Below are 72,089 nucleotides of genomic sequence, written 5' to 3'. Positions count from 1 at the left end.
TGCTGCATTCGCCTGCCCTACTTAGAAAGACAGCAACACATACATTGTCTGACCAGCTCTCTAGATTAGAGCCCCATCCCAATGGTGATTATTATCCACAATTTATTTAGTTGTTTCATGTCAAACTAATGCAGGAGCATATTGAGCTGTAGATATTTTTTATATATTTTTATTAGGTATTTTCATCATTTACATTTCCAATGCTATCCCAAAAGTCCCTCATACCTTCCCCCCAACTCCCCTACCCACCCACTCCCACTTTTTGGCCCTGGCGTTCCCCTGTACTGAGGCATATAAAGTTTGCATGTCCAATGGGCCTCTCTTTCCAGTGATGGCAGACTAGGTCATCTTTTGATACATATGCAGCTAGAGTCAAGAGCTCCGGGGTACTGGTTAGTTCATATTTTTGTTCCACCTATAGAGTTGCAGATCCCTTTAGCTCCTTGGGTACTTTCTCTAGCTCCTCCATTAGGGGCCCTGTGATCCATCCAATAGCTGACTGTGAGCATCCACTTATGTGTTTGCTAGGCCCTGGCATAGCTGTAGATATTTTAAGTAAATTCCTATGTTAAAATTTTTTTGTGGCACATTCCAAAAATCTGTGTGAATTTGTGATACATGTGTGTACGTGTGTGCACATGAACACAATCATATGTGTGGATAACGGTAACATACACTAACTAAGAGTGTATGGAAGTTGGAGGGTAACTCTGGGTATGGCTACTTTCTACTTGTTTGAAACATGGTCTTCTGTTGCTGACCACTGTGTTTGCCAGGCTAACTAGCTCTCAAACTTCTCTCTTCTGTCTTAACCTCCCATCTTGTCCCCTGACTACTAAGATTACAGATGCACACTGCTACTGCACTCAATTTTACATAGATTCTGAGTATTCAAACTCAGATCTCCATTGTTGAATGGCAAGCACTTAGCCATGGACACATCGCCCCAGCTCCAATAGTAACACTGTTAACACATTTGTGTCTCTGACAGACTAAGCTCATTTACATTAGAAAAGTTCATATCTCTCACAAGAGCATAATAATTAGGATAAAAGAAAAAACACAACTGAAGTACAAGGCAGAGAGTCATTGTTGAGACTGGAGACTTATATCACCCATGGATTAACTAATTTTAGGGGAATAACAGACAACTCCCAGAAGGAGGGTTTGCTACAGGGAGAGGTGCTCTCAGTGCGTAAGTAGCTGCTGAGACAAAGGGTAAGGCATGAGATGAGAGAGTGCTTGAAGATGTCTGCCTATGGAAGGTAGGGTGATGGAGGTGAGATGCTGTGGTGGTTTGAGAGAGAACAGCCCACATAGGCTCACATATCTGAATACTTGCTCCTTAGGTGGTAGAGCTGTTTGGGAAGGATTAGGAGGTGTGGCTTTGTTGTGTCACTGGGGGTGGGTGGGCTTTGAGATGTCTCAGACTTGTGGATCAAGATGTAAACTCTCTGTTACTGTTCCAGTGCCATATCTGCCCACCTGCTGCCAGACTCCCTGCTGTGATGCCATGGACTGGAAATCCCCTGGAACTGTGAGTTCCAAATTAAATGCCTCCAAATTATTATTTTTTTCTTTTATAAATTGCCTCTGTCTTGAAGTCTTATCACTATAATAAAAACAGTAACTAAGACAGAAGCTGGCACCAGAGGGTAGGCTATTTCTGTGACAGGCTTGGTCGGTTTTTTTTTGGAGGAATGTGGAAGACTTTGGAAGTTTGGACTAGGAAAGTGGTTGGATACTGTGAGCAGGTTTTGACAGGGCCACCCTAGTAGGAGCTGAGAGCAATGCTGACTATGCAAACCCAACTCAAGCGGCTTCCCAGAGAAGCAATATTAGCAACTGAGCTACAGACTTTTTTTTTTATTATTATTACTTTGTTAGCAGAGGAGATTTTAAGATAGCCTAGTACTGGCTCTGTCGTGTGGTTACTAGGAATCACTCATATACAGGTCTACAATGAAAATGAGCAAGCCTGGAAAAAAGAAATATGGAATATACAGTTTGGGGAGAAAAGAAAAAAAGCATCAAAAAATGTAACCTTGAAGCCAAGGCTTGTGCTGAAAGAGATAAGGAAAAGTCTGGTGGAAAGCAGAAGAGAGGAGGCACAGCTCCCTTCCGCGCTGGCTTGATCTTCTGGAAATGTTCACAGTTACAGTGAGTTCCTGAGCACAATGGCCATGCCATGTCCAGAAGCTAGGATGTCGCAGCATGCTTCCTCATCCTCTGGCTTTTATAACCTTTCTGTCCTGTCTCCCACGATATTCTCTGAATCTTAGATGGGTGGGGTGGGTTGATATTTGTATTCCATTTAGGGCTCAAAAGTCATTTATTCTCAGTACTTTGGCCAGATATGGGTCTGTATTAACTGTTGCTCACTGCAATAAAGAAAAATCTTTGACCAAGGTTGAAAGTTTCGAGAATCTATGATAATAACATAAATATTTGAAAGGGAGTTTGGCAATATGAGCAGAACAATTCCTTCCTAGGGCCCATGGTCCCTTCATACTCTTTTTCATCAGATTTATAGTATAGTTATGAATTCCCTTCTATGGAGTGGCCTCAAATTTGACCAGAAAGCAGTTGGTTGCTGCCATCACAGTCACGCCACTATTACACCACCAGGCTCATCTTGCCTGACACTAACAGAGTCAGTGTCTTCTAATGTTTTTTCTTTGCCTTCATGATGGCAGGAAGATGAAAAGGGCACAAATGTTGTGTCTTTACACAACAGAGGACAGACAGCTCTCTAAATCCATTGTTAATGCCAGTCATAAAGGCAGAACCCTCACAGAGAATCACTGCCCAGAGGTTTCATCTTTTATTACCCTTCTATGGAGGAATAAATTTCACTGTGAGTTTTGAAGGGACACAAGTGTCAGATCATAACAAATGGTTAAAAATAAGCTTGCTGATAAAGTATTCGGGAATTTTAGTGGAGTATACTTTGTGTATGCATCTAAAGAAAAGTACCTAAATGTTAAATATAGTATGAAAAGTCTCCTGAGGGAGAATACTTTCATGAAGCCAAATGTTTACAATAAGAAACAGATCTGGAGTGCAGGGATCTCTTTTAACCCTTCCTTCTGTCCCCATCTGATAGCCAGTCTTAACTGTGACCTGGTGGTATTTAGAATCTCCCAGGAGACTACCTGAGGGCCTGCCTGGGAGGCATTTCCAGAGGGAGATAGGAAGAGGCCTGGCGGGCATCAGAATCCACGTGTTTCTGATTCCTGACTGCAAACACAATGCTACCCTTGACTACACAGCTTGTCTTGTAACTTCCCCACCCTGATGAGCTGTACCTGTGAGCCACAATCCACCCTTCCTTACCTAGGTTCCTTTTATATGGTATTTGTTAGAGAAATGAGTGAGCTCATATACCATCCATTTCCCAAAGTCAACCAATATTTACTCTTCTCAGATCTTAGAAGTTGGCTAATTTTTTGTTTTGTGGAAATGGGATTATAAGATAATTCCTTCCTGTATGGCTTCTTTACTTAGTATATTTACTGTTGTTTCTGTATAAGAGTCTATGGCATACAGTCTACAATTTACCTATTCTACTACCGATGGACATTTTGGCAATCTTCCAGATTTTGGGACATGCATACATATATGTTTGATTCAGCACAGCTCAATCAAATGATGTTCATGAGATGCAGAGGCTAAGCTATAACAGAATACTAAATGTCCCCTTGAGTCCTTGTACCAGAAGTTCCTGAAATACTTCTACCTGGTTTTGTCTACAACCTTGTCAGCACTTGGTATTGCCTGTCACATTTTAGTAATTAAATGTATTAATAGAATCATGATTCAAATTGATAGTTTCCTGAAGAAATTCTATTTCTTTTCATATGTTTATTAACCATTTATATACTGGCAGGAAGTGCCTATATTATTATTACAACTTAATCTTCTTAAATTAAAAAAAATTGGCATTGCTTTAAAGTTCCACTATGGAATTGAAAGGAAATCACTTAAATAACTTGTTCCAATTAAAGTCATTTAATTTTGGTTATCTTTCCCACTTAATACAGATGTCGGAAGACCACTGGGTACAGTCAGGTTGGTTTTAAAGCAAAGCTGTGTACTAAGCATGATCTTCTTTGATGATGATTTTTTAGCTTCGCCTGATGTTTTTTGTCCACTCCCTTCTCTGTGTTATCCAGGAGCGCCCTCTTTTTCTGCATCCTGGAGATTGGAAGATAGAACAGGAACAAGTAACTGGACAGCATCGTTTTTAGGATTTTCTGTGTACTTCCGTTATACGACCACATTTGTGAATCTTTAATGAGCGAAGGTGGACATACAGCTGAATTCAAAATAGGTCAGAAAGAGAGTTAAGTAGGCCGGGTAGATATCCCAACTATCAGATAAGAGCACTTGCTGCTCTTACAGAAGACCCAAGTTTGTTTCCCAGAACCCATATTAGGTGGATCCAATGCCCTCTTCTGGCCTCCACAGACACCAGCATGCACCAGCATACACAGATTCACACACAAACACATAAAACACATAAATAAAAAATAAATATTAGCCAAGAGAGAGACAGAGAGACAGAGGCAGAGATTAACTGAATTGTGAATGAATTGAGTATGGATTTGAAACCGGAAAAAACTCAGCTTTGGACAAATACAGTGGGGAGAACTTAGAGTGCTGTGGGGAGGAGTCAGAGTCACTGGTGTGTGAGTTCAGTAGGAGGCTCCCAATGGAAGAATCTGAGATTGTTTTCTTTTTAAAAAGCTTTACTTTTTACTTTCTGGAAGGAAAATACATTTTTCTAAGTCAAAATGGAATGGAATAGAAGGCCAGAGTCCACTTTCCCATTTAATTTGTCTCTCCTTTATAGAGAGTTTCTATGATGCCTTGTTAATGTTTCTCTGTACAAATGTTAATGACAACAAACGTACACAATAGTTTCCCACGTTCCCAATTAAAATTAATAGTGATATCTAATATTCAACTTAAGTTATTTGAGCTGTATAAGAAATCCTTAAAATTTTATGAAATTTCCTTTATACAGTAGTATTGTACAGTGGTGTGTGTGTGTGTGTGTGTGTGTGTGTGTGTATGTGTGTGTGTGTGTGTGTGTGTGTATCTGGAAAAGGGATTGAGTTAACAGTTGAAAAACAGTGTGGCATCTATGGGGGAGAGAATCCGTGTGCTGAGTTAACGGAGCAGAAGCAAAATAATGCCAGATGTGAGTCTGAGTGTTTAAATCCACCAGGAAAGCAATATCTCGGGAGGATGTTGGATTTTCCACAGAGTGTGTATTGGATGTTGGTACCAATTTTCTTTAGCCCTTAAGGACAATGTGGCATCAGTTGATATCTGAATTACACACTGCTGCCTTCAACGATCAAGTAATCCTCAATTAATTATTAACTGTCATGCTGGAACGTGAAGATAAAGTGTCCCCATGCCAGACAGAGAAGCTTAGCTATCTTCTGGAGGCAAATGAGAGTCATTAAAGGCTTTTCGAAACAGAAATGACACAAACAACCATATTCCCAGAAGTTATCTATTGCTGAAAAAAAAAATACAGCTGTTTCAACAAGCATTTGCTCCTGAGGGGCCAGATGTGAGTATGGCTACTGATGGAATTCAGCTTCTCAAGGGTTGAAACCAGACTGGAGACTCCAAGTTTGACAGTGGCCATTTGCCAGAGGCCTCCCTCAGCTCCTTGTCGCAGAACCTTCTCTCAGTGCAAGACCTCATATGGCATATGACCTCCTGCAGAGAGAATAAGAAAGCAGGGTCTTGTCCTGTCTTTTTTAGAAGTGATACCCCATTGCAGATGGTCCATGTTAATTATTTCAAGTGGGTTGCTATAGCGCCCCACACTCAAAGAGATGGATTTCCACAAGGTTAAGTATCAGCAGGTAGGTATCACTGCAGGCTATTTTAGAGATTACGTCAAACTACCATGGCCTTGCAGTGGGTGGTTCCTTTGAGCAGGGAGCTAAGGAGATGGCATGGAAATGACGACCATTAGGATGGCCAGGATGAGCAAATGGATCAGATAAGAAGGATGAACAGAAGGAATGAGCCAAGCCTGGCAGGTTGCGATGTTTGCCTGTGGAGTCATAGGACAGGAAGCATTGTGTGTGTGTGTGTGTGTGTGTCTGTGTGTCTGTGTGTGTGCATGTGTGTGTAGATTTTGGAGGATCATCAAATAAATAAAAAGAGGTTTTTAGCACACTTAACAATATGCAGTCAGGAAAGAAAGAACCCTTTAGACTGTTACCTGCTGGCAGCTAATATGGGAGCGAGCATGTGCACACTGGGTTCCAACAGACATGATTTAAATGACATCTCTATGTTCTTCAAGTCCTGTCCATGGTCAGTCTACCCCAAGTCTCAGTTACTCTTCCGTGAATGTGGAAGCTAATTTCTATGTCTCCTAATGATTTTTTAGGGTCACCTAAGACCTGATAACCCCTCCTTAACCTACTTAAAAATTTCTAGAGCAGGGTCTGTGCTCTTACATAGTCTCAAAAGAATAAAAATATCCTTTGTCAGTCTCTCTTTATAACCATCAAATAACCCCACTGTGCCATGTCACTATGTTTACTTCAACAATTGCCATCGAGCTGTGTGGCTTTATAGTCAACACCATTTCATCTGTGTGGTTACTGTCTTAACTGTCATTCAAATGTCCCTCCAAATAAAGGCCCCTAAACCTTTCGATGTGCATGCTTCTAGTTACTCCTCTTCTCAACGTTAATATATCGCTTGTTTCTTTCTCCTTGACAGCCACTCTTGTCTGGTTCCAATCTCTCCTTAGGGTACTATTTTAATGTTTTCTTTTACTGTATAGATCAACAGAGTAGTAAGAAGGAAGACTGACTTACATTCAGAGATCTGAGTTTGAACGCTAACTTGCTTTTGAAGACTATCTTTGGTTCCCAGGTTCCTTATTCAGAAAAATGGCCATACTGATTCCTGCTTCATATTCCTACACTGAGAATGACAGTCATGGAAGCTGTCATCCTTCTTCTACTCCCAGTAGACAAGGAAAATTGTAAAGGAGTGGCCCATACTTGGTCATTGTGTCTGTTGGCCTGAGGGCACCAGATCAGGGTGTGTATTGTGATAATCCAGCACAGCCCACTGACAGCATGAAGGGTAGGGTGGACGGATGGAATTCCAACTAGAAGTCACTTCAAACATCACCCACCATGTGCTGATAGCCAGTTCTTTAGATCCATATAGATGACTGCAGCCCTCGAAGACTATTACTGCAGTTTCATTTGTGATGCTAAAACAAAATCACCCCTGTGCTGATTAGTTTTATGTCAGCTTGACACGAGCTAGAATCATATGAAAGGATGGAACCTTGATTGAGAAATGCCTCTATAACTACAGGGTATTTTCTAGTTAGTGACTGATAGGGGAGGGCCCAACCCACAGTGGGTGGTGCCATCCTTGGGCTAGAAGTCTTAGGTTTATAAGAAAGCAGGCTGAGTAAGCCGTGATGAGCAAGCCAGTATATAGCACTCCTCTGTGGTCTCTGCATTATCTCCTGCCTCCAGTGTCCTGACTGTTTGAGGTCCTGTCCTGACTTCCTTCAATGATGCACTACAATGTGGATGTATAATACAAAGAAACCTTTTCCTCCCCAGCTTGTTTTATGTCAGGGTTTTTCATTGCAACAATAGAAACACTAAGAAAGGCAGAAATTAAGTTACTCCCTGTCTTAGTCAGGGTTTCTATTCCTGCACAAACATCATGACCAAGACGCAAGTTGGGGAGGAAAGGGTTTATTCAGCTTACATTTTCCACATTGCTGTTTATCACCAAAGGAAGTCAGGACTGGAATTCAAGCAGGTCAGGATGCCAGAGCTGATGCAGAGGGATGTTCTTTACTGGCTTGCTTCCCCTGACTTGCCCAGCCTGCTCTCTTACAGAAACAAGACTACCAGCCCAGAGATGGTCCCACCCACAAGGGGACCTCCTGCCTTGATCACTAATTGAGAAAATGCCTTACAGCTGGATCTCATGGAGGCATTTCCCCAACTAAAGCTCCTTTCTCTGTGATAACTCCAGCCTGTGTCAAGTTGACATAAAACTAGCCAGTATACTCCCTATGCAAAGCAAGATAAATGTTCATTGTTATTAAAATTGCTACATTTAGAATTGTATTATCTGGCTCATCTCTTGCCGAGAACACTATAACCACTCAGCTGACCTTGGCAGTGCAGTCTTAACAGGATGACACATGTTGGAATAGTCATGTGAAGCCTAACGTGTTTAACAGGAGGGTAACTAAGCATCATACATGCATGTATATGCACATCTAAAGTCCCCTTCATTTTTCATTTTTCTACTTGAAACAAATAGTGGATACCTTTAAGAATAATACACATGACAAAGCAAAGTAAAAATTGTCTTTAAAAGACACAAACATTGTATCCATGCATAGCTTTCTAGATGCAGTGCTAATTCTTCATCTCAACCTGGCCCAAAAACTCCAAACCAAACCAAAACATAAGATGTCTGCATGAGGAGAGAGATTAGAATTTTGCAACATGTAGGATAAGGGTTGGAAGGAAATATAATGTCAGTCTTTATTATTCTGTCCAACATGGGTAGGTTAAGGTGGGATTTATCTGACATCACTGTGAATGCTATTCTCTCTAGCAAAATGACGTTTGTGGGTTTCTGTATACATATGAATATTAAATCTCTTCAAAAGCATTTGACACAAATTGAATGCTCTTCTGCTTTTCTTTCTGCTGCTCTGATGAAACACTCCGATCCGAAGCGGCTCTCAGTAGAAAGGGTTTATTTGGTTTACAGGTCAGAATTTGTCCTGGTGTGAGGTTTGGGCAGGAATTCAAGGCAGGAACCTGGAGGCAGGAACTGTTTAAGGAGCCCTGTCTGCTGACTACTCTCTGGCTCTCTGAGTTTTCTTATGCAGCACAGACCATCAGCCTGTGGTACTGCCCATTGTGGACTGGCCCTCTTGGTCCAACTCATAGTCAAGACAATCCCCTCCCAGATACGCTCACAGACCAATCTCACCTAGGCAATTTCCAGACAAGGCTCTCTCCTCTCAGATAACTATTGGTTGTGTCAAGTTGACAGTGAAAACTAAGCAGGGCAAATACTAGGTTATTGTGTAGCTGGTTCCTTTTGGAGTATTGATCATTTTCTGACATTAGATGGCTTTCCCTTACTTGCTCATTATCTGTTAATACCACTAAGCTGGGAGTTCTTCTCTAATTGAGACATCTGCAATTGGGGTGTCGGTGAAAGTTGTCTCTTCCTGTGTGAACATGGTGCAGACCAAAGCAAACTATGTCCCAGGAGCCTACAGAAAAGCGGTGGCTTCTCAAGCCCCTAGGAAGGTGCTTGGCTCCTCCACCTTTGTCACCAATTCTTCAAGTTCGTCGAGAAAAGCTGAAAATAAGTATGCAGGAGGGAACCCAGTCTGTGTGCGCCCAACTCCCAAGTGGCAAAAAGGCATCGGGGAATTCTTCAGGCTGTCCCCTAAAGATTCTAAAAAGGAGAACCAGATTCCTGAAGAAGCAGTGGCTTAGGAAAAGCAAAGAGAAAAGCTGTCCTTTGCAACCTGATCACAGAGATGATGAAAACGAATAGAATTTACTCATCTGAATAATGTCTTCAGTTTTTCTACATTACTTACATGTAAATTCAGGTAAATGAGTTTGTCCAATTGGCCTGTTGATGGGAAAAAGATTAGGCTAAAATTTAGCCATTCAAAAGAAACCAGATATAAGAATGGGGAATTTTTATAATTTGTAAATTTGAATTGCATACTTACATTTATAGCCTATGCTCCTCCTTTTTTTTTACCTGTTAAAGCTTCTTCTTAAAACCAATGTTACCTGACACTCTAATTACTACTCTACGGTCTTTGCTTAGATTTTTGTACTGATGCCATTTTATGGGCATTGATTATGGAAATGGTGCCATATTGTTATGGATGGCATGTTTGCTTTAAAAATTTGACTTAGGCTGGGGAGATGGCTCAGTGGTTAAGAGCACTGACTGTTCTTCCAGAGGTTCTGAGATCAATTCCCAGCAACCACATGGGTGGCTCACAACCATCTGTAATGAGATCCAATGCCCTCTTCTGGTGTGTCTGACGACATTGACAGTGTACTCACATATATAAAATAAATAAATCTTTAAAAAAAAAATTGACTTAGGCCGGGAGTGGTGGCGCACGCCTTTAATCTTTAAGAGTGAGTTCCAGGTCAGCCAGGGCTATATAGAGAAACCCTGTCTCAAAAAAACAAAAAACAAAAAAAAATTGACTTAGTCTTTTTTACATTAAAAATTTCAATATTAAAAAAAAATACCACTAAGCTGTATGTTTCAAATGTCTTGGTTCTCTCCATACTCCTAATACCTATCCCAGTATTTGATATTTATATAATAAGGTGGTTGCACCATTTTTGAGTGTGTAATAACACAAAATAGACAACCAAATGGCTGGATATTTCATAGACAATTTCTTAAACCAATAACCAACCCCCGTTCACCAACTCTTCTCTTCCCCTTTGTTCTTCCTCAGCCCCTCACCCAGTCCATCTCTTGGTCTCTCCAAGAGACTTCAGCTCTCTGAAGGTTCACCCACAGCTTCATACACATGGAGTGAGGCAAGCATATTTTGGTCTCAACTCTTTACCAATGGACGGTTTGGCTCTAATTGCAGTCACCTTTCACTGCAGTGAGCACGTCTGTCCTATTTGGCATATTTAGCACTGTGTTCTTCTGCACAGCATGATCAGTGGACAACAGGAAGTGCTGATGGAGTGGAGGAAAGCGCTTGCTTGGCAGCTATTTATAGCACTTTTGAGAACCGAGCTGCACAGGAGTCAGACTGCCTCCAAACCAATGATACGTGTGCTAGCCAGGAGCCAGGAGCTTCTGGCAGCCCCACAGCACTGTCTTGTGAACAGTACTTGCTGACTTGTGTTTCCTTTCCTTTCCCCAAAGTACAGGCTGGTTTGACTCTCATAAAACCCAACATTTTACTCACTAGAATCCCATGACTTAGATATAGCTTGATAAATTAACATTTCATTACTACATGCAAGGTGACAGCTCATGAAATTTATTATATTTATTATTATTATTAAAATGAAAAGGATTTCACAAAATGCACCCACACTCTCCCCATATACAAATTTTTGCATAATGATGAGATAATAGGATTAAAAAAAATCAAGATCTGAGAACTGTGGCAGCTTTGACATTTAAGAACCAAGGAAGTAAATATTAGGAGTAGATATTCTATTTGTTAATGAAACTCTACCTTCCAGACAGTTCTAAACGTGTACCCTTGGTGTAATGGACTTCAGGTTTTAGTACTAGTGTTTGTTAATCAATTATTAATGGTGAAACTGAATAACTATAACAGTACAACTTCTATAGGTTTGAAGCCTAGTGTGTGAAAACCAAAAAGGTTTTCTATTTGCCCTTGCAACACCCCACTTTTCAACAAAATCCAACCCCATGATGCAAAGATGCTAATTATCCTTTTCTGTCTATGCATTTTGCTGTGGAATTACTAACATGTCTGATTTGAGGTTGTTTGGACTTAGATTCAGGAACGTGTGAGACTAATAATCCCAAAGTTCTCCACTAGGTATCACATATGCATACATAAATATATAGTTGCGAGGCACCTACTCTGGCAAGAGATCCCAACCTCCTTATTTTATGAATGAGGACTCTATGTCCAGAAAAATATAGTGACCTGCCAAAGGTCTTACTGCTCGGTTAGTAGCAAGGATAGAAATAGACTCAGTTCCAAGGTTCTCAAGCTCCGGCTTCTCACAGGCATTCTCTGCCTCTGCCTTTTCCTTGTCTCCCTATCAACCACCCCACATCCACATCCACCACAAGGCCAGTTACCATAGGATTCTCCTCTGTCTTATTAGGCACCATTTCAAATCTAACACAGCAACGTCCTTGGCTTTCACCTTCAGTTTGAATTCATTCTTTGGGCAGTTTTTCTCAGCAACAGCCAGAATACATATTATATCTCCACAAGACTTGGCAATTCACCGTGGTAAAAAGAGTGAGTCACCAATTTTCAGTCAGAGGAACAACATCTTTCAGGGAAGAGATGGTTGGAGCTGTTTTCAGATGGCATAGCCTAAGATATGCTACTGTCAATACTGTGAACTGAGGCCAGAGACTCTACCAAAGATCAGCTATGCAAGAAGAAGCCCAGGCCCACGTGGTCAATAGTGCTAAGACCCAAAACACGGGGGCTAAATACACACCATTGTTCTCTTCAGAAGCTCTGCTCTCCCCAACTCAAGATGTTGGAAGAACACTTAGCTCAGGGGTCTGAAGACTTAGGGTCAAAAGACCAAAGCTCAGGCCCCACACTAACAACTTCCTGTGACCTTTGTAAAATCACTTAAGTATTTGCAGCTTCAGCTTGCTTATCTCTGAGATGTGGCGGGAGATAATTAGCCTGGTTCTCTCACCTGGCTGCAGTGACCAGCAAATGAGATCGTGAACCCTGCAAAACATTACAGAAATGCAAAGCTACAGCACTGCCTTTCTTAGTAGCACTGCCCTTTACCAAATCCAGACATTATCAACATCCACCCTGGTCTCACCAAACAACAGGCTCTTTGAATTATCATCTGTCTCCATTTCTCTCTCTGATCCCTGTCTTTCTGTCTCTGTCTCTGTCTCTCTCTCTCTCTGTAGGTGTGTGTGTGTGTGTGTGTGTGTGTGTGTTGCTATAGATCCCCATGCACACTAGGTGAAGGACTCTACCTCCAAGCTCTTCCTCGAGCTCCAGCCTACATATTCCAATTTTATTCCAGCCACTGAGTACGAGAGCACAAGGCTGTGTGCTCTAACCAGGCTCAGCTCCTATCCCATCATTGTACAAATCCAGACTATAGACTTCCAACACTAATGTTTACGATGGGAGTGTTTGAGGAGCAAGAACAAGGAAGCAAACTAGACAGACCTCCCTACATGAATTATGCAGAGAGTTGAGTTTGCTTGTACTCTCTGAACTCTCACACAAAATGAACTGGATCATCCTAATGGGTTTTCCTATCCCTTCCTAGGGCCTTTGAGCACACTCTTTCAAGTTTTGCTTCACTTGACAGTCAGCATTTAAAGCTTTGCGCTATAACACAGAGTGACAAAGTTTACTCTGTGAAATCACACAAAAGGACGGACTATACCCCTTTAACTGTTCCGAAAGACTAGGTTTTCTAGGAAAACCTCTTTCTAGTGCACAAAAAATCCCGCATCTTCTGCTCTTTCTTTCATTGAGCTCCATCTAATGGCAACCCGGTGCTTTTCAATAATGAGGGAGACTAACTGCTTCCGATATCTGCATCCCCACCTCCATCCCCTATCCCCAGAGGCTGGGGTAGGTTGCTCCGAGCTTTCTCTGTAGTAGGGGTCCATCACCTGCATTTCTGGGTGAAAAAGAAAAACGTGTGCTTTAGTTTAAACATACTGCAAAGCAAGCACACCTCTGTGTACCTGCTCCAAGTTGCAACCGTCAGGGCTTGGAGCCATCCAACCCTTCTCACTGTGGTCAGACAAGAAAACAGGATTGAGAATGGTGTGGGTGGAAGGCCTGGCTAATAGTCCCTTACTGCGCTGTTTTGTAACAGTGAAGCAAGGCATGAGTCTACAGAAAAGACACGCTGTAGTGGACATGCATTTCCAGAGGGAAATAGCAAGAGCCAAGTCATGATGGCTCATTATGGTTACTCTGTTTCTCAGAGCTGACAGACCCAGAGTCCCTGCTTGGAGACTGTCATCCAGGAGCTGCTGACTGCATGCTCTGCTGAGTCACTGGCCTTGGCAAGATGCATTGGCTGAGACCCGGTAGGCAGGTGATGGACAGAGAAAACAGCTCTTTACACCACCCTGTTCTTTACCCTGCATCCCTTTCATAAGACTCACTTTTTATTTTAGTCCCTCCCCTCAAGTGATGGATAGAAAAAAGCCTTCTAAATCAATTTGTTCTTTAAACTGAGTCTGCTTCATAAAACTCAACTGTCATTTCTTCTCAATCTTTCTATATGGTTTCTTGATATGTGTTTATCTTTAAGTTTAGTGTGTGTGTGTGTGTGTGTACACACATGAGAGTGAGAGCACACTTGACACTGTGCAGGTGTGCAGGTCAAAGAACAATTGTTCAGGAGTCAGTCAGTTAGTTCCTTCCAGGGTCAGACCTGGGGATTGAACTCGGGTCATCACCCTTGTGCTGCAAGCGCTTTTTACCTACACAGACATCTTGCAGACTGGCCCTCAGTTCTGTTCCTTATATCTGAGCCAGTGTTGGAAGCACAGTTATTCAGAGATGTCATAATCTCAGAATGAATACCTCAAAGTCCTATTCTCCGATGTGACTCTAGAAAAAAAGATCTTTAAAGAGGTAAGCAATTAAATTAAATGAGGAGGTCGCTTAGGTAGGTCTAATCTGACAGGGTGTGTGGCCTTTTAGGGAGGGATTAAGACATAGGCAAGGATTCATAGAATATGACTGTGTGAACATAGAAAATCCACCCAACCTGAGTCAGGCAGTTGCAACCATAGCCGACTCCAGGGAGGATAGTCTTTGTTTCTCCCTTTCCCCACTCTTGCCCCACCCCCTCCAAGCATGAAGGCATATGAGTGTGTATGTAGAGAAACATACCTTCCCACACACCCCCACACCCCTGCCTGGGAATATTTATACCCTCCATCAGTACTAGTTTGGGAAAGTTAACCCAGTACTAGAAATGACATCATTCAGAATTAAATGAACAGGACCCATCCCAGGCACATGGTCCCACATCCGTGACAAGCGCACCACACTAGGGTGTCCTTGCAGTCAGATGAACTCAGCTGCCAACTGAGGTGGGCTCCTTCAGGAAGCTGCGCCAACTCCCACCTTGTGTCTTTACATCAACTTGCCTAATTGGAAAGATCTTCCATCCTGACTGAGCCAGTAGACATTTCCGCTGAGAGGCTGTGAAGTGACACTTCCGGAAGCAGCTGTTTGCCACCCAGAACACCCCTTGGAGCAGCTGGAGGGCCCTTTGTTGTCTCTTTGTTCTTCAGCCGGTGTCCCTTCCTATAGAGGGATGTCTGGCTAAGGTTACACAGGACCAGTGCTAGAACCTTCACTCTTCCCAGCAAAGGTGAATAAGTATCACAATACCTTGCATAAAAGAGTTGTTCTAAGGGCAAGGACACCTCTAGAAAGGGAGCAGAAAAGTGCACTTGCAGGGCTGGAGACATGACTCTACATAGTGTTTGCCTAGCCTGTGGGATACCCTGGGTTCAGTGCCTAGCATTGCATAAATCAAGAAAGGTGGTATGTGCACCTGTAATTCTAACACTCGGGAGGTGGAGGAAGGATAGAAGTTCAAGGTCATCTCCTTGGCTACACAGCAAGTTTGAGGCAGTCTACACTATAGGGTTCTATCTATCTATCTATCTATCTATCTATCTATCTATCTATCTATCTATCTATCATCTATCTATCTATCTATCTATCTATCTATCTATCTATCTCAAAAGCAATTGTAAATCTTTATTTCAATTCATTTAGCATCATCTCTCTTCCTTAAACCACAAAGATATCTCCTCTACTGACTGATTTTGGATCTTGTCTATAATGTGCTTATTAACAAGGAAATTCTTACCCTGGGTCACATGTCCCGTAAGGCAGTAGAATGGCTGTGTTCTCAGGGTGGAACTGGGCTGTCTTGACTCTAAGCATCAGAGTGTTATTTAGAAGTGTGATAACATTGGAAAACTAGCTCTTAAAAGCCCCTCCTGGATCCCTTCACAGAACACAGGTTCCAGTGGGATTCCTCAGACACCAGCTCCCTCAGTGCCAGCACCCATATCTTACCTCATACCTCATGGCAATAATGTGGGCTCATAATCCTCTTCCTTCCCTGAAATAGAGCAAGGTGTGTTTCCTCCATTCTTTCTAGTCTTCCACCCACTGGTATAGAAATAAAGGCTCAGGATATGATACATCAGTGTTTAAGCCCTGGCATTCCTTTGACAGATAATAGCCACACTTCAACCACAAGTAGGCTTTCCTATGTTGTATTATCAGCTAGCCATTCAGCTGCAAGAAACAGGGAACTAGATCAACAATGACTAAAATTCACAAATGCTACATCCCAGAAACCCCCAGTTGTGTTGAACTGCCCATAGTAGCGTCACATCGCAGTACCCCGAACTCTTCCCCAACTAGAATAGAGTGTAGGAAGTTGTGGGTTTTAGGTACACTTATTATAATACTGAATAAAACTACTAATAGAGTTGGGAGAAAGAATTTGCTTAGGGGCAGAGAAATAATGATGATTGCTACAATGCCAGTAGTTCTTGTGCGTAGCAGACAGCAGACAGCAGTTATTGAATAAGACCCTACAGTGCTAAGACAACACATAGTAAAACCAGAACACTATTCCTAACATGGCAAAGCCTTTTTATTTTTATTTTTCTATAACTCATAAATGTGATCGAGCAAGCAAAGCCAAGAAAAAAAATCCTGTTTATGAAGAGAAGCCAACTAAGCCAATAACGGCTTTAATTTTCTCCCCTTTAATCCTCACTTCACCTATGAAACAGAAAAGGGTTACCCAGAATAAGTTCTTCAGCTACACCTGCCTCTCTAACAAAAGCATAGTAGCTTTCAGAGTACAAGGACCGTGGCCTTGCTCCTTCCTCAATAATGTTCATGAATCACACAGGCAACCGCCTATCAGACCTCATGTCTGGTACTACTTAGGAAATTATCTCTCAAAAGACACGACAGCCACAGTTACTATCTCTCCTTGATTGCAGATCAATCTTCATGAAATAGAGATGCCAGAGGATGTTTTTGTCTTCTGTGAAACCCTGACAGTTCAACTTGGTGAGGATTATCGAACATTAGCTGTTTACTACAGGAACAATGCTGTGCCCTAGTAATACTGATGGCCCCAAGGACCTGCAAGGGTTTGGCTCTAAGACTCCCCTTCAAAATCCTTCAATGTATGAGATCCTTATATAAAACGATATGGGAAGCTGGCAAGCTGTCGTAAACAACCCCCACACATTTGTATCCTTTAAATAGTCTCTGGATGTCTTAAAGTATCTAATACACTATGAGAACTATGGAAGTAGTCATGACTGTATTGTGTAAGAGTCAGTATGTGTTTGCTGCAGATGTAACTCCACCACCACCACACACACACAACAATATTTTTGATTCATTGTTGGTTGAATCTTTGGATGAGAAAAACCTATGGACACTAAGACCCAATTTTACAGAGAGGACACACGTTCAAGGATCATTTCTGTAGATCATTCTAGAGAGGACTCATGCACGGCTTCCCACCCCCGGGAGTTTATAATCCAGGACTGAGAGACACTTCTGACATGGTGAGTGTTCACACAGGTGTGTGAGCATGGTGCCATCGAATACTTGCAGAAGTTTACCCACTTGAAGAAGCATTCTCAATGCTGCTGGACGGGTCTGGGTGGGCTTTGAAAACAGTGCTCCTTACATTTGACTTGCATTAAAATAATAACATTAGTACCAGGCAAGAAAGGGATCCAGCAAATCAGAAAAGCCCCTATGTAAGGGAGAACAGAGAGTGAGTTTTCATTAAAAATCACACCTTTGAGGAAGTCCCTAAAACTGGTTGAGTTCTAGGTCCCCGACTCACGACTGCCGCTGCATCAGAAGGAACACAAGAAGGACTGTAGGGATTCAGAAAATGACACAGCTTTGGAAAGTCTGATGACGCAGGGCCCTTGCGTCTTCTCATCTTCGGTGGAGAAGGTTGAGCCAAGTGAACTTCTACAGTTAGTTGAAAAATTACTTCTTCGTCCTTGAAGGAGTAAAACACACCTAGCAACTCAGGATTTTCCTCTCCACGGGGCTTCTCCGATGAGATCTCTGCCTAAATGATTTTAAAATATTTTAAAAATGAAATTAGTATTGTAGATATTCCCTAAAGTGGTGAAAAAAACACCCAGATGTTTATGAAATTCAAATTTGGAAAACTGGAAAGGGAATAAACAACAACAACAACAACAACAAAACCCTTATGAGAAACATCTTCAAACTGAAGTTTTCCCTCTGGAGACAACAGCTGCCTCCTACACGCTAAGAAGCAATTCACATCCCCACTAACCTCCACTCGAATCTCCTTCCTTCCAGTCTGAACCAGAAATGGAGAGAATCTAGCTCGTGCATTACACAGAGGGTGATGCTGTAGAATGCATGCCTGCATTCTGTCAAAGTACAAGATACAAAATTAGACAATCAGATGTGAGCTTAAGTGATGGCACCCCAAGGCCTGATGGTCTGTGCTACTGTTCATATCTCAAGCTTCTGCTGGCTTCGAAGTGTCTATTTTGTCCTTTTCCCAGTCTCTGATGCCTGTTCTACATGAGAGGCTCCATTTATGAGCTCTGACTTGATAGGAGTGTTTGCCAACTGCTGTAGGCTGATTTGTTTCACTTGCAGAGACAAGTGAGTCTACTTTATCTTGATTTTTCTCTGGCATGTGCATTTTGCCTTTTCACAGGAAATGCGTACACAAGCCAGGCTAATGATTGGTGCTCTCCAAGCCCAACTCCACTTGGATGAATGCAGGAACCAGGCAACCTTAAGCTCATCAGACAGTTAAAACAAATGGACTACACCAAGCTGTAACTGCAGCCTTGACCTTTCAATAGAAACCACATTTATCTGCTGCATAACTAGTAGAGCTTTGTCTAAAACTGATGTGACTGAGATGTGACAGATTCAGGACAACGGCCTCCTCTAGCCCTCATCAGCAGATTCGTAGATGAAGACCCACGTCTGTGTGGCTACTAATGAGCCGGGACTCAACACCCAACACTCCTAATCATAACCAAGGGCTAGGATGCAGATGGAGTTGAGGATGAGTGTGGAAGCAGAGAGACACTCACCAGACTTACTTCTAAGAGGCATCCTTCCTGCTTGGCTGTCTAGGAAGTGAGTCTACTTTCCTTTCCTTCATAGAGTATGTCTTAGTCAGGGTTTCTATTCCTGCACAAACATCATGACCAAGAAGCAAGTTGGGGAGGAAAGGGTTTATTTGGCTTACACTTTTCACATTGCTGTTCATCACCAAAGGAAGTCAGGACTGGAACTCAAGCAGGTTAGGAGCAGGAGCTGATGCAAAGGCCATGGAGGGATGTTACTTACTGGCTTGCTTCCCCTGGCTTGCTCAGCCTGCTCTCTTATAGAACCAAGACTACCAGCCCAGAAATGGCACCACCCACAAGCCCCACCCCCCACCCCCACCCCTTGATCACTAATTGAGAAAATGCCTTACAGCTGGATCTTGTGGAGGCATTTCCCCAACTGAAGCTCCTTTCTCTGTGATAACTCCAGCCTGTGTCAAGTTGACACAAAACTAACCAGTACAGAGTATATGGCTAACTTTCTGAAATATCTGTCTCTGTCTCTCTGTCTCCCCCTGTGCCTTTCTCTGTCTCTCTCTGTGTCTGTCTGTCTGCCTCTCTCTCTTTCTCTCTCTCTCTCAGTATTCAACATAGGGTTTCTTTGTGTAGCTCTGGCTATCCTGGAACTCACTTTGTGGATCAGGCTGCCCTTGAACTCACAGAAATCCCCTGCCTCTGCTTTCTGAGTGCTGAGACTAAAGGTGTGTGCCACCACTAGCCAGCTCTCTTTTCTTATTAATTGAAATTAAGAATTAGGTATCTATAAAAAATTAAGATCTTCCAAATGATTTTAAGACATAGATGTATCAAAATGATGTAATTTGAAGTCACTTTTGAAACCTAATTCTGAGACATTTAAGTATTATATTTCCTTGTTACAAAAATATATATCTTAAATATTTTATGTGAAATGTTCTTGTTAATGTATAAGAACTAGATATAGGTCAAATTAACCCATTAACTGGTGTTCTGTCTCTCCTCTATCCCAAGTTGTTTACTTAGTTAAATTAGTTCCCATCATTAGGAAGTGCAGTTGCCCTGGAGGATCTTTAGGGATGGATTACAAGGGCCCTTCTTATACCAAAACCCAAGTTTCCTATATAAAATTATAAAATGGCTACAACACATATTCCTGTATGTTTCAAATCACTCCTGGATTACCTACATAACTAGTATATTGTAGATGCTATGTAAATATTCTTTATACTATACTGTTTAGAAAAAAACCGGCATGGAAAAAAAGATCTATATATATTCAGTACAGATGTAATTTTCTATCCTTGATTGGTTGGTTCCATGAACATGAGATCCAATAAAAAACAGGGTCCAGAATAAATTGCTTTGTTGAGACTGCACTAAGGAAACACCATAGGGATTTAGACAACTTTCCGAAGGTCGGCCACCACACCAGTAGTCTCTGGAAGGCAGGGATGGGCAATGTCTGCCATTACAGGGGGCAAAACTTGGTTTTGCAAGAGCAAAAGTTGCTTACTTTGGGTAATATTTACCTTTCTTAAGTCTTCCTCTCTATTCTGTGGCCAGAAGCCTCTGACTTCTGGAGAGTAACACCTGCTGTTTAATACAGGAGATTAAGTAAAGAAATTAGTTTACCAGAGCTCTTTGTTCTTCTAGAGAGCCCCTCACTGATCAGGCAAGAGGCTCAAAGTTTCATTAACTCTTTGTGAGCCAGAGAAAAAGGAAAAGAAAGTCATGCATGCAGAAATTTTTAAAATTTATTTTTATTAGATATTTTCTTTATATACATTTCAAATGCTATCCTGAAAGTTCCCTATACCCTCCCCCTGCCATGCTCCCCTAACCACCCACTCCCACTTCTTGGCCCTGCCATTCCCCTGTACTGGGGCATACAAAGTTTGCAATACCAAGGGGTCTCTCTTCCCAGTGATGGCCGACTAGGCCATCTTCTGCTACATATGCAGCTAGAGATACGAGCTCTGGGGCTACTGGTTAGTTCATATTGTTGTTCCACCTATAGGGTTGCAGACCCCTTCAGCTCCTTGGGTGCTTTCTCTAGCTTCTCCATTGGGGGCCTTGTGTTCCATCCTATAGATGACTGTGAGCATCCACTTCTGTATTTGCCAGGCACTGGCATAGCCTCAGACAAGACAGCTATAACAGAGTCCCTTCAGCAAAATCTTTCTGGCATTGTGCAATAGTGTCTGGGTTTGGTGGCTGATTATGGGATGGATCACCGGGTGGGGTAGTCTCTGAATAGTCCATTCTTTCGTCTTAACTCCAAACTTTGTCTCTGTAACTCCTTTCATGGGTATTTTGTTCCCTATTCTAAGGAGGAATGAAGCATCCACCCATTGGTCTTCTCTCTTCTTGATTTTCTTGTGTTTTGCAAATTGTATCTTGGGTGTTCTATGTTTCTGGGCTAGTCTCCACTTATCAGTGAGACACACACAGCAATTAAAACTCACTTTTTCAGGATGAATCAGAAACAGAGGCTCCCTTCACTACACACACACACACATACACACACACACACACACACACACACACACACACACACACACATTACATACACATATTTGGTGGATAGAACAAAACTCCATAGAGCAGACTACAACCAACCTTTATTCATGCATGCAGGAAAAAACATTATGGATGAGGCTGTAGAAATCTGCACCCTCATATAGAGACACATGCATACTGGATGAAGCAGAGAAGGGCTAAATTCCCTCTTTATTGTCTTTCTTAATATTTATACTTTCTCAGGAAAGTGGATCACATGGGTTTTTTTTAAACATCTTTACATTCCATAAGTTCATAGCAAGTTCAAGACAATAATTGTTCATGTCATAAAATGATAAATAGTTACAGCAGAAATGTTTACATGTCTTTCCATTAAGGCTACACATTCATTATCTGTTTACATGTATTTCCATCTGACTAAACATTCATTATCTGTTACTAGTCCCCCATAAGTTCATTATAAGTTTAAAACAATAATTCTTATAGGATAAATTAGCATAGTTTTGTCAAGAGACAAATCATTTGCCCAGTGTCTCATTAGTTTTGAAGTTTCATATAGATAAACTAGTCAACATTTTATTTTCTGTCCTTGCATCTACTGTCCATTCCCAGTTTACGACCTTTAGTAATAAACCGCCAGATAGTGGTCTCACAGCTAACCTAGAAGGCATGTTTACCCTGATCACAATTAGCCCATGACACATGAAGGTTTATAGAACTCTATTTTCAGCTTTTATACTATAGAAAGCTCAAAATTACTTGTATAAATTCAGAAATTCTATAAAAATCATTATTAGGAATTATGAAATCATTAGTTTTTCTACACAGTTGAGAGTACATCTTTATGTCCGTCTGCAGAAAATCTGCCCAATGGGATGGGCTAATTCCCAGTAATCCTTAGGCTATGTAATAGTGACAGGAAAGTAGCAAGAAGCAATTCTGGGATGAAGTCTCTTGGAACCTTGCCTCAGACCTCACCCATCACATACAAAACAGTGGGCCATCTCCAGAAAAGTCACTGGACTTGCCTTTCTAGATGGCTTCTGACAACAACTAAAATTCATTTTCTCAGAGTTCTGAAAGCTGGAAGTCTAAAATCAAGGTCTAGGTCCAGTTAGTTGTTTTTTATTTTGTTTTGTCTTTGTTTTTCCTGATTCATGAAAACTCTTTTTTTTAATTGTTAAAAAAATTGATGTGTGTGTGTGTGTGTGTGTGTGTGTGTGTGTGTGTGTGTCTACCACCTCTCAATCAGGGCATCAAATTATGCGTTTCTCAGTGGCTCATGCATTGATTAAGTCAGGGCCATTAATGATCCAATCACTTCCCCAATGCACCAGGTCTGATCAAGATTTAAACTCCTGGGATTTGAGATGTTTCATAGCCATACCATAACAGATACTAAAATTTATTTTATTCTAATCATAGCTTGGCTTTCTTACTTGCTATTCAAAATTAGTTTCAGGACTATATCTTATCATTATTTATTTGGTTTTAATCACAGACTACAGCTAGCACTGTTTCAAATCTCTATCTATTTCCCCAACCCCCACTTCCCCCAGTAATGAGAAACAGGACCCCTGTCTTTTCCTTTTGGGAAGAATCAAGACCAAACTTGGCTTCACATTATTCAGTTTCATCCCTAAAAGAGGCCTTTAGGGACTAGGTCATCTACAGAATAGGAAGGTCTCTATGATTTATCAAACTCACGCAAACCTCACCCTCATTGTCTCAAGTTCCACAGGATGAATAACTCACCCCCAGAAAAACTCCCAAGATGTTAGCTGTCGTAGTCAGAGTTTGTATTCCTGCACAAAACATTATGACCAAGAAGCAAGTTGGGAAGGAAAGGGTTTATTTAGCTTACACTTCCACATTGCTGTTCATCACCAAAGGAACTCAGGACAGGATAATGAGGCAGAGGCCATGGAGGAATGCTGCTTTCTGGATTGTTTCCCCTGGCTTACTCAGCTTGCTTGCTTATAGAATTCAGAACTACCTGCCCAGGGATGGCACCACCCACAATAGGCCCTCCTACCCTTGATCACTAATTGAGAAAATGCCTTACAGTTGGATCTCATGGAGGCATTTCCTCAACTGAAGCTCCTTTCTCTATGATAACTCCAGCTTGTGTCAAGTTGACTCACAAAACCAGCCAGTACATTAGCTTTAATATTCATAACCTCCCACATTATTAAATGTGAGCAAAATTCTTCTATATCTACTATTAATACACCAGACATGGTTTCCACCAAAGGAAGAGTTAGTGACTGACATATCTAAAGTATCAATTACTCCTTCAGATTAATCTTGGAACAATCCCACAGTCTCTATTTGAACAGTGACATGCTTGCTCCACAAAACACACTAGTATCAGGGCATAATATTTTGAAAACTATTTACCCAGAGGATGGAGACTGTCTCAATCATATCAGCATTCTGGGAAAGAGGACACTATTTCAGAGAAGATCTACTCTGCAGGTTAGATGTCACGCACATAGCATCAGTGTCATCTAGACATTAAAAGTGACTTAGTGCAACTTGACTTTTTCCCATTATAAGTATTCTACAAAGTAAGAAAACTATAGTTTCTTATATTTGTGCACTTGTTTTAATCAAAGAAAGTTCTGTCTTGCTACATGATTTATTAAGAAAGAGGAGAGGTTGATGTCCTGATGAGCCAGCACAGCAGGCAGGCTGGTCAGAAATCATTCTGAGTTTGTCAGTACCAGCCGTGACAAATATTCATGTCAAAGGGCAGCCGTGAGCATCTGCAAGAACTCAGTATTAACCACGCAAGTGGCAAGGACATATGTGCCTTCTAATGACTGCTAATGTCCATCCAGAGTCCTCTGACTTCGACTTTAACATCTGCGAGCTGCTTGGTTACACAGCAGAATATTTTGGTTCGAGCATAAAAATGATTTCTCATCTTGGCTGAAGATGCGAATTTACTTCTGGAGCAGCATGGCGTGAAGCAGACCCCCATTACTGATGGCAAAGGATCCCGTCTGCTGCGGCTCAGACATAACGGGGAGTTTAACTGTTCGCTGCTTCTCCTTCAAGAGTTCTGGGAGAGGATGTGGTTTCTTTTTTAACATATAATTTTGATTATCTAGCTCTACTGTTGAAAAAAATTACTTTTTGTTGATTGTAGAAAGTCAACTAATTCTGAATACATGGGCCTTGTTTCTGGTGCTGGGAATTGAACCCTGGTCCTTTAAGGGAGCAGCCAGTGCTCTTAACAGCTGAGTCATCTCTCCAGCCCTAGTAATTGAAATCTTAGCCATATTATATTTGCTGATCTGTATTTATACTTCTCAACTCGCTTCAATCTTTTAAATTGGAGTTCTTCCTCCTTTACAGTTTTTAGTATAGAGGAATTACTTGATCTTTATTAAATTTATTCAGAACTATTTTATTTAAAATATCTTCCTAATGTTTTCGGCAAGCACATAAACATAAAAACAAAGCTGGGGATATTAAAGTGCTTGTCAGAGCAGCGTGGAGAAGATCTAGAACCCATATAGAAAAGCCAGGAGTGGAGGCAGGCCCTTGTCACTCCTATGCTGGGGATGCAGAAATAGGCAGATCTCTAGGACTCACTGGCCAACCTAGCCTCATCAGTGAACTCCAGGCCAGTGAGAGGCACTGTCTCCACCAAACAGGATGGCCACCTGAGAAAGAACACCCTGGCCTTCATGTGTACCTGCACATACATGGACATGCATGACCTAGCCCCACAAAAATAGGACACCATTTTTTTTCCCTTTTAAAGGGATGAAGTATCAGTGTACTGCTAATGCAAGCTTGGAACTTCTTGTTCAAGAGATCCTCCTGCTGTAGCCTCCTGTGTAGCTAGTGCTAGGGGCTTGAGTCCCTGTGCAGGGCAAGTCATACTTTTTTTTTTTTTTTAGTTGAAAAGGAAGGCCTTTCTCCAACTACAAGCTCCAGTAAGTTATTTAGCCCTTTCCAAAATTTTCTCTTTTGTAAGCTAGAAGTAACCAGAGAGGTTATAGTAATTACAAACAAAACGCTGGGCATCTCCCCAGTACTCTATAGGTATTCAAATAAAGGTAACTGCAAACTTAATGACCGTGACCATTCTAATGGAAACAGCAAGGGTGGCCAGGCAACGCTATGCAGATTCCTACTGTCACTGTGAGGTCTATATTTGGGATTGGATCCCTGCCTCACTGCAGCACCAAGTTCAAGAGACTATGCAAAGTTGCCACCTCTTTAACTGCGTGCCTCAGTCTGGCTTTCTCCTGCAGTTCCATCACAGGTTCTCCTGAGTCGAGGATGGGGTTGGGGGGGTGGAGGATGGACTGAGGGCTGAGTTGTCCTCAGGTACATAAAAGGGCTCTAAACCAGCTCGTGCTGCCTGAGAAACTTGTCTCAAAGAAACAAAATGAAAACAAAACAAAACAAAACAAAACAAAACAAAGTTGATGTGCCTTGCATCTTTTTTATGACACATTTTCTGTGAATGCTCGCTTTTTATGCAAAGGATGTCACAAATAAGTTGACTGTTCACTGTCTGCAGAGCTGGGCAGCCCGGGCAGCCCTGAAAAGACACTTGCCAGAGCAGCCTAGAAGCTAAAAACTATGAAAGTGTTAGTGGTTGGTATGTATGTACACGCACACACGTGTACACGAAGTTACAAGTCAAAGTGAACTTTTGAATGTGTCCGACTAGGTGACTGTCACCACCATTTGCTCTAAGGCAGAAAGACTACTACTTAACAGGCAAAGACAGCTGCCAGCTTAGGCTTTAATGCGCTCGCTCCGTCCCATCCAGCGTGACCTGGTGTGACCACCCTTTCTAGGTAGAGAGGATTCTGTCTGCATCGGACAGTAAGTCCGCAAGCTGAGTCCGGATGACTTTAAATCAACAGGAGGAGAGGCTTAATGCTCTCAGGCAGGGGCCAGTGCTGATCCCTCAGGGTGAATCCAGGGGAGTCGGGTCTGGGATCCTATTTCATCAGCATTTCAGTATCAGTGATGTCTCTGAAATACGAACAAATGTTCCTTTCTCCCGATATTTTAAGTTCCACTAAAACACGGTGACTAATCTGTGGGAATCGGGTGCTGGCCGGGGTGAAGTAGATGTCAGCTGAGAACAAAGGGAGATAAAGTTCATTCCAATTAAGGTTTCAACTATTTTAATGAGGCCTTAAAACAAAAATTAATGTGAATACGGGGGGGGGGGGGAGGGGCGGAGGGAGCAAAAATCTCTTTCGTACACACTTTCCCTGTTCTGTAGTAGGAATTGTGTCTCCAGAGCCTCACACAAAGTGTGACGTAGGCAAAGTGCTCTACCATGGACCCAATTCTTGGCCCTCTTTTTCTTTTAAGACAGGATCTTGCTAAGATGTCCAGGCTGACCTTGAGCTCACTCTGAGGCCGTGGCAGTCCTTGGCTTTGCAATCTTCCCGCACCAGCCTCTGTTCCAGTTTGCTTTCTGTTGTTATAAACACTGAGAAAAAGCCACTTGCAAGAGGGGAGCCACTTGTTTCATCTTACACTTCCAGGTCACAAACCATCGCTAAAGGAAGCCAGGCAGTAACTCAAGCAGTTACCGAGTTAAGAAACCATGGTGAAATGCTGCCTGTTGGCTCTCTCTCTCTCTCTGGCTCCTGTCCAGGTGTCCGTCTTACACAACCCGGGACCACCTGCAAAGGGATGACACTGCCTACAGAAAGCTGAGCTGTCCTCTATCAGTCAAGACAAGGCCTCTCACAGACATGGCCAAAGGCCCGTCTGTCCTAGCCAATTTTTCTTCTCTCTTTTTTTCTTTTTTATTGGATATTTTCTTTATTTACATATCAAATGTTATCCCCTTTCATGGTTCCCCCCCTCCCGGGAACCCCCTATCACATCCTCCCTCCCCCTGCTTCAGTGAGGGTGTTCCTCCACCCACCCACCCACTCCCACCTCCCCACCCTCTATTCCCCTACGCTGGGGCATCTATCAAGCCTTCATAGGACCAAGGACCTCTCCTCCCATTGATGCATGACAAGGCCATCCTCTGCTACATATACAGCTGGAGCCATGGGTCCCTTCATGTGTACTCCTTTGTTGATGGCTTAGTCCCTGGGAGCTCTGGGGCGTCTGGTTGGTTGATATTGTTGTTCCTCCTATGGGGGTTGCAAACCTCTTCAACTCCTTCAGGCCTTTCTCTAACTCCTCTATTGGGGAACCCCCTACCCCCTGTCCAATAGTTGGCTTTGAGCATCCACCTCTCTATTTGTAAGACTCTGGTAGCCAATTTTTCAGTTGAGGTTTTCACGTCCCAGGTGACTCTAGGTTCCATCCAACATGCAGTTAAAACTAACCAGCAGAGCCCCCAGACTGGCTGGGAGGCCAGGCCTGCACCACTAGACCCAGCTTGCATTTGGTATAGTAGTGATGAAGGTTCCGATTGCTCTAGACAGTCGGGGGAACTTGGTCAGGAGTGAAAATAGTCTGATGTTAATTGTTCTGCAGCTGGCAACTCTGGCAAATTGTGTGGCACTGGCAGCAAATACAAGGTCCTTGAAGACATCTGGAAAAGGCAAACTCCAACCGAAAGACTTCTTTATAATATTGCGCCCATTTCCCCTTCTCTCTCTGCTTAAGAAAAATAATCAAAATTATCTGTGTTTAAAATTTTTCCACTGTACTTTTCTAGCAACACCTCTTGGAGAACATTTTATTCTAACATCGCATTTTCTATGTCTTTAAGCATATTTAAAATTATCTTGGTTAGTTGTAAAGCCCCAGGATGCCAAAGCACCACAAACGAACAAACAAACAAACAGACAGACAGACAGACAGACAGACAGACAAAAACAAAACCAAAAAAAACCACCACAGGACAAAAAGCAATGATTCCTACAGCACACAGTTTGAGAACATAAAGGGGGTGGGCTGGGGCGGTCAAGGCCTGGACACAGCAAGAGAGGGGGTTGGTAAAGGACGGTATCTTTTCTGAACATGTTGGAGAATTCCCCCAAAGATGGTGTTTTCCAGTCTCTTACAGACATTTCATACAGACAGACCTTACAGACTTTGGAGTGCCTTTCCCCCGAAACATACAGGGTTAGAGGGCAAATCTGGGGAAACAGCAGTATCTATTGCTCATTTGCTTTTGTTTGTTTGTTTGTTTTGTTTTGTTGGGTTTTTGTTTTTTGTTTTGTTTTGTTTTGTTTTCTTTTTTTTTTCTTTTCTTTTTTTTTTTTTCTTTTCTTTTTTTTTTTTTTTTTTGGTTTTTTGAGACAGGGTTTCTCTGTATAGCCCTTGCTATCCTGGAACTCACTTTGTAGACCAGGCTGGCCTTGAGCTCAGAAATTCGCCTGCCTCTGCCTCCCGAGTGCTGGGATTAAAGGCGTGCACCACCATGTCCAGCTCTTTTTTTTTTTTTTATTTTGGTGATATTTTTGTTCTTTTACATTCTCTCTCTCTCTCTTTCTCTCTGTGTGTGTGTGTGTGTGTGTGTGTGTGTGTGAGAGAGAGAGAGAGAGAGAGAGAGAGAGAGAGAGAGGACGAAAGGACAGAGACAGAGAGACAGAGATCATTCAGACACGTATCGAGGTCAGAGGTCCCAGAAGTCAGTGCTGGGTGTCTTCCTCTACCTTTGGCTTTGAGACAGGGTCTTTCACTAATCCTGTAGCTCATCATTTTTGCTAAACGGTCTGTCCAAAAGCTCCCTGAGGTCTGCCTCTCTGTGTCACTCTCAGGGATGGGATTACAGGGGGATGACAGGACTCACAACCTTGGTGTGAATGCTAGGAACCTGTACCTAGATCATCCTGCTGGTGCAGCAAGCATTTCAACCACCACACCCTCCCCTACCCAAAGATCTTTTCGGTTGGCCCAGTGGATTAGTAACGTTTCTATTGCTTTGGTAAAACACCATGACTAAGGCACCTGACAGAAGAAAGAGCATCTTTGAGCTTATGCTTCCAGAGGATGCATTCACTGCAGAGAAATGGCAACCGTGGGCTGAGGCAGGAAGCTGAGAGATCACATCTTCAACCAGAACCACAAAACAAAGAAAGAGAACAGGACGGGGGGATGAAGCTGTGACCTCTCAAAGTTGCCTTCCAGTGTCAGACTTCCTCCCCAAAAGCCCTACCTCCTAAACCTCCCCAAACAGTGCCACCGGCTGGATGTCCAAACAGCTGAGCTAATGGGGACTTTTTTCACTCAAACCACTTTAGATGTCAAGGTGGAGTGTGCTAATGTCATGGCGTGAGTAGAAGCCCAGGGTATTGCTTAGAGCGATGCAGTGCATGGGATAGCCCCCCACCCCAACAGGTAAGCATGGCCAAATCCAAACCCAAGGCAGTGCCCATGAGGCTGGGAAGAAATTTTTCTTATTACCTGCTTTCTGGAAATGAGTGATTCACTGACTTAAGGCATGGCCCAGCACAAAGGAAAATTTCACAAACAAAGCTACAGGAGACATATTATTTGGACTGTTTTCATAACTCTCTGTTTTAGCGTAGGGGGCATTTTCTTTTCTCACTTTCTTTTCTTCTCCGAATTTCTATTTCTGAGAAAGAAGACCTGGGGAGTTAATGTGGAGAGAGTTAGTCTCTGAATTAGACAAGCTGGGAAGTAGCCTAAGGGAGGAAAGATTTATTCTAGCTCACTGTGAGAGAGATATACTCCATCATATCTGGAAAGACATAGCAACTCTCTCACATCTCAGTGTGCAAACCAGGAACCAGGCTATAAGCCATAAGACCTACCCATCAGTGGACCTTTTCCTCCAGCTATGCCCTACCTCCAACTTCTGCCAGCTTTCAAAACAGAGCCACCAACTGGGACCAAGCCCGTGGAGGACATTTCACATTCCAAGCACAATGGTCTCCTCCTTTCTCATGGTATGGCTCCAAAGCCCTTTCTTTTGATTATCTAGTTATTTCTTAAGCATACAGTTGCTCATGAAATCATGTCAAGTAGTAAGGGTTTGATGGCTGCCTACCACGTGCTCAGCTCCTTTATATCTCCAGCCTGATTCAGACAAAGCACACATAGGCTCTGGCCAAGCGTCTGCGTTATCCTCTTTACTTCTTCCCATAGTCCCAAGTGGAGGGATGACTATAACTCACCTCACACAAGAGTGAGCAGAGGGCTGCAAGGTTAATCACGCCCAGGTCACATGGTGAGTATGTAGGGACTCTGGATTCTAACGCAGCACATGGTTTGATTCCAATACCAATGACCTTGCTGTGTAACTTTCTATGGCTTGGAGCTGGGTCACGTGTCCATTTTTATTCCTAGAGGAACTGTGCTCCAGTTCTCTTTGAATTTGAGAAATCCCACTAAACCATTCTCAACTTCCTCTTAGGATGGTATTTATAGTCCTGGATGAGGGGGGAATCTTGATCAAGGGAACACACACCCACTTTGCCAGAAAACAGTGGCCTCCTTTACTTGTTTAACAAGTTTGCTGAGATGTTATAAAGAGCAGAGATCAGTTCATGATGAGGACCACATTGGGGGACATTTCTGTCACCATGGCTACTCTTCATTGTCAACTTCAGTGGACTAAGTGTAAGAGATTAGTGCTTATAAACACAAATACTCCATGACCAGCTCACTTGTGTGTGGAATCTTATAAAGTTGAATTTGTAGAAAAATGGCTCCAACAAAACACTATTTTAAGGTGATTATGGGAAACAGAATTTGGTGATATATGGCTGTAATCCCAGCACTCAAGATGTGGAGGCAGGAGGATGACTAGTTTAAGGTCATAAGATCAAGTCAAGGCTCACAAAAAGTTCAACTGTCTCAACAACAACAAAAAGAAAGCCGCGCACACACACACAGAAAAGAAACAAAGACTTGTTTTAACTTGCTCATGCTTATGCAACAGAAAATTTAATATACACCTGAAATGCTTTTTCTTTTTTTAATAATGAAAATGTGTTCACATGACAATGTGATGAACACCTGTGCACCAGCCATTCTGTCTAACCAATCATTTATTGTTATTATTTAACAATAATAAAGATAAATAATTTACTGTTCATTTTGAGAAAGAAAGAAAGAAAGAAAGAAAGAAAGAAAGAAAGAAAGAAAGAAAGAAAGAAAGAAAGAAAGAGAGGAAGGAAGGAAGGAAGGAAGGAAGGAAGGAAGGAAGGAAGGAAGGAAGACAAGGTAAGTCATCCAGTGACTTTCAAACAAAACCTGGCTTGGGTCCAGAAGCATGAAGTGCTGGGGCTAGGGATATAGCTCAGATTACAGAGCACTTGCCTAACATGCACAAAGCCCTGGGTACTGCATAAACCAACTACACTGGTGCATACCCATCATTACAGTACTTGGGAGGAGGAGGCAGGAGGATCAAGAGTTAAGGCCATTTTCGTCAATGATCAAGCTTTGGCCTAGCCTAGGTGACAGAGGACTGTCTGAAAAAAAAAAAAAAGTACAAGGTTTGAATTATCCAGGATGAATACATCTTATGTCAGCATGGTGATCATAGTCAGCATACCATGTATGGCTGGATGAGCTGGATGACCATAGGACAGTGCCAAAAGAATAGATTAGACTGTGTGCACCATCACTGAGCTACAAGTACAACCATTTTCCTTGAAACTAGGCCAAACCTCCTAGAGATGGTCTCCACAATTAGTGACACTGAATTGTATGCTTAACATTTATGAATAGAGTAGATCCTGAATTCTGAGTACTAAACAATGTGTGTGTGAGGTCATGGATATGCCAACTAGTCTGACTGTGCTAATGGTATCACAATGTGTATAAAAATACCACTTTGTGCATCTTAAATACATACCAATTTGTCAGTTATACTTCTGTAAACTGAAGGAAATTTAGACCATTTGAAACAGGATGCATAAAGCAAGCGGCTGAGTTACAAATACTCTTACTGAAATATGAATCTATGCATATTTAACATATATGTATTGACCCATAACTACTAGAACACAAAAGTTACTGGACAGCCCTAATAGGAATAAAGTCCCAAGGTCATAAAGGATGATTTTTTTTTTTTTTTAGCTGAGTGAGAAGAATACATTTTATTTTTAATTGTGTATTTATGTGTGCCTGGGTCAGGGTATGTGAGTGTGCACATAGATGCTCTGGGGACCCAGAAGATGGCATCAGATCCCATGCAGCTGTTTGTGAGCCACCCAGCCTTGGTGCTAGGAATCAAACTTGTCCTCCGCAAGAGCAGTTGTGTGTTCATATCTCCTGAGCCATCTCTTCAGACCTAAGAGTACTTTTAAAATTTGCTGTATATATCTGCACTGAGACAGTGGTTAGCATGACAGATAAAGATGCATACTGAGATCAGAAAGTCAGTATGATGTAGTTGACATTTGCTTTTCAGAGGTGTAAGGGCTTAGTCCGTTTTTCCAGGCAGAATTGTCTCCCAGACAAGATGCCACCTAGCACGCTCAGGCTTGATATGTAGTTGAAGACATTGAACTCTTCATTTGTCTATTAAAGGTCCATTAAAAGTTAAAGTCACAGATCCTTCTACTAACATAAATGTAGTCGTCTTTCATGAAAGTGTTTTCCACACCTAGAATCTCTACTTGGGTCTCAGGATCTATAGATGTACATAAGGCATCTTCTATGCAACCGATGGATTTCTCTTACTTGTCTTGTTTCTTCAGATCCCTGGCAAGTCTGATTTTGTTGTGAACAGCTAAACTATCTTTGGGAGCAATAGTTTAGCATGTTGGGTGGCCTGTCACTACCCAGGAAAACAAGGTAAGTCATTTGGTGACCGGTGACAGTTGAAAGCCGAATCAGTCCATCTCTGTCCTGTTGGCCTTGCCGAGCAGAGCTCCCTGGCATGGAAAGCACACGGACCAGCTGGAGATGCCCAGGGCACGCCACTCACTCCACACCCCCATCCTCCTTCATCTCCTCCAACTTTTTTCCATGACCATACTGCAGTCTCTGCTGAAATTTAAGAAAGACTTCAAATCAGGGACACCTGTTGTAGTTGGAAGTGACCCTGTTGTCTGTGTTACGGTGGCCATTGAGCCTGGACAGCTGCATGAATCCAAGGCCAGTCAGGGTTCACTTCAGTAGTATTCTTTCTTGGAAGAACCCCAGCTCCTCGGTGTTGCTGTAGGTTGGCTGGTTTTTGCAGAAAGACAGTTTTGCTAAGTAAATACACATAAACATTCACAAGCAAACACACACACACACACACACACACACACACACACACACACACACACAGGACTAGCAGTGACGGAAAACAATAGTTAAATTAAAAGATCCTAAAAATAATCTGCATATATTGAGAGAGCTATATTTACCCGCTTTCCCCCTGCACTGGCCTTTCAACAATGCTGAGTGCTCTGGGTTCCTGCTAAGGACAACGTGAGAATCTATGGCAGTGTGCAGTCCTTTTACATCAACATTAAATACCAGGTGACGATGTCAGGACCAGAACTCAGCTTTCCTCTCCCCAAACTCTTTTTTTAACCCTGCTTTGTTTCCCATCTTTTATTTCTATGTGATGTGTGGCTGCCTCTTCTGGAGTGCTTTTGTTTTCTGGTTATCTCAGGCTGCAGGCCAGATTTGCTGGGTAGGATAGGAGAGACCAAAATGTTTGCACAAAAGTCCTAAAAGATGAAGGAGATTTAAAAAATAAAAGATTTAAATTTCTTGTCATAATCAAGTTTACAGTATCTGATAGAAAAGGCTCACATTTAATGGTTTTCTTTTTTTTTTCCTTTTTACACAATTATTCATATTACATCCTGTCTTTCAAATAGATGAGAATTGTGAGCCAAGGGTCTAGTATAAATAACATGCCATCTTTACAGGACAATATAAAGCAATAGCTATGTATTCTCAGGCTTTCTAAGTAAAATGGGAGCAATGTGGCTCACGATTTGTGGGTGTGAATGGACACTCATAGTTTGTATCTGTCAGTGGCTAAGATTCAGTTCAGTATCCTCTTCACCCTGTGTAGTTCACTGAATTTGACACTAGCAATCAGTCTGCGTGCATCTGGTGTGTAGTGTCAATGGCATGACTTTGATTTTCCTTAATACTACCACTGTTAGATATTTTGTGGGTCCAGTAAGCGTTTTTTATTACTATATTGAGAATCCACGGTTTTACTTTCAGATTGCTTCTGAAGGGAGGCAGCATCCATGTTGGGCTTGGTCAAGAGGGTGTGAAGTTAGAGACTGCTTCAGGCAGAGGCAGCACCAAGCCTGAAGACCATCACTTGAGGAAGCATGGTGGATCGGAGGCAAAAGATGACACACAAGCCAGCCACAGACAAATCGTCTTCTCTCTAAGCGGAGGAGTTTGAACTTTGTCCCAAGGCAGTGGAGAGTTATGAAAGGATCGAACGCAGAGGAGTAAAAGCATCAGGTTTGATTTACACAGGTGAGATTGTCAATACTAATCATTGGGCAGGGCGTGGGCGGCGACTGAGAGCAAGGAGGGAAGACAGAGGGCTGCCACCATAGCTCAGGGAGAGATGAAAGAGTCTGAGCAAAGGCAGTGACAGTCTGGATAGAGGCTGGGAGAGATGTTCCAAGGCGTGAAGCAGGCCTGGACTTAGGTAGAGCTTCACAATGGCTCCTGCCTGCACAGCTTGACTACAGTGGCCAGAGGATGAGAGAGAATGCAAAGTGTGTAAGACAACCAGCTTCAGATTTAGTTGCAAGGGATATTCTAGAGCTTCTAATTTTCTTCATGTACCATATACTGCAAGACTCCAGGACAGTGTTGGGAGAATAGATTAGACAGTGTCTGCAGCACCCCTGAACTCTGCAAGTACAGGGATGATCATTTTCCTTGTGACTAGAGAAACCTCCAAGACCTCCCAGTTCCACAGCATCTTGAGATGGGTCTGAGAGGCATATAAGACCCCAGGATCTACTGTAACACTAACATAGTTCTTGTTGTAGACAAGTGTTAAAGGTGCAGGTGATGAGTCCAAATGAAAGCAAGGCCCCCCCACCCCCACCCCCAGCAACTGGAGACACCATAAGGAGGTCATGGAATGCCCTCAGTACCAGAGCTGACAGAGAAAGAGACTCCATCCCTTCACCACTGTGGCACAGATTGAGAATGCCAAAAAAGTAGCCACGAAGGAGTATCCTGCCAAAGTACTGGACACAGGGCATAGGGATGGACTACAGAGGAATGTAAAAGAGTCTCCAGCACACTGAGGCCCTGGATAGCATCCCTACCCACAGAGAACCAGGCACGTTGTTTCCATTTTGCTTAGAAAGCCTGAGAATACATAGCCATTGCTTTTACCCTGTCCAGTAAAGTTGCCATGTTATTTAAATTAGTCCCTTTGTTCACAAGTCTCACATATTTGAAAGATATGAAGTAATGTTGTAAAAAATTTAATATGAGTCTTTTTATATGAAATACTATAAAACTTGAGTCATGACAAGGAATTAAACTTTTGTTCCTCCCTCATCTTGTAGGACTCTCTCTCTCTCTTTTTTAATTCTTTTCTCTCCTCTACCCCACACAGTAAAACCTTTGTTTACACAAAGGTAGTGTACATTCTCAGATTAAAATTATCTAATCCTTTCTCGCTTTATTCCTGTGGACCAATTCTCTTAAGCTAGTAAGTGGAATAAGACTGTGTGATTGGACCTCAGGCAATGGGGATACCACATAGTCACCACCGGAGTTTGAATGAAAGCTAAGTACACTTCTTGTCCATCTATGCAATTGCACAAGTGCACCCTCTTCAAAGTGTGCCTTGCCCAGACACTTCACTCATACTGGTGCTTTCTCTTTTTGTGATTTCAAACTTATTTCTAACCACTTGCCCTTCAAGTTAGACAGCAGGTGTATTTCTAAGAAGTTGTGAAACCGAATTTTATTTTTTTTTTAATATTCCTATCATTATGAGATTCTTAAAATGTGCAGCAATGGTAGTTTAGAAAATAAATATATCCCTTACCACACGTCCGACAGCATCCAGCATCGTGTAGCATTTTAACAAAAGGTAAGTAGAAGTCTCAGGAGAAAGCTGAAATGGAGAGCTAATCCACACGAGCTATGTGGATTGCAGCATCAGCACCAAACACATCCATCATCCTGGAACACGATGAACAGTCACTGGACTGACAAATGAGTAGCCTGGCAACACAGAGTGATCTCATGTGACCATGACGGGTCGGTGAAGTAGGTCTTAGTAACTTTGTTTTATGAAAAGGAAACAGGCACAGGAAGTTCATCAGAGTTAAGCGGCCAAGGTCACAGGGCTAGTCGATACTGGTGGCATTAAATGAAACCTTCAGGTTCTTCCCACAAGGTGATGCCCATTTGTACAAGCTTCACTTTGCAGAACTAACAAGAGGATCTACCAGGATCCTCTTGTAAAGAAGAAACCTACTTTAGATGTTGTAAGTTAAAGCAAATGGCAGGGGAGGTTTCCCCCTACAATCGTACTGCTCATTTGTAAATGCACAGAATCTTATTTCTCTACCAGTTTCGAAGAAGGGCTGATGGAGCTTACCAAGAACACACAGATTGCTGGTAGTGACCAAAGGAGAAAATGACAGAGGGCAAAATACAAAGCCTGGCTGAATTTCCACTCATCTTTGCCTCTTTGTCCTGGGCTTTATCAGTTCTTCCATATTTAACTAACGTTCCATCACGACGACAGGCTTGCTTTTAGACTGAGAGGTTCTCTTTATTAAGTTGTCACTAAAAATCTGCTTGATTGATATGTTAAACTAATAAAATAGGATTTGGCTGCAAGTAGGCAAATAAGCTCCAAACCTAACAGATTTTGAAAGTAGTAGAGGAGGGAGATAGGATGCCATGGAGCCCTGTGCATCCTCCTCAGACACAGCAGACACCACGGTGGGGGAGAAGGGTTAGATTTCAGACCATGAGCCACAAAGCACAGGTGGTACCTACTGGTGGCTGCTTAGCACATCCCCCCACCAACCCCGCGATTCACCCAGGTTTCCATTCTGAACCCAGGCTGGGTTATGCACACCTATGGTGCTTTCTATCCTGATCTTTGTTTTTTAGGGAAAGATAAACAGAAACTGGAAGATCAGGCACTGGCTATGAGAAGGAAGATTCTGTTTCTGTTGGACCAGAGGGGAGCCTGAAACAAAAAAATAAAGATAGCATCTTCATCACCAGGGTCCTTTCAAACAATAAAATCAGGTCTGTCTCTTTATCATTGATCCTGCAGACACTATTCAGGTGAATCTGGGCAGGCAGCACACTGTCTCTGCTTGTTTGACAAGGTCTTTGATGGGTGATGGTGTCACATGACAACCGTAGGGACATCAGTCTCAGAAGCCTGGCAGACTTTGCCCGACACGTTCAGGGGCCTGACTGAATCGTCAGTTCAATGTTTTTTTTTGTTTTGTTTTTTTTTTTTTTTTTTTTTATTCATCCATCTCTGAGTCAGGGGTCTTTTGCCTCCAATTAACTTATTGACCACACCAAACGCAACCTGATTGAAGTTTGAAGTTTAAGGTAAAACATGAAGCTGATGACAATTTGATAAGAAGGCCCAGAGGCTATAAATACGTGTGTGAGATTTAGGAGGACGTGGTCATGCCCTTCCCAGCAAGCACACAGCAGATTCACAGTGCTGTTTACTGAAGTGCTCTAAATTTAGAAGAGGCAAGTCTAATGGAGCCTGGCTCTGTGAGTCAGCCAAGAGCCATCTGATCCTCCCTAACAGGGCCCTGCAGAGGAGAGAGAATGCTGAGGCCCCTGTGGGCGAATCACCTCCAGGGTTGACTCCTGTGACCAAGCAGAGCCTTGCTGGTCAGAAAGTTTGCATGGAAGACTCAAGTTTGCAGAGCAGACTCACCCACAGATCCAGGCTGGAAGAGACAAAGGGGGACATTCTTGGGCAGTTCTGGCCAGCTTCCCAGGGCTTCAAACTTGTGGTACAACTGGTTGAATTTTCTCTAGAGGTGAAGACTGTGAACGAATCTTCAAGGCTGGAAACACAGAACATTGGCGACAGCCTGGAATCCTGAATCTTTATCTGGTTTTTAAAAAGCCACAATAGCTTTTATGCTTAGATTTTTATGTATATGAAATCTTTACAATTGCAGAAATGGTATTTCTTCACATGTACTTCAAAAAAATTTTTTCTTTTTAATTTAAAAGCTGCCTGGCTTGCTCAAGAATGAGTTTTTTAGCACCTGATATTGCCATATGATTAAATTAAGACCATTCAAGACAAAAAGAGACCCCATTGTTTCATTCTCTTCTCTTCTTTTTTCTTTTCTTCCTTCCTTCCTTCCTTCCTTCCTTCCTTCCTTCCTTCCTTCCTTCCTTCCTTCCTTCCTTTCTTTCTTTCTTTCTTTCTTTCTTTCTTTCTTTCTTTCTTTCTTTCTTTCTTTCTTTCATTTTATTTTCCATGGGATGGGTGTTCAAGACTGAGTTTCTCTATATAGCCTTGGCTGTTCTGGAACTCACTCTGTAGTAGGCTACTCTCAGACTCAGAGATCTGCCTGTCTCTGCCCCTGAGTGCTGGGATTAAAAGTATGCACTACCACAGCCCTGGTAGATAGATACACCATTTTTTTTCCAAAGGAAATTTCTTGAATTTGACCTAAAGTAATTGTCAGTGATTTGTTATTTTCCATGAACAGATATTAATCTCAGTTTAATTACAAAAAGGAAATATCAATAAAATATATTCACTGGCCTTGAAGGCCTCACAATGTGTTACTCTGTAAAGATCTGAGTTGGGGATGCTCAGACACGAGGCTGGGCATGATGTAAAGGAAAACAAGATGTGGCAAAACATTTGGCACAAGTTAGCTATGGTTTCTAGTGGGTATTAAGATTTAAACTGGGTTTTAAGAAATGTTATAAGTAAGATTTAAGAGTCATACTAGGGCGGAGTGAGGAAGAAGTAATTGCTAACAATGAATGGAGGTGGCTGGAACAGAAGTGGGAGCACTGGGCTCCTTCCCCCGGTCAACCCTCCCCACTTCCCCTATCCCATCTGGCTCTTACCTAGCATAGAGCACGAGGCTCTCAACTTGTCTTTCTGCTTCTTCAGCTCTGAGTCCTCCATAGAAGTCTCTTTTCCATACAGCATTATCGCTCAGGGCTTTGATGTACAAATCACTTATTCCTTAGTACATTTATAAAGCTATACACAGCATTCAAGGAGATGTGGACCGGCAGGCAAGGCAGTCAGGAGATTGGAACCTCTACCCAGGGTTAGCCAGTTCTCCAGGAGGAGCGGAGAGGGAACCATGTTGCAGAGAATAATAGTTAAGTGCGAACAACAATAGTGCACTGAGAAGTAACAGTTGCTGCTTAAACTACTGAGCAGTGAGAGGACATTGAAAATCGTGGAGCTGGGAGTGGAGCAGATTTGAACACAGGTCTGTCACGGTGGACCTCATGGAGAAAGTGCTATTTAACTAATAACCTGGAAGAGGAGAAAGGGCCAGCTTGTGAGTGTGACTAAGCAGAAGTGTTGTGTGAAGACGCGGCCATTGTGGCTGCTTTTCCAGAGGACATTTCAGAATAAATATGGAGGAATTTTGAATGTAAATTTGCTACTATTATGAATTGAGATGAAAATACCTATGCTTTCCAAAAGCCTAAGGGGTCCTAACTCACAGGCTGAGAACTGCTGCAGTAATCCCTGCTGTACAGACCACATCCCTGAGGTAAACTCTTCATGTATAATTAGGGTGGTGTCAGCATCTCCACTGGAACTTTCTCAGTATATACACAACTGAGTCAGTAGCAATGATACTTAGTTTTACATTTTACAACAGATACTTTCGTGGCTTCCTCAGTCTTTATATACAATAGGATGTCATACCTATCCTTATAGAGGATGCACATGCGATGAGTTCAGTGAAGCCTAATTTTAGTAACAGATTTAATTGTAGTTGTATTTTATAACATTCCTCTTGATCACTCCATCAAAGAGCACAAACTATTCAGTTCCTGAACCCTTTTTACAAAAATGTTCAACCATATTTCTGATCAACTATCTATATATTTTTTCCCAGACTAGCTAAATTTCAGTTCCCTGAAGGATGATCAGATTACATTATTTTATTGTCCTTTTTTGTTCCCGTAGAGTTTGACAAATGGGGGGTGGGGGGAGAATCTATGTATTGCTAATACAGACAGGCTTCTGACGGCAGTGCCTGTGGAAGATGGATTGAGCTAAGTGATCCAAGGATTATTCTTCCTGTACATTTCTACTCTCCAACAAAATCCACAACTCTAAGTTCCTCTCCCTGAAGGCTACAAAACCAGGAAGGCTTGGCTGAATCTGTTTCTAGACACAAATCCAGGATTAGAGGACAACTCTACTGTTTGGAAGAGTGGTGAGCTCTAGTCTTTGGGATATCTTGGGTGAGTAAGTTAAGAAAACTGTATTGATCTAAATTCTCCCCAGGTGCTCATTATCGCAAAACCAGAAGTACAAACAGTAGCCGTGGACAACAGTGGAAGGTGCATTGCATGCCAGACCCTTTTTAAAGCGGTTTACAAGTATAATCTCCTTCAATCCCCATCCAGACCTCAATCACTGTTCTTTACCCATTTGAAAGGGCTGCTTGGAGTCTCACCAAACAGGTTGTACACTGTCCAGGACGAGTTTCGGGAGAGGTCATTCCTTTACAGTGAGTGACACGAAGTCACCAGCATTCTTTCCTTCAGACCAGTCACTGTAGGAGTCCAAAGCAGTGAAGCCCAGTGACTTGGGAACTGAGCCAACACAGCTGCTCAACGACAAAAGGACAAATGTGGGGGTCTCGGAGGCCATCCCGTGATGGGTGACAGTTCGCTCAGAAGCTGCAAAGCCTACTGCTTCCTGCCCAAATATGTTCATCAGCCAGGCGCTCATTTCAGCCACTATTCATGATTTAAATTCTATACCACAATCTAAGGAATGCAGAGCACATTCACAGAGATCCCTCTAGAGACCACCGCAAGGTCAGCCAGATGAACAAAGCATTTCAGAAAAGAAATACAGCAAATAGCAAATAGGAAATTGAAAAGGCCCAGGCTCTGAACACCACCAGCCTTTGCAGATATGATGATGGGCCCAGATACCAGTTGTCTAATCAACGCTGAAGTGGCTTCTTGGACACAGTGCCCAGGGTGCACAGCTGATTCCAAATGGACTTGTTCCCAACACAGCCTGGGAACAAATCTTGAGGACTGAAGTCAGAGTTCAAAGCATAAACCTGTCTCTGAAGCCAAACTTCTTGTTGAATCTAAGGGTTTTCCATGGGTACAAAGTCAAGCACTGGGTTGGGGATACCACGTGTTGATAGGTGTTAGTTTGCGAATGTGTTATTTTCCAAGTGACCATGTTTATGCATATACTGTGCATGATTATGAACATTCATTCTATGTAGGGTTGTATAGCCATTATGCTGAAATGGGACTTAGAGGTGATTCAAATGGTTTTCAAGGAGAATTTTGGCTTCCCCTGCTTTTTGTGTTAAGGTATGTCCTATAGGCCTGACCAGTGTCCAGCCTGTGGCACATTGAGTAAGAGAAGCCATTACATAGATGTCTCCCAGCACCCAAGTACTGATCCAGACCTGCTTGTTAATACAGTGGCATTTCTTCTGGAATAAGAACAAGTGTGGCCCTGAGTGTGTTCATCTGTCTACTAAGTCTTAGGATATGGCAACTCACAACTAGGAGAACATATTCCCAAGTTGGTTCTCACATAGGAAAATTGATATGTATTAGCTTGGATGAAAATGGCTTTCCTGTCTGGATTTCTCTACATAGCCAGAAAATCTTCTGCACTTGTTTCTATTCCAAGAGGCTGTATGAACAGTAAACACACAAAACCAACTTGAATCATATAGAAGAAGGGAACGCGTGTTTTCAGGACATACTAAAATAGCACAGTAAAATCAGGCAGGTGTTTGAGAAGGGAATATGAAACCATCTTCTCAAAAGGCTCTGGAGGGTTTTATTTAAATGTTTTCAGCAAAAGAAACGGTTACTAGGAAAACATGTTGTAAACATAAGAAGGGTCTGTTGGCTTGAAATGTAGCTGGCTGATTTCTCCTTCCTTTGTAATCCCATTAAGCTTAGTAGCAAAACTCAGCCCCCCTGGCAGCTCTCCTCACCCACAGCTGCCAGCAGAAAGCAGTCAGTGCTCTGAGCCCAGAGGAAAGTCTTTATTGGTTAATGACCCCTGACCTTTCAAAGGTGATGTCTTGACTTGGAGGCTCCTACACGATATACAGACTGATCAAGAGATGGGATTTTGTTGGAGGCAGAGACTGGTGTGATAAAGGGAAAGAACCTAAAGATATCTATTCCGGATTGACCCAACTGTTGATTAATCTTTTTCTTACATTTAGGATACAGTGGTTTCGAATTTGTGGTGATAACAATCTATTTAAAGTTCTAGTTTATCTTAAACAATTGGTTGTTGTTGTTCAGGCAGTAAGAAGGCAGGCAAAGGGAAATTGTGATTTTTGTTACTTTTGAGTCTTATTTCTAAGAACTTTGAATGTGGCTTTTAAAACTGCATTAATACTATATACAATGTCTCATTTATAAACCACTCTTTCTTTTCAGCTAGTAAAATTCTCCTTAAATAATTTTGGCAGTTTGCCTCCATTTATTTTAAATAAACTTCTGAACCACTGACTCCATACCACTGAGTGCAAAGGCCCTACTCTCATTTGCTGGTTAACAAAGATTTATTTTGTTCCTAAAATGTGGCAGACCCTTCTCTGGGAGGCAGGGAGAGATACGTGAGTGGAAGGGGAAGGATCCTAACTAAGAAAGAATGAAAGGTTTATTTTTATAAAACCGTTTACGGTCTGAACTGTTGGAATAAAAACAATAAACAAGTCAAACGTGACCTTGCCTGAAGAGAGTATAAATTATTATGAGAAAGGTGGCCAGTAAATCAATTCCATTTTTTAAAATAAAGTGTGATGGTTTGAATAAGAATGGCCCCCACAGGCTCATAGAGTTGGATGTTCAGTCACTAGAGAGTGGGACTATTTGGTCACTAGAGTCACTAGAGAGTGGGACTATTTGGTCACTAGAGTCACTAGTCTAGAGTCACTAGAGAGTGGGACTATTTGGTCACTAGAGTCACTAGTCTAGAGTCACTAGAGAGTGGGACTATTTGGTCACTAGAGTCACTAGTCTAGAGTCACTAGAGAGTGGGACTATTTGGTCACTAGAGTCACTAGTCTAGAGTCACTAGAGAGTGGGACTATTTGGTTAGGAGGTGTGGCCTTATAGGAGGCACTGTGTCTCTGAGGTGGAGATTGAGGTTTCAAAAGCTCATACCAGGCCCAGCCTCTCTGTCTCTCTGTCTCTCTCTGCCTTGGGATCAGGATGTAGCCCTCAGCTTCTCCAGAATCACACATGGACACATGGCTGCAGCCACACTACGTGCCATAATGATAGTTATGAACTAAGGCTCTGTAACTCTAAGCAAGTCCCTAATGAAATGCTCTCCTTTTAAAGAGTTGCCTTGGCCATGGTGTCTCTTTATGATAATAGAACAGCGACTAAGACATAAAGTAATTTGGTAATAATGTAATATACATGTTGGTGAGATACGACATGGTCATTCTAAGTAATATTGTAGCTAACACACATTTTCCAAAGTAGATGGAATCAAAACAAACAAACAAACAAACAAACAAACAAAAAACCTGAAGAGTTTGGGGCTTAAAATGTAACATCAAGACTTAAGAGAAAGAAAAAAAAAACCTTTCTAAAATTACAGAAATATGCAACCTATGTGACTGCACAAGCAGCCGACTTGGCTGGTTAATCATATCCTGCTTCCAACTGTCCTGGGACAATCCACAGTAACCTATGAAAGGCCAGGAAGACATCTTCCCTGTCCTGCTACCCTAGTCTGGGAAACCCCATGCCACTGCCTGCTTTCTCTCTTAACATACAGTAGGATGACTGACAGGCCACAGATAAGATGGACCCAGATTTAGAGTAAATCTATTTTAAGTTGTGTTAAAGATTCCACTTGAGGGTGGTCTTCAAGGGCCATTTTTCTTTATATAGTCGTATCTAAAACACTGACACCCCCACAGCTCCCCCACGAGGAAGGCCAGATAGCCCCAACTGCCGGACATAAAACATCAGGGGCATGGAGGAATAACAGCAGAGAAAGGGGTTGAAAAAGGCCCAAGAGGAGTTCAAACCACAAGAGGAAGAGGAGGGCGGCAGCCAGAGAAGATGAGTTCCTTGATATGCGTGCCTCTTGGCTCAAGCCGCAAAGTGAACAACCACTCCACTCCGTATCTGAGCTTGTGGGCAGGCTCAGGGGCTGCTTACTAAGGGTTTATTTCTGGTGGTGAACTGTCCCTTCCTGTCCTTCCAAGTTTTAAGGGCATAGCTAAGGGGTTGCATCTAGAGTGTGTGTGGCCCCATGACACCACGCCGGGCTCGCCCTCCCACCGTACATGCTGTTTTCCCCTTCACAGGGATAGCCGGCTCCTAATCCTGCTTCTCCATGTCTTTGGACCAGCTGGTCCCGTAGGCGGGCAGTTGGCTAAAGGCTATGAGACGGCTTAATTAGCCTGCGATGGGTATGGTCCTGTGACACCCCCCCCACACACACACACACATACAACTCATAGACTTGTACTCAATTACCTACTTAAGGTTGATTGGGTCCACCTCACACCCAATTTTAACCAGGGCTGCAGCATTTGATTATTGGGAAAAATGGTGAAAAGCCCAACAGAGGCACAAGCTTTTACTTAGCCTCGCTTGTTTTTTCAGTCCATAAAGTGGAAACAATAACTACTTTTTAGTCAGATGATTATGGAGGGCTTATTTCGATGACCACGTACCTTTTAATACATTAAATAGTGTGATAGGGCACCTTCTTTCAGATGCCAACTTTCACATGTCCATCCCTAGGCTTGGAAAGGTGCTAGCCACGTCCTGGGTGTTAGGCAGTGGCCCCCAGAAAAGCCTTCTTCACATAAGTGTGTGCTGAGAGCGAGACACATCTTTATGGAAAGACCTTCAACTCAGTATAAAGCACCACTCTCTCTTCCCTGCTGTGCCCCAGACAAACTAAGAATGTTTGTGGTCGGCCAAGGGTTTGGCATTGACTCTGAGGTTAAGTTTATCCTAACGCATCTCTTCCTTTCCAGTCTAAGGTTTGCCTTCTGTGAACAGTTTCTTCTCTTGAACGGCACATTAGTTATCTTATTATGCCAGGTTTGGAGACCCAAAATATAAGCATGACCTTTAATCAACTGGTGGGTGGTCTGGCCTTCATTCTTCACTTCTTAAGTCATGTTAAGGTTTTACATACACTGATCTATCTCAGAAACCCTTCAGGGAAAGCTAAGAGACTTTCTCCTCAGAAAGAAATGTAACAACGCTGAGTCACTTCCTTTGTTGCTCCTGGAGTTCCCATATAAAGTTATCAACAGGGCATACCTTGCCTGTCTAACCATGCGTGCCTGCTCACCATGGGTTAATACTGGCAATATTAGTCACATCAATTGCTCAACACCTGAGGTCAGGCAGGCAACCACTGAGTTCATCTGTAAAACAGTGATCAGAGTCATCTGTAGGAATAAAAGGCACGGTGGCTACCCACCTGTAAGAATGAAGGACACGGTGGCTACCCATGACTCCAAGCTACTCCAATAGATCTCAGACCACCCCTTTTCATGGTACCATAAACTAACCCAGAACTCTGAAAAACACCAGAAGGGAAACAGTGTGGAGTCCTTAATTGTCTTCTTTACCCTAAAGTTGGCTACTGTTTTTCTATTTATACATGTCTTTTCTTTTAATAGTCAGCTCTACTATGGTGTTTTAGCTTATTTGATTTTAAACCACAAAGGGAATTTGTGGTTTGACTTAAAAAAAAAAACTTTTTGGAAATTGACTTTATATGAAGGAAGCCCCACTACCACCACATCGACCCTGGCATTGTTTAGCTGGAAATCCTTGAAGGAGCCACACAGCTATTCTGAAGGTAAGAACCCACTTTAGAACCGAACCATGCTGTGTCTGATTGTCGGGGAGGAGGCTGGGGGGAGGTGGGGAGCTTGGCCAGGGCTGGGTTCTCAGAGAGAGTAGACCTCAGGAGGTTTTGCAGAACTCTGGGTATTAAGAAATTATGATGACCAGTTGTAGTCTGGGACCTTTAATCCTAGCACTGGGGGAGGCCGAGGCAGGTGGATATCTGAGTTCGAGGCCAGCCTTGAAAACACAGAAAGAAAGGAAGGAAGGAAGGAAGGAAGGAAGGAAGGAAGGAAGGAAGGGAGAAAGCAAGAAAGGAAAGGAAAGGAAAGGAAAGGAAAGGAAAGGAAAGGAAAGGAAAGGAAAGGAAAGGAAAGAGGGAAGGGAAGGAAAGGAAAGGAAAGGAAACGAAAGGAAGAGGAAGGGGAAGAGGGAGGGAGGGAGGGAGGGAGGGAGGGAGAGAGAGAGAGAGAGAGAGAGAGAGAGAGAGAGAGAGAGAGAGAGAACATTACCATATACCCTGTGTGTCAGAACTTTCAGTTTTATATTTTGCTAGCCATAGGAAGAAACTCAAGAACAAAATCTGTTGTGTTGCGATGACAGACAGGGCCATATGACAGCGCTAGAATGATTCTTCCTTGGACTATAATCTCCTCATGAGCAGAAACTCTCGCCTCTTGATTAGCCAGGAAGCACATGTGTCTCACACTGTCTTGGACTATCTCCAGGGCTTCTTACTGCCCAAGGCATGGTCAGCCTCAAAGAAAAGTAAAAATGGCGAGCTCAAAAGTCTGCTTGCCTGAGAGAAGGGAACTATATTTAATCCATTTTATTAACAGAATCATGTTCCTTAGCCCCCCCAAGTCTATAAAGTGTTCTCGGGTTGGATATCTGAAATAAAAACAAACAAACAAACAAATCTCAACTAGTTACATAGCTTATTTGTGGTCATGCAGATTTGATAGTTGACAGGGTAACAACTCTGAATGGTTTTGTGGGGACCCACCTTGACTGTGGGGACCCACTTTGATTGCCAATCATAACCGTAAAGGTCTCCAGCTGGACTGCCTAGGTTTGAATCATGCTCTACCTCTGTGTCTCAGATTCCCCGTCTATAAAATCAGTATAGTAATTGTACTTAATTCATGAGGTCCTTACCAGAATTCAATCATTAATATGTGCGTAAATGTTAAAAATGTTCCTAGTTAGTTGTACTTACCAACTAAGAAACTAATTTCTTTTTCTTCCCCATGACCTTGAGTTATGGCTTAATAACCATTGCTTTATTCCAGATGTTTTCCGTCTCTTCTGGACACGTTTTAGTGGCAGTAGAGAGGGCAGAGGGCTGGTCCTAGGGAGAACGGTGGGTTTGCGATGCCTACAGGGAGAGAAGGTAGACGCTGCAGTTGTCAGGGGTGCCTACTTCTCACTTACGCACGCACATGCCTACTCAGAGGAAGGAACCCTTTTTCGGCGTGGGGATGGCATTCATGTCAAAAGGGAATGGTTGGCGGTGTTATTTTCCTTTCCACAAATGTGGATGTTTAAAATAGGGTGTTATCCAATCGGCATACGTGACACACAGACTATGTATAGAGGTGGACTTGGGCCTGGCAGATGATGAGGGCCAGGTCTCACCAAAACCTAGTCGTGGTTTTCCATGGACTATGCCCGAGGAATCGCCCCAAAGGCTGCTAGCACCAACCCCTCTGTTGCCTTGACAAATCTGCCTGCCCAGATCTTGACTTGTTTGGAATGGATCTATCTCAGAGCGGGTGAACTGGGATTTTGGCCGTATTTTCAGGGGCATGCCAGAGGCTCACATTTCCTCTCTGAACCTCCCTCCAAGCCGCACTGTACTCAGGGAGGGTAAGCATATTCCTTGTTCTTTCCTGCGTTTTGACTCTCTGCCCTGCAGAGCTGGCGTGCAGCCAGGGGAACCCAATCGCTGAGCTGTAGCTAAGGCTATATTTAACAGGACTTATTGTCTTGTAGTGCGTTTACAAGTTTAGGAACAGCTTTGAGCTTGAGTAGTCACGGTAGGGATTTGAAGTATTGTCCATATTGTCTTCCTGTGTTCCTTCAGAATGCCTGTAGATTAAATTTATTTAAGGAGCTTTTAGGTCTCCGGAAATTCCCTGTTTAAGCTTTGAGTAAACACAGCAAGGATTTTAGAAGAGGTTTGCTTTTTGTTGTTGTTGTTGTTTTGTTTTTTGTTTTCCCTATTTGAAACAAATAGGTTATGTTTCACAGAGTATAAGTCTGGCCAAAGGGAAGGATGATGGAATATTCTTGTCCTGTGAAACCTTCTATGACCATACCTCAGCTGATTTTGCTCTCCAAAGAGGGAAAGACAATGCAAATGAGGCAAATATAAGATTACCATATGCACAAGTGGGACTTGAAATATTTCTGGAGTGTCCTTAATGGATTTGAAGTGCCGTGAAAAAAATTTGAATTTTGAACAAGGAGAGAAAATTCATTTAATCAGAGGCTGGGGAAAGATGGCAGCCAGCGAAGGGTAGTTGTGCACTTGCTAGACGCCTCTAAAACAGATTACAATGAACATTTGGCTGATTTGAATCAGAAGCCACATTCCTCCCCCACCCCGCCTCCTATCCGCATCTCTTCTTTTTACCCTCAAGTGTAGTTTCGATATGACTAGGGAATGGACACTAAAAATATTTCTGGAATGACGTGACCCTCTATCTCCCCATCCAGGAGAGCGACAAAGCTGTACAAGGGACAGCACATGCTTTCCGTTCATTTCTGGCAGACCCCCGTCCGACCTACAGATGCTGCTTCGTCGCTGGCTAATGGCATTCAGACCCCCACCCACCGACGCTGTCAGACAAGCAACTGGACTGGACAGCTCAGCAGCAGGACACTGGCCACAATCGCGGCCAGAGCCGCAGCCCCCTGGCCACAGACCACCTCTGCTGCCTCTTTTGGGAGCCCTCCCACCTCCCTCTGGCTTGCCGAGGCCCCACCACAGGGGCTGAAGAACTGGGCGGTGGTGGCAGCTGTGGCAGTGGTACCTACAGCCTTGGGGCCAGCCCAGGCACGTGGGAACCTGTTTCAGGCCACTCTGTGGCCCCTCCGGGACCAGAGGGGGACCCAGGACAGCCTCAGCGCTCACCACTGCCTCATCTTGTCTCTGAAACCTGGACAAGGGCTCAGAATGGAAGGCGGTACTTCTGACATGAACTCACAGACCAGCCTGACGCCTGCGGAGGACCCGGTGAGCCGACCACAAGACAGCCCGGAGCCCAGGCAGCAGCTGCAGCCACTACCTGAGCCATCAGCCTCTACCCAGCCTGAAGCCAAGTATGTGGAGACGTGTGCTTCAGCTGGACTCCGAAGGGAGAGTCCCCAGACCCTGAAACTGCCACCAGAACACTGCCTCAAGAAGCAGGCCTCCAGGAGTCCGAAGACAAAAGCCCAGGATGAGCCCAGCGGCCATGCCCCTGAGGCTCCAGCTCCGGGGGAGAGTCCTGCTTCCTCCCAATGCCTCCCCTCCCAGGCTTGTGAGAACGACTTCTCACCTTCCTCCTCCTCCTCCTCCTCCTCCCCGGTGGACAGTGCAGAAGACAATGGCCTTTCCAAAATGGATGACCCCACCAAGTTACTGGGGGTCCTGGCCACCTCCTCTTCATCCTTAGGCTTTGAGAGTGAGCCCGAAACGAGCTGCCGACAACACAAAGAAGAAGCAGGAGACCGGGCAGGAGCGGGGAAGGACAGAAGAGAAGGGGTCGATGATGGAACAGCGTCCTGCAAGGACATTATTGCTAAGTCCCACAGCAAGAGGGGTCCCCTGAGAAACGAGGACGCACACTACATCACCACCCATGAGATCCAGCTGACTGAGGTAGAGCAGGGTATGGATTTCGACGTGGGGCTGGCTTCTCGCTGGGACTTCGAGGACAACAACGTAATCTATTCATTCGTGGACTACGCTTCATTTGGTGGCAGTGATGAGACCCCAGGAGACATCACCACGGAAGAAGATGATGACAATAGCTGTTACGTCAGCACCACACCAAGCACCAACGCGACTCGGACTCCCAGCCCCATCAGCAGCGACCTGGCTCGCCCGGGGGCAGGCAGCAGCGGCCGTGACACCAGCAGCACGGAAGTGGGCAGTGGCCCCTCTGACAGTGACACTGTCCCTCCACCCACTGGACCTGGCACTGCCACTCCACCTGAGCCTTTGCTGGAGCTCCGGGAGGCAGCCTTAGGGGCATCGGCCACTGCTGCAAGCAGCTGTGGGAGTGCAGCAAGCCAGATCCTCCTGTCAATCAAGCCAACTTCCCGGGCTATAAATGAGCCTAGCAACATGCGTGCAAAGCAAAACATTATTTATGCTGCCAAGCATGAAGGCGACATGAGCCTCCGAGTCTCTTCAGCTGCTGAACACAATTCAAGTTCACTGAAGCAAAATTCGGCTGCAGCCGTGGCTCAGGACCATGCAAAGAAATTCATTGCTGTCCCTGCTCGCCTGCAAACCAGGTGCGGGGCCATCCGGGCAAAGGAGCTGGTGGACTACTCCAGTGGTGCCTCCAGTGCAGTGAGCGAGCTGGACGATGCGGACAAAGAGGTGAGGAACCTAACCTCCAGGGCTTTCCGGAGCCTTGCTTACCCTTATTTTGAGGCTCTGAACATCAGCTCCCGGGAATCCTCTACCACGCTTTCTGAAGTGGGCTTTGGACGATGGTCAACCTTCCTGGACTTAAAATGTGGAGGTGTTGGAGCCAGAGTGGAACAGAGCCTGCTGCGGAGCAGCGCAGCCTCTGTGGCTGCAGGTCTGAGGAAGGGTGGTGGCACCCGAGCCACTGCAGACCAGCTCTACCTCCAGGCCAAGAAGTCGCAGACCAAGGCCTTGGAGTTTGTGGTCAGCAAAGTTGAGGGGGAAATCAAACATGTGGAGACACCCCTGTGCTTCCAGAAGCAGGTCCAAACCGGCTCTCGGGTGGTCACACTCTTGGAGCCCCTTAATCTCCGCAGCGAGAGCAAAGCCAGCTCAGCCACGGGGCCCTGCAGAATCACCAAAGGTTCTAGCAAGGGTCCAGGCTCTGTGTACACAGATGATGGCTCAGAGACATCTGAGGGTAGCAAGCCTGCCTCCCGCAGTGATGGCCCCCAGAAGAAATCCAAATTCGCTTCCAGCCTGCTCAAAAACGTCATCTCTAAGAAGATGCAGAGAGAGCATGAGTTTAAGATGGAGAGAGGAGAAGTCACCGACACATCTCACCGTAACCCCCCCAGCACGAAGGAGACAGAGGGACCTCCTGGGGCCGAGAAGCCGTGGGAGCGGGGTCTGCAGAGGCAGAGTTCACGACACTCCGAGGCTAGCTCTGAGTACACCGTGGTCAGTGTGTCCGATGCAGGTGGAGAAGGGTCTGTCGTAGGTTCTAAATCCCCCATTTTCAAAGCCAGTACTCCTCGAGAGAGCCACACGGGTTCTGGCCGAAATGTCTCCGATGGACACACGGAAGTATGTGAAATTAAAAAAAGTGCTTCAGAGACCGTGAAGGGCATCTTCCTTCGGAGTCAGAACAGCGCCTTCCGTACATGGAAGGAGAAGGAGGCAGAGAAACTGGAGGAGAAAGCTCCCGTTGGGAAGCTGAAGCTCCCCAAAGGTGGGGACTGGAGAGCTGATCTTGGGGAGATCTCTGCCAGCAAGTCTACCATCATGTCTCGCCTCTTTGTTCCCAACATCCAGCAGACGCCCAAGGACAAACAGCCAGAGAAGCAGGCCACCAAGTACCCTGCCGCTGCTGCACAGGCTACCTCCGTGGCTGTGATCAGACCCAAGGCTCCGGAAATCAAGATCCGGCTAGGAAGTGTACAGCAGCCGAGCTCAGACTTCAACATTGCCAAGTTGCTCACGCCCAAGCTGGCCAGCGGCAGCAGCTCAAAGCTCTTCAAGACCATTGAGGATAACAGCAGGACCCAGCAAAAACTCTTCCGTGGTGGCGACAGTCTGGAAAAAGTACCCCAGTTCCAGGTGAGGGATGTTCGAGACAAGTCCAAGGCCTCGGGACCTCTCCACCAGGTGAGGGATGTGAGGAAGCTAATCAAAGGGTCAGGTGATAGCAGTGACAAGGGCAGTGTCACCCCAGAGCAGGGCTTGACAGGGCCTAAGCCTAGGCAGCTGACTCCTGCCTCGGGAGGATCTAGGTCCTTGTCCCCTATGGTGATTATGTGCCAGGCGGTTGCGAATCCGAGAGAAGAAGGTGTGGATCGAGAGCCCAGGGAAGGTGTGAGCCAAGTGAGCAATGGCGGTAGACTCTTGAACTCCTCCCCAGAAGGGACTGTCTTGGTTCACAGGGCATCTGGCAGGCTGCCTGTGGCCACCATTGCTCCCAATAAATCTGAGCAGGGCTCTTACCTTCCTGTGCTCAAGATTGTCTCCAAAGCTTCTGCTCAGAGGACCCCGGAGAAGCCCAAAGAGGAAGAGGTCAAGGAGGAGGGCAAAGCCCCAAAGCCAGCCCGGAATGCCCTGGAGAAGCTGACGGCTGCCGTGAGATCCATGGAAGAGCTTTACAGCTTCAACAGGAATGAATGGAAGCGCAAAAGTGACCCCTTGCCCATGATGGCTGACAGCCATGTCCTGTCACTCATAGCCAGTGAGGAGAAGGAAGGGGTAGCTGGACCCGAAGGAGGAGACCCTGACAAGCTGGCCAAGCAGCTGGGACAGGTGGAGGAAAGGGACACTGGACACAAAGGTGGTGTGGTCCTGCGAGCGGCCCCCATAGAACGTCTGCAGAGGAGAAACTCAAACCCCAGCACTGAGAGCGTGTCTGCCCGGGCGGCTGCCTTTGAGAACATGGCCAGAGAAAGGCCCCGGTCACTCTATATTCCTCCAGTCCACAAAGACGTGGAAAGAACGCAACCTTTGCAGCCCCTCCCCCCGCTTCCCAGCAATCGAAACGTGTTCACGGTGAGTTCTAGCAGCACTCAAAAAACTGGAGGTGTTGCTGGCAAGTTCCCACAAGGGCCTTCTCCCGAGGGCCTTTCAACAGCCAAGGGCATCAAAGCGCAGGGACTCAGATCCCTCAAGATCTCCCCAGCCACCCGAGCCCCTCCCGAGGATGCCACCAACAGGAAAACTGCTGTCACTTTGGAGAAGAGCAACAGTGACTGTGAGAATTACCTGACTATCCCCCTTAAAGGAAGTGCTGCTTCAGCAGAGTTGCTTGGCAGACCTGGGGCTTCCAGAGATGGGCCCCCCAGCTCCTCAGCTGCCACTCTCTGTAGTTTACCTCCACTGAGTGCCCGCAGTCAGGTCCCCAGTAACCCCAAAGGATCTCAGGTCAGTGGAACCAGCAGACCAGCTTGGCGTACCAAACCTGACAACCACCGAGAAACAGTCGTTGCTGCCCCGACAGGGCCACAGAGCCCTGAGCACACTCCCACTGCTGTCTACCACCAGCAGGCATTGCCTTTCACCCTTCAGGGTGCCCAGCCTCAGGTCCTCTGCTTTTCCCCGCCCGGTATGCCAGCCCCAGCCCCTGCAGGCCCAGCTGCTGTCCCCACAGACCCCTTCCAGCAGACACAGCCTCAGCAGACACAGCGCAAAATGCTCCTGGATGTGGCTACTGGCCAGTATTATCTGGTGGACACTCCAGTTCAACCCATGACCCGGAGATTGTTTGACCCCGAGACAGGGCAATACGTGGATGTGCCCATGACTTCTCAACAGCAGCCTGTGGCACCCATGTCCCTCCCTGTACCTCCTCTAGCCCTGAGTCCTGGGGCCTACGGGCCCACCTACATGATCTATCCTGGATTTCTGCCCACAGTGCTGCCCCCCAACGCCCTGCAGCCCACACCCATGGCTCACACTCCAGGAGGCAGTGAGCTCTCTGTGGCCGCAGAGACCCCCAGCAAAGAGACAGCTGCAGCCTTCACCGAAGCCCCGTACTTCATGGCCTCTAGTCAGTCCCCTGCCTCCTCTTCCTCCTCAGCCCCGGCAGCCACACCCCAGCTCGTGGGGGCCAAGGGCTTTGCCCAGTTGCACGGCAAACCTGTCATCAGCATCACCTCACAGCCCTTGGGGCCACGGATCATTGCTCCCCCTTCCTTTGATGGCACCACCATGAGCTTCGTGGTGGAACACAGATGACAAGCGTCTCAAAAAGAGCAGAATGGAACAGCTCCTGGTGAGTGGGTTTTACTCTGATGATCTGATGTTCCGGTGGCTTTGTGTTGGGAGTGGGAGAGTTAGAGAGGCTGTCTGTAGACATGGGTGTTCTAGAAAACTAAACTCTGCCCGATTTGTGAAGTAACTAATGTGTTCTCCTCATTCCCTCACTCAGTCTGGATGGCCTTTCCCCTTTGACCATGGCAAATTGCCTGCTGTGTTCCTCTCACCAGAGAACAAAGGGGGAAGGCATCTTCCAGGAGTCCCTTGGCCTTTGTTTTAGTAAAGGCTGGAAGGAGAAAGAAATGAAACCCTGGTCTAAGTTTCCTGGAGTGAGCCTCTCTCTTTGTTCCTGGCCTCCAGGTGGAACAGGCATACCATGTTAGCTCACCAGAAACACATTTAACACATTTGGCTCCCCCGGAAGCATGGAGAATGTCAAATCAATGTTTACCGAAGCCATCAAAAGTACTCTTCTTTCTTTCCATCTGCCCCATGGAATTTCTTATTCTAAAAAGAAAAGAAAACAAAACAAAAAAACCCAAAAAACAAAAAACAAAAAACAGAACCAAAAAAACAACAAAAACTACCCTTTGGGGTGGGGGGTGGGGCTTAGAACTCAATATTCTGATTTATTAATGTAGTTCATTTATTTATTTATTTACTTAATTTACTCTCTTGTCATTGATTATTTCCAGACTGCAGTTTCTCCTCCCTTCCCCTCCTGCCAATCTCTCCCTCCCCCTTCTCTCTCCCCTAGATCCACCCCCTTCTCCCCTCAGAAAAGAGCAGGCCTCCCAGGAACATCAACCAAAAACAAGCACAGCAGCAAGCAATATAAGACCAGGCACAGACAATCACATCGAGCCTGGACAGAAGGCAGCCCAATAGGAGAAGGGTCCTACAAACAGGCAAAAGAGTCAGAGACCACAGTTCGTAAAAGTTCTTGTTCTTGACTTTTCACATGATCAGAATACTTTCCTTAAGGTTTTTAGTGTATCTTATATGTTCTTATGTGTGGTTAGATATAACACACACACACACACAGTTTGACCTTCAGAAGGGGGTGAGATTCTGGAGCCCAAGTTACTCCTTGGGTCAAGTTGCATTTTATGCCGTATTACCCTGGCTGAACCCACCATGCTCCAAGGCTAATCCCCATAAGTACCTACTCTCCCTTTGAAAAAGAACAACTTCCATACTTGCAAAGGAAATCAGAGAAAATCTATTTCTGACACCGAATCTGACCTGCGCGCGCAGGCAGGGATTTCTGCTGGAAATACAGCCTGTGGAACTTGATAGGAGGCATGAATGTGAGTGAGTGGTTGGAACCAGGACACCTCAGGTCAAACACAGAAGACGGAGTGAAGATGCCTTCCGGCAGGAGCACATGGGTGTCAGAGCTGTGTGCAGACTTGCCTCTCGGCCTGGGAGAGTAAGAAGGGTTGAGATTATGTGCCTACAGGCTCTTCACTCCTTGGTAAAACTACACTGCATGGAAAAGAAAATGGGAACTGAGCTAAGAGAATACTGTAATCTTGGGGGTGACAGACTCTCTAACATTCCTGTTATCTCTAGTGGAAACATATTCCTGCCTTTCGTGTGTGTGTGTGTGTGTGTGTGTGTGTGTGTGTGTGTGAGAGAGAGAGAGAGAGAGAGAGAGAGAGAGAGAGAGAGAGAGAGAGAGAGAGATGCTGATTCCTGCATTATCAGATAATCAGATAAGGAAATGTATGCATTATCAAATAAGGTAAACAGACCTCTATTACCAGCTTGAGGACATTACTATCTAATCGTCCAATGTTTATTGGCATGTCAGTGGCTAGGAAGGGTCTTGCATGCTGCAAAGTGTCTTCCAAGATAAGAAAACACTGCACAGGATCACGTTTATTGGGACTTTTGCTTAGGATTCCAGTAAAAGCACAGACGTCATTCTGGTTGCAACCCAGAGAAAGATTGTTCAGATGGTACCACTCCAAGAGTCTTCAGCGGGCAGTGCACTGTGTGGTGACCACTAGTGAAGAGGGAGGGAAGAAAGGCAGGGAAACTCTAGTGTACCTGCAGAGGAGACCCAGCACGGACAGTTAGCTTTTGGATCCCTTGGTTAGATGGATGTTTACCTAGGGCTGTTGGGATCAGCTAATCCCTAGGGGTTTGTGAAGCTGTGGATGTGGAGGAAGCCTAGCAGGGCGCACAGCAGTCTTATGGCGTCCTTATATGACAACTAAAGAGGAAAGAGAAAGCTGGATTCAGGGAGAGCCGTTTTCAACACCCTGCTTTCATGGGTATGTTCTTTGTAGCCATAGAGAACTTCTGAGACCATCGAACCCAGATCCTTTTGTATCAAAATTGCAGGAGGAAAGCAAGAGTTGTTTAAAGAAGTGAGGCGACCCTTGCTTGGTCACCGTTCCTCTGTGTACGGCTCGGTTTTCTACCTGGACATTTATCTCAGTGTCTTTTTGGTCTCTGTCCTTTGTCTTTTTCCCCTCTCTCTGGGGACACTTCGGTGTTGTCTGCCCCAGTGTTCCCCTTACTATCTGAGGAGTTATTCTGGGTTCTCCATTAATTATTTAGCAGCACTAGCTGTCCCAATGTGACTTCTCATTTCCTATCCGCTCCAACTCAAGTGACTTCAATGACCCATTGCACACATCTAGACATCTCCAGGTCATTAGATTTTTTTTTTGGAGGGTTTTGTTTTGTTTTGTTTTTATTTCAGAATGAATTGCAGGACTGGGTAACCTTGGCAGCTCTTTCAGCACAGCATCCTTCAAAACACTGAGCATCCCTGATAGGTCAGGGATGTGGCTGCCTCTCCTCTTCCTGGTGGACAGAGGCTGGGCTGCTATGACTACCTGCTTCATTTTTCTGTTCATCCCATAATTACATCCCACAATCAATAGATCATTTCTTCCCCCCACCTCCAACATGGCTGTGGCTCCCTCTCCTAGTTAGTATAATAGCTCACTCTCATACCCTTCTCTGCAGTTCTGTCATGCACACACACATTAGCCAAGGCTGGCCTTGACCTTACCTGAGACTAGCCTCAATGCTTGAATCTCTGATGCTTCTGCCTCTGCTGCCCAAGTACTGTGATTACAGGTGTGCTCTGTCTACCTTCATATTTTCTTCCTTACCATAGCTTAGCCTCATGCCACTGGGTTATTGAAACAAGTCAATACTTTCCTTAATCCCTGTTAGGCAAATGAAGATCGAAGTTGCTACAATCGCCAGTAAATGAAGTCCAGGCTGCTTGAACCTTGTGCTTGCATCATTACAGAAGGTCCTTGGTCACCCATTTCCCTTACTTTCCCTTTTTCCTATGAATTATCCCCTTCCCTTATCAGCCCTTTTGTGCCAGGCGTACTTTCTCTGAACTTTTTCAGCATTTTTATTTTGCCTCTTGGCCACTCAGCCTACTAAAGAATTGTGTGACATTTGTGTCCTCATGGAGGATAGCAGAACATACTAGGTTAGCTGCTCTTATGCAAATTTTTCTAATCAGGTGGGAAATAAACATTCTACCCTAGAGAAAATTGAATCGTCCAGCTATTTCATTATCATAAGAGAAAGAGAGACAGAGAAAGAATGTGTTTTGTGTGTGGGGGGGGTGTGTATGTGTAGGGGGGTATGTGTGTGTGTCTGTGTCTGTGGTGTGTGTATGATGTGTGTGTGTGGTTTATGTGTGGTATGGTGTGTGCGAGGGTGTGTGTGTGTGGTATGTGTGTGTGTGGTGTGTATATGGTGTATATGTCTGTGTGGTATATTGTGCTGCATGTGGGGGTGGCGTGGTATGTGTGTTATATGTGTGTGTAGGGGGTATGTGTGGTATGTGGTGTGTGTGTGTAGTATATGTGTGCTGTGTATGTGGTATGTGTGGTGTGTGTGTGTGTGATATGTGTGTATGTGTGATGTGTGTGTGTTTGGTGTGTGTGTGTGTGTGTGTGTGGTGTGTGCTGAGTTTGAGAAAACGACTAAGAAAAGCAGGGAGAAGGAAATAAGTTGAAGTCTGAACATATCCGACACACTAAGCTTCTCTGGGTTTTTCTCATGATTAAAATGTTTATTTTGATTAACATGATTAAATGTTCGGCCAGAACATTCTCTGCTATAAAGAGAAACCTGAGCCATATCAGGGACTCTAGACTCAAGGCTATGCCTTCAGTGATGAGAGGGCTCAAGGGAGAAAGGACATGGGATGAACATATGAGGGGACCTCGTCTTCCCAGGCATGCTGATAGGTGAGAGCTGTGTGCCTCTGACCGGAACATCAGCACATAGGACACAGGGACAGCTGGGACTGAGTGTAGTACTGTTACTGGTGTAGGCCAATGTTGTATACACTTTTATCTGTAAAATGAAAATAATTTTAAGAAACGTTGTAAAGGTGGAATTGTCAATTATCTCAACAAACATGGAATATAGAAAGTGTCAATATTTCTTGGAAACTAGAACCCATAAATCTCCCAAAATTTCGACAGGGCCTGGACAAACCAGGAAATCACCCCTATTGTTTCAGACATCCAGGGTGGCATTAGGGGCCTGTGCACAAAATAGCTGAAGTTCCCAGTCAGGAGACAGTGATGATAGCTCAACAGTCCCCCTCAGAGCTGGCCAGTCTCCGGGCAAGTCCCCTCAGAGCTGGCCGGCCTCCGGGCAAGCCATTGGCTGGGTGCCAGTGTATTCTAGTATCCCCCACAGCCTTCCAGCCTGCTCTACAACTCCGGGCACAGCTTGCCAGCTGCGAGTGGTGATTTTCCTCTCTGTCTGGGCACAGGCCTGGGAGGAGCAAGGAGAAGTCTGCCCTGAATCCCTGATGAATGTGGTCAGTGTCCCAGGTCTAAACTCCTGCCTGGGAAGGCAGCCAGGGAGACCCCTCGGTAACACAGAATGGCTCACCCTTCGTCTTGACTCTCAGGAGTCACTTGAGAAGCCTCTGGTGGGGTTTGTTGGGTAGTTACTACTATTTTATCCTTCATCAGAATTAAACCAATACTTTCAAACAAAATTTCTCTAAAATTAATAGAAACACAATAAATACCTTATGGATATCCACAGAGCAATATCTAGACTATATTGTTTAACAGATTTAGCTTCATTTCTTAGTTGGTTGTCATCTTGAAGAGGAGTTTCTTACACTTCTCCTCCTGCTCCTCCTCCCCTGATCCTCCCTTTTCCTCCTCCCCTCCTCCTATTGGCCCCCTTTCACTCCGCTCAAAGAGTCCTTATAAACCTTGCCTTAGGACCACAAGCCAGAATTACCATTACATTCTTTTATGTAATTCAAATTATTCTTCTTAGTCGCACGGTCACCCCTCCTTCACCCATGATTGTGTTCAGTTTCCTCTTGCTGTTTGTTCTCTGTCTGTTGAGATAGAAAATCAAGCTTAACAAACTGTGTATCAGTGAGATCCAGGGGAATGCTAAGCAGTAGATGCCATGTGTGCCATACGACTGCTCCGGGGAACTGTGGGCACTATATGCTCCATACAGTTCCTTGAACCTGAATATATTTTCTCAATATAAATATGAAACAAGAAGACATATTTGAACTGTATTCGCATGAGCTGCAAAGATATCATTATTCTATCTTTCATTCTTAATAAACAAGCTGAAACAGGCTTTTTTTTTTTCTAGGTCACAGGACTAAAGTATCCCATGCCTTGCTCCTTTGGTTGCTTATAGTTAGAGAGATGTTATTTGAGTCTTCTTTCTCAAGGTTATATTTCACATGATAGAGATGTCTTTCTTCTCAACAAATAGCACTTGAAGTTTATTTTATTTTTGTCTTCATACTACTGTATCTGAAAATCAACTTCCAGGCACTAAAAAAAGATTCTTTAAGCAAAGTTCTAGCAGATTATATTAAGAAATTTCAAAAGAGAGGAAATGGATAATTTTCATACACTTTTGAATAATGGCAGTGCTGTCTTAATATGGGTCTAATTGAGTTATATGTTATAGGCAGGAAATGTAATTTATATAAAAAAGCACACTGTGAAAAATTCCACATAACTTGCTTAGCAGTCATTTGTGTTCCCAGAATCCCCAGGGCAAGGGTTTGTTAATCTAATTAGATTACTGACAGTAAATTTCAAATGATGCCATTTAATTTAAATACCAGTTCTGTGTGCTAAGTTTTAGGGAGGCAGACAATATGACGTTTTGTCCTGGTGAATGATTTCAGAGAAACTAAACATTTAACTCTACAATCATTTTGAACAGCTGATTAAATCTGAGTCGGTTTTTCAAGACAGGCTCCACTTGGTGGCACTTTCTGGAAGTCAGCAGTGTCTGATAACTGCAGCACATGGCTGCTAAGCACATTTAAAACTTCTAAGTTCCAAACTAAAGAGAAATGAGCCAAATAATCAGATAGCCAACAGGGGATGTAATTTTTGTTGTACTTTTAAAGGGGAATATTCTTCCGGAATGAGTCATCTTTTCTTTGACCATGTTTTCTTTGCATTTTTTTTTCTTTTGCAGGAGCAAGACAGAAATAAGAACTGTTCTTTAATTTGAAAGTTTCATTGTAACACCGATTTCATCTGAGAAAACTTCCAGTTGTGTTATGCACTTTTATTTCTTAGTAACCATGTGTGTAAGTTTGTATGTTTTCCTGAACAACTCTCTTAAGGTAGCTTTTGTTATTTCAGTTTTATTAAGATGACTAAATGGTTGCGTTTCTCCCCCACGAAGTGTTTCTTTTTATACTTTAATACAGGACATAAGCTTTCTTGCCACCGCCTGCCCTCCTGCACTTGTGACCAGGCACACAGTACACAGAGTATTTGAATGGTTTGTTCAAAACAGGTCGTGGCATCTGATTGGTTCGATTGAAAACCAAATCAGCCAATCAAGAACTAAAATCAGAAGTTACCCTGGAGTTTCTTGAGCTATGTTAAGTCTAGCTGATAGGATGACATCTCCTACTTAGGTTTTAAACATAACCGTCTGCTTCCAGTAATAAATAGCCAACTCTGTCATTCTGGCTGTTGTGTTGTCTGGGTTCCTGACCAGGTTTTGCATGATTTCCCGTGCAATCATGACAGATGGCGGTTTTGACATTTGTGCTTTAATTTTTCCCATTTGCACAGTGCCCTGACACTGTTTTTGTCACTAAGCAGACTGTTTTGAGGTATGGGGGAACCTGTGATTACACTGAAAATTAAGTTCTTAGTTTCAGAAAGCATAAACCGCCCATTCTCCTTTAAGAATCCAACCTTTGTTGTAAGTGTGCAACACACATATCCGTAAATGAGTCCCTTCATAGCTGTGCCCTGCATCTCGATGTTTGCAGCTCGAAGAGAAGCCTGTTTGGAGAAGAAGACAGAATTGGCTGTGAACTTTGTTTCAGTGTTTGCAATTTGCTCCAGCCCCAACCACCCCACAGAAGCAGCTTGTAATTACAGTGCCCGCTTCTTGCTTCAAGTTTTAACAGTTGTTAAGATTCCAAAAAACCGGATGCATTACTGACCAGTCGTAACCCAATTCTGACTGAATGGATACATTCAGACTTTCCTAATTGGTGTCGCAATTAAGTGATACACTGAAGAATTTTTTAATTACTTTCTAACCAAATACCCCGTTTAAAAGGCAAGTATTAACTCTCAAGATTTCTGTAAGGAATCTCTGTTCAGTCTCTTGTTTGTTTAAAGATAAAGTATTCTGGAAAATTCTTTAGATGGCCCTTTTTATTTTGACAATCATCAGTATTTCCTTTCCACTTAAAATTGCTTCTTGAAGTTAGGGATTTTATGCCTATCAGAATACTGAATTTTCTAAGGCTTTTAACATTTTAATACTTTGTCATTGTTGGTTTGTTTTTTTTTTTTTTAAATCCAAGCTCAAAACCAAATTCAATACCACTTCCAGGGCCTTTCTTAAGGGGGAGAAACAAGTTCTAAAAATTAAGTTCTTTTAGACAAAGAGCAAGATTTGAAGCAGGAGTAGTGAGTGGTCTTTGACCACAATCCACTTGGTTACCGGGCAATGAGCTGTGAAATAAATCCTTGTCTCTGGGGCATACGATATGAAGCATGGTCTCTGGGTCAGAAGATGCCTTTGGGCCATATTGAAGAAACCAATGTTACACCAGAATTTGAACATTTTTTTTTTCAGTCAAACTCACTGCATATAAGGGTCACTTACTATTGGAACAAGAAGCTAGAATCCATTTCTTTCCAAGATCTCAAACCCGTATATCTAAGAGCAGCAGATATGGAATCTCAAGGATTTGAACGGAATGAAGAGAGTATACAGGGTTTGAGTGGAGAGAGGCTATGCCCAGAAGGCCATGTAAGTTCCAGCAGACTTCTGGGACAGCCCCATGGATTTGTTAGCCAGCTCCCCACAAAGGTAGGAGGAAAATGTATTGTGGGCTACTATCAGTATTTTCCACCAGCAGATCTGAGCCTTCCATTCTCCCACAGTAGGAGAGAAACGTGGGTGGGGGTGGGGGAAGAACTTTTTATTTGTTGCTTCTGTGTGAAAGCCTGAAACCTCACGTGGCCTGCCAGGGATGTGGTAAATGTCCAAGTGGTTAAAGTGTACTTATAAACTGATGCTTATGCCGTTCGTGACAGCTAATGGTCCTTTCCCACATGGGTCACCACCTAAGGTCTACTACCTTCAGTGACAGAGAAAGAGAATTCTCATAGGCACACGCTGAATCCTTTGTTTGGTCATTTCTTGAACTTGTATGGACGTGTGAATGAAGTGGCTTTTCCATCTTCTTTCAACCAAAGTGGAATGAACCAAGAATCTAGACAATCTTCTGTACAAGAAGCCATAACTCCCAGAAGAATCTTTTAACCACTAAGCTACCTGTCATGTTTTCTATAAGAAAACCATCAATGAAGAAGTGTCCTAAATAGAGCCATGAGATGAAATCTAAACAGAATGTGACCTGGCCTTAGCTATTGTCTCTCAAGGTCCTGTGTAAGGCTTAGTTTTCAGGGTGATCATACTATACTCTGGGAAGGAATTTTGACTCTTTTACTGTCTTTTCCCTGTTGGATAATGGGGTCATGTTGAAACAGGCCCCCGTTTGACTTATTTCTTGAAAACTAAACACACTCGTAACCAGTGTGATAATTCAGTTCCCCAGAATGTATTTCTTTGAACACTTATTGAGACTGTCTTCAGGAGTAAATGAAACCCAGGATTAAGTGTTTGGGTAAATATGACTCGCTTCAAAGTAATTAAGCTAACAATGAGTTCTACTCTAACAGCTTCATGACAAATTTCAAAAATTAGCATGCAATTCAAATTCATCTTGTGTCATTAGAAAATGTCCAGTGGCATACATACCTTCTTCTTGATTCAGATTTGACCTTTTCACCTTAACTTCTTAAAGAGATTTGGTACATTCTAAGCCAGATGTTCCTATTACCTGAACGCTACCTTGGACTGCAGGACAGAATTGATTCTTAAGTAGACGGCTATACTTCCACAATGATTGTGTGCAATGTTGACCTGTAAGTAGATGACCACAATCTCATGATAAGCGTGTATATGTGTGTCGAAAACACCTTCAGCGGTACTCTTTGTATTTAAGATTATCACAGTATACATTTTCCTATGTGGTGCTTGAGGAGTCTCATTCTACAGTTTACAAGGTGTAATATTTGCACCCTAAATTCTCAGGGTGTGCTATTTTACCCAGATACTTGAAAGAAAAAGGTGCCCTGTGTTTTATCAGTACTGTTGATGGGAGAAAATTATGTGTAAGTGTGTTTGAGAAAACTGCTCATAAAAACCAAGTCAATAAGCTCTTAGGCTTTTACATAATCTCTAAGGAGATGTATACATAGGTAATATATATTGTCAAGAGACTGCTAATGTATTCTTTAACTTCTGGGTCTGAAGAGGCCTCACCGGTGCATAGAATCAGTAAGAAAGCGTGTAGCATTTGCTCAAAAGTGCCTTGAACTTGAATCTAATCTGAATCTCACTCCATTTGTGACATGTGTGAACGAAGACCCAGAAGCAGGACCCTGAAGCATGGACTCCAGTGTGTGCCCCATGTCTCTAGGGAGACCTGAATGATCATTACAATACTCGTGAGCTAGCCACACCCTCAGTACTTCATGTTGTAAGTGCTCTGTTGGACTTACTCCTGTTTAACTCAAAATGGTGCAGAATAAAATTCACACATCTAGTTTGGTTCTTCTTTTTAAGTTTCTGAATTGCTTTTTTTCAAGCTAGTATTAGTGGCAGCAAGTCCTTTCCAGGGTTCCCTGAGTCACCTACTATGGCTGGATCTGTTTTCTAGCAGGCAGTCTCTTCCCACCCCCACCCTTTCTGAAGATGTGTGTTTATATATTTATATATGAAATTATATTCTTGTATAGTGATGGCTGAAGAGAATGTGAAGATTGTGGAAGTTACGTATGACTAGGAGAGTGTATATTGTATAATGCATACAGAAGGATGTTGGATAATGACGAACTGTAACCCCAGACTACGAGAGATGGCATATGGAAAGAATGTGAAAATTTAAACTGTATCAATGCAGCCATCTTGGTGGAGAAGTTCCTGGCTGAGGTTTGATGTGGTGGTACAATGCGGTGAGCTGGCTACAGGAACTTTGCATCCAGCCAACAGCGCCAAGATTTGCCTTTCAAGTGCTCTTGCCTATGGAGAAAACTACTGAGACGGGATTCCTTGTGACAAGCCTACGTACCTTTAACTGCCAGCATTTGTAAGGTGTGATCTTGTGTAATGGTTTTTTTTTTATTTTGAAAGTTTTGAAAATATGTTTGTTGTTGTTGTTGTTGTTTTTCCAGTAAAAGTAACCACAAAAGAAAACGTACACTGTTGGTCTTTATTTTAACTCGCAAAGCAAGCTTTGGACAGTTTTGTTTTCTCCTAGCTTCTAGTTCGAATTCGGCATTTAAACAAATTTAGTCTGTAAATACTGTACAACCAGGTACGTTTGTTTTCTATTGGTGTAATAACAAACACCGATAGATTCCGTAGCCGAAGACAACGCACATTGATGATCCTCTAGCTCTGGAGTTTAGAAATCTGGTATGGATTTTTCTCGGTACCCAGAAAATATTATCAAGCTAACCCGAGTGTTATCTAAGCATACCTGCCTCCTGAAGTCACATTTGTGGAGTTCCTAACAAGGTTAGGTGCTGCTGCCTCACTGACTCCACGGTGCCTCCTTGACAATTGTCTCTGAGAACCCACATGGAAGCCCAAGAAAGCAGAGGTCATTCTTCTCCTTAATATCTGAAGGTTACTATACAGTGACACTCAGTACTGTCGTGGTCCCTAAGCACAGCACTGGCCAACTGAGATCACTGTGAACATGAATGTTCAAGACATCTGGACCTACCCTCAGGGAAGACTTCCAGCACTCGTTGTGTTTGAACAGGAAGCAGTTCGGCAATTCGGAGCAAGAAAGAAAAACCACTCAGTTACATTTTCAAGAGTCACCTTTGGCTTCTGGCTCCTGTTTCTCGGGGATTTTCAGGTTTCTTCCTGTCACCTCAGATGTACCCCAGTTTTCTCTGCACTATGCTCCCTCCCTATTTGTCCTAGAAAAGTAGGGTGGAAACGAGTTATTGCGTCTTGCTCAGAACTTTCCTACTGTTGTGATAATACACTGACCAAAAACACTGTGGGAGGAAAGGCTTTACTTCAGCTTATAGATTAAAGTCCATCACCAAGGGAAGTCAGAGCAGGAGCCCAAGGAGAAACTGAAGCAGAGATCAAGGAGAAATGTCCCTCACTGGCTTGCTCAGCTTTATTAGACAACCCAGGCTGACCAGGGCGACGCCACCCACAGTGGGCCGGGCGCTTCCATCTCAATCATTAATCAAGAAATTGCCCCCAAAGACTTGCCTACAGGCCGTTCTATGGAGACATTTTCTCAATTGAGACTTACTCTTCCCAGATGAGTGAAACTTGAGTCAGTTGACAAGAAACAACTAACCAGCACACTAGTCTCCATTTTAGCCTAAGCACCTGGTCCTAAAATTCCCAGAACCACACTGTATGTGTGACCAGATTTCCCTTCAGGTTTAGATTAATGTCATGCAGATCTTCGGGTGGTCTGTCACAGGCTGACATCTGCATAAGCAAACACCATGAACACGAACTACTGGAATCTGTGTTTATAAATGGTTCGACACCACTTCTGAGGAAATTTTTTTTTTTTTTGCCAATTTTGAGTTCATTTGTGCTCAGCCACTGCACTTAGTAATAACAGAGCTCTGTCCATCCCTTGTTCCTCTCCTCTCTCTCCTCCCCTGCTCACTGTCTTCCAACCAATCTCCTGGGTTTTTTGTTTTTTTGTTTTTGATAGAGAACTTAGCTGCCTAATGGAGCTCCAATTATCAAAGACCTGCTGCAATATTGTGAAAACTGTAGCTTTATTTTTTTATTTGTTTTTTTTTTTTTTTACTTTTTTTTCTTTTTTTCTTTTTTTAATTTTTAATTTGTTGTTGTTGTTGTTTTTGTATTTTCTTTCTTTTTTTAAACCGTAGCTTTAAAACCAAGTATGTCCACTCTTCTACTTATGTATTTCAGAGCAGTGACCTACTCCCCTCCCCCAAACCTAGTAGATTAAAATAGCAATTGTGTAGTCAGCTGACACTGTTGCAGGTTAAGCAGGGCTTGGCAGGGAAGGTTTGTCTCTGCCTCACAGGGCAGCAGACAGAGACCCTGGAGTACTCTCTCACAATGCCTATTCACAGACCTGACAAGTTGCTGCTGTCAGATGAGAGCTCTGCTGAGCCACTGGCAAAAATGTCTGCAATTCCTCTTGAGAGTTTTGCTGCTCAGATATCTTCAAAATGTATGGGCTGAGTTCCATCAATGGGAATGCCAGGAGGTAGGGAACAGATGCCGCTAACTGCTTAAGGCCTCTCTCAGAAATGATATAGCATCATTTTTTTATCATCTCCATGCACTAGGGAACAATAAAATAAAGATGCAGTACGCAGGAACATAGCCACCACCTCTAACTGAGAGGTTTGCCACAGAATTAGGTGACATGTCTTACCGCTACCATTTGTGATAATAAATGTTATAAAAGAAGTGTTTTAGGAAGGAGTTTTAAAATCAGCTCTTAGATGAGTTTAGCCAAACATTCTAGAAAAAAAAAAACACATCTAGAATGAGGGCAATATAAAATGGGCTAAGTGGGCAGACTTCTATGTTTGTGTTGGGCAATACATTGGAGTCAGGTAGAGCAGACATCACAGTTGTCCTTCAACTGCGAAGAGAATCAGTTTCCTTTGGGGGGAAAAAGTGAGCACCTGTGACAGCTAGCTATGCCAGGCATCCTGGTCCATGAGAGATGTTCAGTTTTCAGGAAGCCTTGACCTATGATGGGAATGCCTATTAGGCTTATAAAACTGTGTAGTCTGTGTCTTACCAAAGGCGTAGAGAGAAGAGAAACTCACCAAAGACCGCCAAACAGAGCCATGCCAGCTATACAGCAGGGGGCTGGCAGGGGTGAAGAACTCTAGGTCTGGACGGGACCAGGAAAATAAGGGCCTTGAAGAGACTGGAGGTGAAGCAGCCGCTACCAAGGGCAGTGAAGAACAGTCTGCAGGCAAGGAATGTAGTCAGTGCTCCAAGGGAGAGATTACCTTCAGAAGTGGTATGGAAAAAAATTTCGGATTCTTTTTTCCTGCTCCTTGAAGCTATTGTCTGGTCAACACAATGGCCTTACAGACAGTGTTTCTGTGAGGCTTATAGGTTTTCAATACTACTAGATAAAGAGCAAGAGTAGGTTTATTTAAGACAGAAAGTGCCTGGGTTTGAAACTCATTTCTATCTTTCCTGTTAGTTACTTTGATACCCTAAATCTACATTGTTGCTGTAAAGTTAACATAGTTATATATATATATATATATATATATATATATATATATATATATATATATTAGAGTATGACATACATGCATGCTATAGTACTGAAGTACAGACAAACAGACAGACAGTCACACACACACACACACACACATGCTCACACACTAGATATAATTTTTAAAAAGTATAGTAACTACCATGACAGGCCTCTCTACTTCCGCACTTCTACCTTTGGAAAGTTCAAATCCACTATTGTACAGATTGCTCAGAAATGCTCAATCCATGGCAGAGTGGGGCTTCTTTTATTTAAAAACGTAATGCAAGTTCAATGAAAGGAATTTGGAAAGTTTTAAGTGTTCTTTGGTGCGTTTGCTACTTCACATGCAAATTTGCAGTCTACATTTTTCTGCTTCATACTAGTGAAAGCCTGCATCTTTGTTTCATAAGCTTCCTGGTGTTATAATCACATAGGCAGTGCATGCATGTGAGTGTGAGAGTGCATACTCCCATGCATGTGCGTGTGCAGATCAGAGGAGACCGCTAAGTGTCTTCCTACATGACTCGCCACCTTATTTTTGGAGACAGTCTCCCACTGACCCTGAAGCTAGCCAGTGAGTTCCAGAATCTGCTGGCCTCCATCCCCTAATGCTGAAATTATAGGCAGGAGTGGCCATAGCCCAGGGTTATGTGTGCACTAGGGATTTAAGCTCAGGTCCTGCTTGCCCAGCAGTTCTCTCTCTCTCTCTCTCTCTCTCTCTCTCTCTATCTCTCTCTCTCTCTCTCTCTCTCTCTCTCTCTCTCTCTCTCTCTCTCTCTCTCTCTCTCTCTCTCTCTCTCTCTCTCTCTCTCTCTCTCTCTCTCTCTCTCTCTCTCTCTCTCTCCCTGCCACCCCCAGGAACCTTTAATGGCTATGTCTTATTTCCTCACACTACCGTATCAGAGTATGTTTAACTGATCTGACACTAAGTGTCTTTAAAGTCGTTTCTGCAGTTTGAGGCCATGCAGTTAATGCTACAGTGAGTGCCTCTAGGCATGACTCTTTGCAAGCATCTTTGATAATTTCCATGGCACAAAATCCTATAATTATAATTACTGAATAAAAAGCATAGGCATTACTATTATTTTTAATCACAGGGGATTTTAAGGTAGCTCTCGGCTGTCTTCAACACAAACAAGTTACCACTTTTTAAAGAAAACTGGCACCCCATTTGACAAACCACTCCATAAATACCACAGTTAGAAATGTGTAGTGTAGCACTCACCTCATTCATATCACCCTGAGACTGGGAGGACAAGAGGTCCCCTGATGTTTTTCAGGAAGGTACATTCTCCCACCGAATGCACGAGCTCTTACTTTCTCATCTGCTTTCTTCCATCACCCTGGAGTACAAACATCAGGAAAGACCCTTGTGGTGTAAGGGTCTTCCATTCTTCCTGGGTCACAGCTCCCTCAACCAGGTCTCACTTGACCTCCACACCAACAGCCTGGGCATCACCTGGGTACCATCACCAGTGTGTAGCACCAATCCTGACTCCCTCTCTCCTTGCTGATGGCATGGAGCAGCCTGTGTTACAGAGCCTGTGAATGATTCCTCAACATGCTCTGGACCACTCACTAGGCACAGGTCACTGTGGGTGGTCACCTTTCAAGAGGGGAGCAAGAAAGCTGTGGCTGCTGAGTCCAGCACTCTGTCTGCCGTAGCTCTGTCTGCCGTAGCTCTGTCTGCCGTCCAATACCATGCCGATCCAACAGTGTCCGTGTAAGTTACTTCCTGTCTAGCACTGTCCAACATGATTGCTTCATAAGCTTAAGACAGTAAATGATAAGGATCTGTGTGGATGTTTTTTGAAGGTGGGCCTAAGAAATGCTAATTTTCCGTAATTTTAAACAGAAAGTTAACTATATGTGTATATTGTGTGTGTATACGTGTGTGTGTGTGTGTGTGTGTATAGTGTGTATTTGTTTGTTTGCTTAATGTAGAGTCTTATATAACCCAGATTGACCTTAAACTGGCTGTGTAACAGGGTAATCTTGAACTCCTGATCCTCCTGCCTCAGTCTCCTATGTGTTGGGATTACATACCGGGCTATCACATCCAGTTTATAAAGTGCTGGGGATCAAATCTAGGCCTCTGTGTATTCTAGGCGCTCTCTGAATTGCGTAAATCTAAATCTCTAAGTCTCTAAAGGTTAGCTACATCCCCAGAGCTAACCTTTACTTTTTGATTCTTAGTTCTTTTTGTTCTTATGAGGGCACCATTCAGTAAGAGCAAAATAAACAGCTCAGTTATGGTGGCTGTAACTGTGACCTGTCCTTTCAAAATACACCCTAGTGACCCAGATCACAGATCTCCATGGAATAGCGATACCATGGAAGCTATAGGGAGCTGCATAGTGGTCCATGAGCAGCATCTGCTACATGGGGAATACTGCACTCTGTATACATGGCTCTAGCCTGACCAGGTAAGGGAGACTGGTTAGCGTGGGGAATCTTAACTTCTGGAAACTGTCTACCATCCATATTGATCACGCCACCTCAGGTATGAATACTGAACTAATGCCCAACTTCCTGGTCTAAGAGTGTGAGACCACCTCTGCCTTGAAGCACCTCTCTGTCTCTCAATACTTCATCTCACAGAGACTAGAGCTCTGTGACTGCACTTACAGAGCTGATTTTCAAGCAGAGTGAGGGGAAGATGTATAAAAACATGGAGATAGATTTCTCAGAGCAGGGTGGAATTGACCCACTGAGCACCAAGAAACTGTGCTGGGAAGAGAATGCTCATACTTCTATGTGCAATCCCAGAGGACAAGAGCAGGAATTTTTCTAATGAAAATAGTTTATAGGTTTGTGTGATACTCCAAGTCAACTGTAAATAAATTAAACCTTCATTAATGGGGCAGGGGGTGGAGGGGATATCACGGATGTTCTAAACCACCCGTGACCGCAGAATAGAAGAGAAATAATGAGTGAAGCTCATTCCAGTGGTAGAAGTTTAGGAATCTGAATTTTTGTGTTGTTTTTAATCTTAACACATACGGTCTGCAACTGTACAACTGGGTCTCTTTGAGTGCAAGTTATTTATGCACTCCTGCTGAAGATGTAGACCTGACTCTGCTCTCTCTGATGACCCAGACAGTAAGGGAAACTGAGGAACAGCCACAGCCAGAGGCCCATTCTTGATAAGTAGTGGCAGGGGCAGAGCTGAAGAAAACATAGAAGCTAACTCAAGTATCACTTCTTGGATAATTTTTTCTCTTGCCTTTTATGTTCCCTTTGGATTTGTAACACACGGATATGGGGATATTGTTGTAAGTTGCATTGTTTCATTTAAACTTTCTGGAGTTGATACAATATAACCCAAGAGGATTGGGAAAACAAACCAGAACTTTAAAAAATATTTGTTCTTTGACAGTGTCATACACGATATAACATATGATGTGTTCTGATCACATTCACCCCCCCCCATTACCCTCAATAATGCCCACCCGACTCCCTCTAGGAAACACTTCTTACATCTACGTTGGACTATTTGGTTGGCTCTATGGCTGCCTGTATGAAATGGGTTAGAGTTATTACTGGAGCGCACTGGTAATGAAATGTGATACATGCTTCCCCAGAAGCCATCATCTGCCACTATATCCTAGTTAGGGGTGGGGCCTCATTACCCTACTGCCAACCATACTGAAAGATTGACAGGCTTGA

General features: G+C 43.6%; 1 protein-coding gene and 1 pseudogene across 1 annotated transcript; both read left to right on the top strand.

Moving 5' to 3' along the window:
* The first annotated feature begins 9,274 nt into the window (after window positions 1–9,274).
* LOC147005440 (PCNA-associated factor pseudogene) lies at window positions 9,275–9,631 on the top strand (annotated as a pseudogene).
* A 39,513-nt stretch (window positions 9,632–49,144) lies between these two features.
* Window positions 49,145–65,339, top strand: CUNH4orf54 (chromosome unknown C4orf54 homolog). The gene is made up of 2 exons (XM_029475502.2): window positions 49,145–54,569; window positions 61,037–65,339. The coding sequence occupies exon 1, from the start codon at window positions 49,157–49,159 to the stop codon at window positions 54,530–54,532; it is 5,376 nt and encodes a 1,791-aa protein (XP_029331362.1). The 5' UTR covers window positions 49,145–49,156; the 3' UTR covers window positions 54,533–54,569; window positions 61,037–65,339.
* The last annotated feature ends 6,750 nt before the right edge of the window (window positions 65,340–72,089 follow it).

This window comes from Mus caroli, unplaced genomic scaffold, assembly GCF_978045245.1.
Source record: "Mus caroli unplaced genomic scaffold, Mus_caroli_1 scaffold_3, whole genome shotgun sequence".
Classification (NCBI taxonomy): domain Eukaryota; kingdom Metazoa; phylum Chordata; class Mammalia; order Rodentia; family Muridae; genus Mus; species Mus caroli.
This window is presented reverse-complemented; position numbering and strand designations above follow the sequence as displayed.

Coding starts and splice junctions, on each gene's coding strand:
- CUNH4orf54 (XM_029475502.2), top strand. CDS start 49,157: ATGCTTTCCGTTCATTTCTGGCAGACCCCCGTCCGACCTACAGATGCT.